At 38.2% G+C, this 70,174-nt stretch overlaps 6 protein-coding genes, 1 long non-coding RNA gene and 1 pseudogene across 19 annotated transcripts; 4 read left to right on the forward strand and 4 right to left on the reverse strand.

The window, feature by feature from the left end:
- Positions 1–1,948: 1,948 nt before the first annotated feature.
- LOC116212076 (probable E3 ubiquitin-protein ligase ATL44) lies at positions 1,949–2,503 on the reverse strand. Its single transcript, XM_031546663.1, has one exon. It carries the CDS (start codon positions 2,501–2,503, stop codon positions 1,949–1,951), a length of 555 nt encoding a protein of 184 aa, XP_031402523.1.
- A 2,118-nt stretch (positions 2,504–4,621) lies between these two features.
- Positions 4,622–9,411, reverse strand: LOC116212393 (DNA-(apurinic or apyrimidinic site) lyase 2). Of its 3 annotated transcripts, none has more exons than XM_031546984.1 (10): positions 9,233–9,411; positions 8,951–9,062; positions 8,656–8,802; positions 8,334–8,419; positions 7,265–7,380; positions 7,033–7,113; positions 6,634–6,834; positions 5,991–6,142; positions 5,061–5,656; positions 4,622–4,982 (listed from the first exon to the last, which is right to left on the reverse strand). In XM_031546984.1, exons 1-10 carry the CDS (start codon positions 9,338–9,340, stop codon positions 4,911–4,913), a joined length of 1,671 nt encoding a protein of 556 aa, XP_031402844.1. In that variant the 5' UTR covers positions 9,341–9,411; the 3' UTR covers positions 4,622–4,910. The 3 variants fall into 3 exon arrangements, with proteins under 3 accessions (XP_031402844.1, XP_031402843.1, XP_031402845.1); XM_031546983.1 differs by having other exon boundaries at positions 8,656–8,871; positions 9,233–9,410; XM_031546985.1 differs by having other exon boundaries at positions 8,656–8,871; positions 9,128–9,378.
- Positions 9,412–14,151: 4,740 nt separating this feature from the next.
- LOC116212542 (transcription factor bHLH121-like) lies at positions 14,152–17,081 on the forward strand. The gene is made up of 5 exons (XM_031547206.1): positions 14,152–14,463; positions 14,939–15,060; positions 15,802–15,929; positions 16,012–16,470; positions 16,605–17,081. The coding sequence occupies exons 1-5, from the start codon at positions 14,372–14,374 to the stop codon at positions 16,758–16,760; spliced, it is 957 nt and encodes a 318-aa protein (XP_031403066.1). The 5' UTR covers positions 14,152–14,371; the 3' UTR covers positions 16,761–17,081.
- Positions 17,082–19,900: 2,819 nt separating this feature from the next.
- On the reverse strand, positions 19,901–22,622 carry LOC116212077 (annotated as a pseudogene).
- A 1,880-nt stretch (positions 22,623–24,502) lies between these two features.
- LOC116211180 lies at positions 24,503–45,273 on the forward strand. 5 transcript variants are annotated; one of them, XM_031545429.1, is made up of 11 exons: positions 24,503–24,630; positions 24,937–25,001; positions 25,246–26,791; positions 26,870–27,200; positions 27,570–28,060; positions 28,271–28,600; positions 29,374–29,546; positions 29,757–29,939; positions 30,031–30,289; positions 44,302–44,735; positions 44,873–45,271. In XM_031545429.1, exons 2-11 carry the CDS (start codon positions 24,981–24,983, stop codon positions 44,978–44,980), a joined length of 3,876 nt encoding a protein of 1,291 aa, XP_031401289.1. In that variant the 5' UTR covers positions 24,503–24,630; positions 24,937–24,980; the 3' UTR covers positions 44,981–45,271. The 5 variants fall into 5 exon arrangements, with proteins under 5 accessions (XP_031401289.1, XP_031401292.1, XP_031401288.1 ...); XM_031545432.1 differs by having other exon boundaries at positions 24,505–24,630; positions 28,376–28,600; positions 29,754–29,939; positions 44,873–45,273; XM_031545428.1 differs by having other exon boundaries at positions 24,510–24,630; positions 29,754–29,939; positions 44,873–45,270.
- LOC116211183 lies at positions 33,211–36,078 on the forward strand. The gene is made up of 3 exons (XR_004157625.1): positions 33,211–33,502; positions 34,621–34,684; positions 35,811–36,078. It is a non-coding gene; the product is annotated as an uncharacterized LOC116211183 (long non-coding RNA).
- LOC116211182 lies at positions 37,810–44,288 on the forward strand. 3 transcript variants are annotated; one of them, XM_031545434.1, is made up of 8 exons: positions 37,810–37,878; positions 38,484–40,029; positions 40,108–40,438; positions 40,823–41,298; positions 41,509–41,862; positions 42,608–42,780; positions 42,991–43,173; positions 43,265–44,288. In XM_031545434.1, the coding sequence occupies exons 2-8, from the start codon at positions 38,499–38,501 to the stop codon at positions 43,538–43,540; spliced, it is 3,324 nt and encodes a 1,107-aa protein (XP_031401294.1). In that variant the 5' UTR covers positions 37,810–37,878; positions 38,484–38,498; the 3' UTR covers positions 43,541–44,288. The 3 variants fall into 3 exon arrangements, with proteins under 3 accessions (XP_031401294.1, XP_031401295.1, XP_031401293.1); XM_031545435.1 differs by having other exon boundaries at positions 37,832–40,029; positions 41,614–41,862; XM_031545433.1 differs by having other exon boundaries at positions 37,846–40,029.
- Positions 45,274–47,156: 1,883 nt separating the features above from the next.
- LOC116210710 lies at positions 47,157–57,690 on the reverse strand. Of its 5 annotated transcripts, none has more exons than XM_031544713.1 (16): positions 57,603–57,690; positions 57,377–57,498; positions 55,353–56,892; positions 54,944–55,274; positions 54,080–54,555; positions 53,516–53,764; positions 52,665–52,822; positions 52,277–52,468; positions 51,932–52,187; positions 51,508–51,755; positions 51,163–51,418; positions 50,667–50,989; positions 49,747–49,882; positions 49,511–49,653; positions 47,998–48,121; positions 47,157–47,895 (listed from the first exon to the last, which is right to left on the reverse strand). In XM_031544713.1, the coding sequence occupies exons 3-16, from the start codon at positions 56,875–56,877 to the stop codon at positions 47,546–47,548; spliced, it is 4,767 nt and encodes a 1,588-aa protein (XP_031400573.1). In that variant the 5' UTR covers positions 56,878–56,892; positions 57,377–57,498; positions 57,603–57,690; the 3' UTR covers positions 47,157–47,545. The 5 variants fall into 5 exon arrangements, with proteins under 5 accessions (XP_031400573.1, XP_031400572.1, XP_031400569.1 ...); XM_031544712.1 differs by having other exon boundaries at positions 51,932–52,184; positions 53,516–53,869; XM_031544709.1 differs by having other exon boundaries at positions 53,516–53,869.
- Between the last annotated feature and the right edge of the window lie 12,484 nt (positions 57,691–70,174).

Consider the following 70,174-nt stretch of genomic DNA (forward strand, 5'->3'; position numbering starts at 1 on the left):
TGAGGGTGATTTCAAAATGTCTCATGTGGTTTCACTTGTCTCAAAATACTCCTAAAAATAGGTAACCTGTCTCAATTCACTCAAGATCTATCATACTGTTGACGATTTGAAAGGAAAGAGGAACAAGTTCAACTCATATGACTCTTTAACAAGGGCATAATTGAACGAAAAATAAAATTAGAAAAAACAAAAGGAGATTATCAGGGAGTGCAATTAAAAGAAATTTAAATATACGTTGCAACGATCTTTTCGTCATCTTAGAATAGGTTCTCTAGTTTTTCCATAGCCAAAACACTAAGGGTATGTTTATTTCAACTTAATTAAATAAGTACTTAAAAGTTAATTACAAGTTAGTTATAAGAGAAAATAAATATAAGAAAGAGGAAAAGATGAGAGATAAAGATCTAAACTACTTAATCATTAAGTAAAACCCACTTAATGAAATACGTAAAAAAATTTGACTTAATGAAATAGTCATTCTTCATCTATCGGTGCTATTTATTTCTCCCAAAACTTTTTTTATCCTTATTCATTCATCGCTTCTTTCTATACATTTATTCCCTTAACTAATTAAGTGCTTGATATTTAAGTACTTAATTTATCAAATATCACCTAAGTGTAATGTTAAATTAAAATTTTCTTCTCTGTTGCTACTCTTCTTGCTCACCAAGGAAGAAGAAAAAGAAATTGACATAAGCCAAAAAAAAAAAAAGAAGAAGAAAGCTCCAGGTGTTAAATTCCTATTATGCTTTTGGTTATCAGTTGCGTGAACTGCAAATGATTCTCATTCCTTCCAAATTGTTAAAGGTGTCAATTAGAGATTTGGAGTGAACTGAGACGGTTTAGCCATCCTTAAGGAGTATATGTTCAGATAAAGAAAACTATGGGGAGCATTTTGAAACTACTTAAAACTATGGCGGTTTATATTGAAACTAACCCCTTTTAGGAATTTGAAAATATAAAAAACAGATCATAGTTCCTGGAAATTACTTTTGACCATTAGCAATGCATCTTTAAAGCAAATGACTACATTTCAAACAATTTTCATTATTCGGGATCAAGATGTCTTAGGTGTAGGGGCATCTTCGCCAAGCCACACCACCTCCCAAGCTGAGATCCCTGATCATTACAAATGTTCCAACTATCTCAAACGGGGCGGTGGTGGCTACTAGCGGGGCTCTCAATTGCCAGCCCTCAGCTTTGTCGAGACAAAAGCAACAAATCAGCCGCAAATTTAATGAGAAAAAGACAGTCTATAAATATACGCTAAAAATTTGTGATATTACATTAAAAAATAGTTTGTGATATTTTGGCACAAAATTAAAAGTTGATATTCTTTTTATGAAATTTAACTTTTAAATGTTGATTAGATTCAAAGCCCTAACCCTACACTTGGACTAGGGTTTCATGCGCCGCTGCTATTCTCTTCCTTTAAAACCTTCCCAATGTAGGCCCCCTCTTGGACTTGGATGCTAATCTGCTTCTCGGCTACACTGATGGCACCACCTTAGCCCCATCACCTGCCATTTTCAGTAGCTGTTAATCCGCAAATCAGTCAAAATGAACTACGTTAATCCAAGACTTGTCAGTCCAGAAGTGGCGTAAATCGAAGAAATGCGACATTTCTTTGCTCAATTATCTGGGAACAGCCGAGCAATTAACAATTGATTTTTCTCAAAAGGATTGAACATCTGGGGGCAGGGAAGCACATAACAAAGTCTTGTAAAAAGCCTAAAATTCTTATAGAAATAAAACTTCTGGATGATGTTCCAATTGCGCTCAACAAAGCCCTGAGAAGTTTCAACATTTTCTGATCACATCATCGGGATCGAACCACTAGTCCTTATTGCCTCAAAACCCGGATGACCAAAATCACTTTTCCAGCTCATTCTGGGTTTAGCCCGATCACCCGTGTATATCTCGCGCAAACACTAGATCACCACGACTCCTAAATGACCCGTGCGGAATGGCTGTTTGTTATGAAACCGTTGCTGTAAGCAAGGGAGAAAGCGAGGGGGCATTGGGCCGGCCTCCTCCTGGAAGGCTCACCCTTCATACGCTCCATCACTTTGGCCCGGCAAACTGGGCAGTTTGACGACCTCCATGGTATCCACTGGTCGATGCACTCCTCGTGAAACACATGCAAGCACGCTTGCAAGACGACCACTCGGTCCCCATCCACGTAATCGTCCAAGCATATGGCACAGCTCCTGCAATCAAAAGCCGCGGAATCGGAATTGGAAGTCGAGGGGCCCGTTGTGAAGGAGATCGAGTGGAAGGCGCTACTCTCGGATCGATCAGCTGCATTATCATTGGACAAGAAACATGTATTTGATGACCGCTGTTGATGATGACCGGCCATTTCCCGATCATTGTCGAAGAATTTATGTTTCAGATAAAGGACGATAAGCACGAGGATTCCACACACGAGGACGGCAATGACGATGACCATCTCAAACTTCTGATCTTGACAAGGGGTACTCATGATCTGGGATTTACACATTTACTGATTCTTGATAGTGTTGTAAGGGAGAGTTTGATTGAACGAAACAGACCAAGCTCAGATTGTGATCAAGTTTCGTACTGCCCGCCGCGTATTATCAGGGTTATGGAGATCTTCCCTTAATTCCACAAATAACCGCGTCCATTTTCAAATTTGGTAATCGAATTTCCTTGCTTGCTCGTTAATAAAAAATAAATGACTAAATCCTACTGAAAATTATTATCTGCATTTATTATCACCATTTATTGCAAAGAATAGCCACCTAGGAAAATTTTGATTTTTGATTCACAACTTTTTGCATTAACTCTGCTTTCGTCCTAAATTTTTGTTCTATATTCAACCTTGAGCACAACTTCTTCCGACTTTGGCTGGACCTTGGTCAGTCCTAAATCTTTTTTTTCGTCTGTTGAAAAACTTATGCTCCACTTCTTTTTCGGATTATTCATTTTCTCTTGATGTATTAGAGAATTTAAAATGTTATAAATAAATAAATCAGATCAAAAATTAGTGAGGAAAGGAAAATTGAGCCAGTACTTCTCGATGACTGCCCTGACGAGGTCAAGGCTACGAATGACCTCGTCAGGGTAGAGCAGCCGACTAGCAACGTACCCTCCACTCAAATCGAGAGAACTCAACAGCAAGATGGTGGCCTGGCCATTGCTAAGGTCCCCTTCCCCTGTGAGGTCGTCGACGCCTTCTATGGCCACCCAAAGACAAGACACCAGGCCAGTTGTAGCCACTAGTGAGCAGACTCTTGCCCAATCCCACAACTTGGTTCTCTTGACTGGGGAGAGAGTGCTTCGCCGACGGCCACCTCTTCCCCTCCAAGGTCACTTGTGTCTCTGGGGTCACCAGCGTTTCAAAAAGAAAGAGTTTTGACACCAACAAGGTCACCACCCCTCAACTGGGAGTACTCAGTCCAACGACTAAGGTTCAAGTTCCCCTGAATAAAAAAGACATCATAACGTCCAACAGACGCATTGACCAGGATACATCACACCCCAGGTCCAGCCCGCAAAGGCTAATAATTTTGATGTGTCGAAGAGGAACACGGTCGCCTCCATCAAAGACGTGTTTTATTGATGCCTGTACTCCATCTCGACTGATGAGTAGTGGTATTGAACAGGCCAGCCTTTGCTGTCAGCCCTCCAATTGAACAGATCAAACGATTAAGGTCCCCACCCCTCAACTGGGAGTACTCAGTCCAACGATTAAGGTTCAATTTCCCCTGAATAACAAAGACATCATAACGTCCAACAGATGCATTGACCATGATACATCACACCCCAGGTCCAGCCCGCAAAGGCTAATAATTTTGATGTGTCGAAGAGGAACAAGGTCGCCCCCATCAAAGACATGTTTTATTGATGCCTGTACTCCATCTTGACTGATGAGTAGTGGTATTGAACAGGCCAGCCTTTGCTGTCAGCCCTCCAGTTGAACAGATCAAAAGTTGAGGCTAGATAGTTGATTCATCGGTGGTGAAGGCCGCCTCTGCCCCAACCGATGACTTTATCAATAAGTCAAGCAACCGACAACATTGTCTGGAAGATCGACGTCTAGTGGTGACGGCACATACTTTGCTTTTAAAAGTATTATTATTGGAACGGCCGTCTGTTCATGACACAAGCAATGTAGGGCAAACTTGGATATTCTTGTAACTACTGCCCATCTGCCAAATTAAACCTTTAATATGTTTTATTTTCATTTAACTTCCCAGCAGGACTCTTCTGCAATGCAACTGTCAAGCCCCATATATCAGCAGCTCGTGCATTAGCCGGCGGATGCAACCCGCTTTCGCCCCATTCCCATCGGTTAATTGTAACTGGTGAACCTTTAGGCGAGCTTATGAGAGCTTGGTGGCGTGCAAAGCAAAAACCTCCTGACTAGGCCTGGAGATTTAGGGGTGTTGCTTCATCTAGTCTCAAAAGAGTATCTACACACTCATGCACTCTTATTATTGAGGCATATATATATCATTTCTTCTTAGAAATTAAGGAGCATAATACAAACTTTACGATAACTTATTCAGGCAATGCGGAGACCTATTTCCCCTGGCAGCAGTTCAAGACCAATTGACTTTCCGGGTTGCAGTTTGATAACCAAATGAGAGGTCGGTTGATCCTCAAACTATATATACACTTCAAATATTAGTTATGACACAAGTGGGTAAAATGAAAATTCCGACTCGTTGGCAGGTGATTTCAAGTTGATATTTTTCACCTTGAAATCTGAATATTAAGATCAGAAAGAAGAAATCAAATTCCTCAGGATAGTATCACTACAAAAATTTCCTACTTAGTTTTGTTACAAAAATTTCCTACTAGAGTTTTACTACGGGCACTGACCACAGAATCAATAATACACTCGATGCTGGTTTAGTAATTAGGAATTACCTCTTTAATGGTCACTTCTGCTTAGATTTCGACCCGGACCATTTGAAGAATCCACAGTTTGCTTCAGGATTTGAGGAAGGCCCCTAACAAGATATCAACAGAGATCATTTATTTCAAGGAGTATCAAGCATCATTGAAAATTGTTAAGCATTTCAAATTACCTCAGCACGCGCACAGGTGTAGAATCTTCGACCAAAGTTGGGACCCGCTTTCTTCACTATCCTAGAGACACAGGGCTCATTGTGGCCCTTGCACATAGGGATCTTATTCTGCATCAGCTGCTGTATTCTTTGCCACTGCAATAGAGTTGTGTTATTCCTCTCTTTCTCTGAGGAACAACTAACGCTAAGTTCATCCTCATCCTGAGAGGAATTACTAGGCATTGGATCATCTTCCTGAGAACCACTATCTTTGTCACTGTTTGACGGTTCTTTGGAAACATCATCCAACTCATTGCCCAGGTTCCCGACCTCGATGCTGCACTTTGGACTTTTCTGGAAGAATGACGTCAAGGAGAGCTGGGATGATTGGCCTTTCCTCGTTTTTTTCTTGAAATCAGGACCCAGATTCCGTGAGGAAGTAGGCCCAACTTTGCGAGGAAAATGTTCAGAATGCTCATCACGTATAGAACAGTTGTCGCCTGATCTTTTCAAGCTGCCACTGCAACTCCTCATTGTACTGCTGTGAACCGAAAATGAATTTGGAACCTCACAGACCTCAACTTGCTCGCTCATTTGCCTTTTCATTAACAAAGATGCTGCAGAAAAATAAAAATTAACAACCAAAACAGAAAGAGAAGTTTGACAGTTGTATTAGATACCTATAAATATTTTCAACAATTTGGTGAATATCATTTTCACAGCCAATATCTGATCTACTTATGCAAGAAAGTGCACTAGTAAATGGCAACGATATTACTAATAAATAAGAACACTGCGGTTGTGTAACAGACATATTTACTAGATAGAGTCCTCATAGACCTATCAAGTTCTTTTACACTCCAACTGAATTCCAACAGAGGTGGAGAAAAAAGTGGCATTTGTCTAAACATCTAAAACTAAGAAAAGCTGAACAGGAGAAATTCCTCATACCAAGAGTTTGCTGGAGACCACGGATCATGGGGAAATATCTTGCAGATGAAGATGGAGTGTCATGCAGGGGAATATCAGTAATTTCCATTAAGCTCAAATAAACAGGAGCATGATCGGAGCCTTCCAATTTGGTGCTCCAACCACCTTTCCACCTATTTGTCAGTTGTCAACCAAAAGTAAGCCACTTGTGACCGAATATATTTGGCAAAAGTTTAAATATAAAACCAGTGTTGCACCATTGAAAATATTTGGGATAGGAGCAGTAATGGACAAGTCACATAAGCGAGGCCTCTCCAAAAATACAGTAAAGATAAATATATATTTCATCATAAATTTGCGGGATCAGATGCAGGCTCAGAGTCTCTTGGTTTATCCCCCCGGATATGAGAATAAAATATGCATACCAATCATCTTGTTCTAAAATAAACTTAAGTGTATGCAGCAGACAATCAAGAAAAGCCCCGGTGAAATAGCAGCTGAAGAGTACAGTCACCCACATCAAGTGCTTCTGGAATCTTTTAGAGGGAGCGTGCTTATTCAGCCCTTACCAATGGTGCAACATTCCGGAGTTCATACCAATACGTGTGTCAAGTCACAGTCTAGCATTTCTCTGAGCTTCATAGTAAATAGAATGTTCCTTTACCTTGGTGTATTCCCAGGTTTCCAGCGCTTATATTGTGTCATTATGTCACATTCCTTGACATGGCAAGTAATGAAGTTACGATCTGGGGAATCACAGTCTTCATGAAGGCAGGATCCAGCGCTTAGGATATGGTCAATTCTTGAACCAAAATTAAATTGTTCTGCACCAGTATTTGATGGCCAGCATGTATATGCATCTCTTCTGGAAAATTAAACATGAAAATCTCAGACATAGAAGTAAAACAACCACAGTTAACAAGTTAACAGCTTTGATGCAGAATTTTAACAGAAGATGCCAATAATGATATCTGGCAGAAGCTAACTTCAGCATCACAGCAGTCAGATCGAATTACAACACCAACTTTAATTAGCTCAAGAACAGGAAAAAAGAGGCTCCAACCTATCAGGATGCAGGGCTCTGAAAACATCAAAGAAAGGACCACCAGCTTGCACGGTCATGGACCTCAACCACGTTCTAAACCTGCGAAGCACATGACATGAAATTAAGTGAATTAATTTATACAAATGTTACCAGCAACCAAAGCTATACAGCATGGAACAACTAGAAGACAACGAACCTAAGTAAAACTGCTTGAGAGGGGAGGGGGGAGGAATATCAGTTAGTAGATTACTCATTCTTTTCAAAATCTGGGCCTGCATCACAGCGATCTATAGCAGCAGGTGCAATGTTCAAGTCGCCGACAACTAATATTCTCCTTCCTTGCTGCAAGAGATGCTCCCATCTTCTCTAGAGCAACAATTAACAATATTAGTCGTGAGAGAATGAGAATGAGGACACTCCAAGCAATAATTTTCTCCGCTAGCCAATCTTTAATGCCCAAAAACGACAATGCAGATACTTTATTCAAACACTGATGAGACATGCAGTGCATCTGAAACAATATTTCGCACTCTTTGGTAAAGATCATATTTCAAAGGAAAAACAAGGTGATATCAGGGTAGGACCCTTAGAAACTCCTAAGAAATCTTTTTGAAGTTTGAATCCCCCTCACATTCTGAAGGAACAATGTTGTTTTAGAGGTTGCAAGAAAGCAAATTCTAGCAATTTTTATGGTGAAATGGCCAAAGCCTAGCAAGCAAGCGATTAGTTTATCGAAAGTGGCCTTTTCTTGGGGGTTAAAAGCTATAGAGAGCCAGAAAGGATGCTGAATGCAATTGCTACAAGCTAAAATTAAATGCCACTTTGGAACTTCAACCATCAAATTTCCGCCCACTGATTATATTTAACCCCAAGAAAAGTGGCCTTTTCTGGGGGGTTAAAAGTTACTTAACTGATAGAGAGCCAGAAAGGATGCTGAATGCAATTGCTACAAGCTAAAATAAAATGCCACTTGGAAGTTCAACCATCAACTTTCCGCGTACTGATTATATTTACATTGTTTCATAGGATATCAATCTGAATTAAATTCGATTTTCTTTATTTGCTGTCCTCTTGAAATCTGTCTGAATCCTTCGACAACAGTTTCCCATTCCTAAGCAAGTAAGCAGTAATTGAGAAATGTGCCTAGTCTTTTGGTCCATCAACTCCACAAACACCCTCTTTCTATGTTATCCAAGTAGACCAATTAGTATAGTTAAAGCAAATGTCATGTCAGCAGCACTGATATTTATATATGACAAAAGGATGTGATAGCAACTAGTTACTAAAAGTGCACGTACAGTGTAGGTAGACTAACATACCTGCAATATCTTGTAAAATTTTAGCTTGAACTGGATCCTTTCAGTATCATCAGATACAGCTCGTGGACCATATAAATTGAAAAGTACTGCCAAATTATCAACGTTAACTCAATGTTAGCTACTGCAATCCATTATAGCTCCAATTGATAAACAGACTAGAGAAAGCAAGACCTCAGCCATTCGCTTTTACTAAAAAATGAGATGAAAGATCATGTCTACTTTGCTTCGATTGAACACTAGACCTCAGCACATAATATCTCAAGGACAGGATATGTGAACACTAGATTGAACCACAAGTACTACTTTGCTTCGAGGAACTCACTGAAGAGGCTGTGATCAGTAATGATGCACCGCCCCTCGTTATCAATTTGCAGAAGCTCATCTTTTCCAAAGTCCTCAAGGCCTGCCACCACAGCAGCAGGGGCTTCCTCCTTTGTGTTGTTACGAAGAAGACCAGTGAAGCCTTCCTCTGCGGAAACAGGCAAAGCCGCCTCATTGCTCGAAAACGCCGACTTAACCCGACAAAAGGTCGCAACCCCTTCACATAATACACGTTTTTAACAAGGCATTCAGCAGCCTACGAAATGCAGGAGCAAACGAAGTGGAGAAATGCTGACCTGAATATCCCATTCGGCCCTTGTCCGAGGTGCGTGTACATGAAAAGAAGGACTCATAGCCATCGGCTATGACCACATCTGCCGTCAGTTCCTGCCTTCTGAGTTTCGTCTCCTGTATCAAATACGGTGGTTATTACGATTGGTCCATGCTGAAGCAGCAATCCGCACCTATATTACCTCTATGAATCATAATCCTTCTTGACGATCAGTAGAAAAGATTGAATTGGAAGCCCTGGTAAGCGAGTCAGGAAGGAGAGGTCATGGGGAGGAGACACGAGGCACCTGAAAGCAGATGATGTCGGCGTCGAAGGAGTTGAGGAGCTTCGGGAGAGAGCCGAACTGGGAAATCCGCTGCCTCAGGCCGTTCACGTTGTAAGTCACTATCTTCATCGCCCTCAGTTTCCGGTGGATTGATTCCGGTCGAGCTCGGAATTTGAAAATGGCAGCAGAAAAGGAGGAAAAACCATGAACGGGGAAGAAGATGACGGAGACGAGTTCATGGGCCGGGCTGCATGGGCTTTTTATGGGCCGGGCCTAGGTGGGTTTGTTATGGGCCGGTATTTTTTTTCCTCATATTTGGTACGTAACACGAGTTCTTGATTGTATAACCTAGCAAAAACTTTACTGAAAAAAATGAATTACATTCCGAATTTACATTTTGATTATATAAGTTTTAAAATTATTGTGACTTTATTAATCTTTACAGATCTTCTTATTTATAGTATAATATTTACTAATATTTCTCAATACCTCTTAATAAATATGAAATCAGTCTAAAAGTAACTGATATGAGGCCCTAAATTCTACCTTTTATATTGCAGTATAGATGAGGACTATAATTATATTTTTTGAGGATAAAATCACGTTAAGTTAATGAAATATCTTTCTTCCAAAAATAGGTGGAAATTAAAAGTAAAATAATAAAAGGATAATATCAAAATACGAACTTAAAGGAATCATGGAGTAATTCAACATTTAAGCTAACAATTATCGTGCTCGGACAAAATTGAGAATCCATAATTCTCGGTACGTCCAGTAAAATAATCTGATTAACTTTTTCAATAATTTTAAAATTTTGAAAAGAATCAATAATTAAAATATGAATAATGCATAAATAAAGATACGAAAATCATGGTTGTTGCGACCATCTCGACGAGGTTGTCAACGGCCACTAGGACTCATCAGCATCCATCATCCTCCTCAGCAAGGCCCACAGCTTGTTTGTCTTATAATAATAATGATAATGATAATAAAAATAATTTTTTTTTATTATTATTATTATAAAAACTTGATAATTGTAAGATTAACGGAATATCCCACAAAATATTCTAGTAGTGTTAGCCAAAATAATCAGACGGGGGAAATGTCGACGTTCCTAAGACTGGGGCTAAGTGTTATTTGAAAAAATTTCAAGAGAAGGGAGTGTTAATTTTTCTAAGAACGGAGTTAAGCGTCATTTGAGAAAGTTTTTAGGAAAGTAAATGCACCCTTTAATATTTTGTGAAACATTTTAATAATCAATGATAAATAAATTATAAAACTTAGCCTGAATCCGCGTGATGTCGCGGGGTCTAGAATTTTTTTAATTATTTATTATTCACATTATATCAATTTATGTAATAATCTAGGAGGCATATAGATAAAAAAAAACAAATGACAAAAATAATTATCTATGAACAAAGTTTGTTAATTTATTTTAAACTTGTTCATATTCGATGGTTGTTATTGAGTTATATAGGATCATTCACAATTATATTTGAAATTGTTCAAACTTCGTTCTTCGCTAATTCATAATGTTGATCACATGAAAATATACCAACTTTCAATTTTATATCATGCTTAGTACGATATCAATCTCGCTTTTAGTTGCAATGATTTTCCAACGTGACGCTTATCGGTTTCACGTGGTTCACCGAAACTAACCTAAATGGGCTCTAGTAAAAAATTTTAAATAGGTTGTTGGGAATCCTACAAAAACGGTGGTGGCCTTTGGGCCTTTGGTGCCTCACCTCCCAAATAAAAGAAAAACAAAGAAATGGTGAAAGGAAAAAGGAAAATGAGGCCAAGAGTTTCTTATATAAATTTTAAAATTAGTATTCAATGTCTCTTATCCTTAATTAAAGTCTTAAGTTTAAGTCATGTGAATAGAAAAAGTTTACGATTGGTAGAGATTTATCCTTTAGTGGGCAGACCTAGCTTGAACTTGAAATAGTAGAGCTCTATTGCCTTGGACTTTCGGATATCAAAGTTACACACAAAAGAAATTCCAAAATTAATCATTCTAATTAAGTTAAAAAAGGACTTGAGAGTTTCAATTTGCAATATAGACCTAAAATTTGGAAAAGAAAATATAATATATAAGCTAATTTGTATATCAAACATTTTCAATATTTTCTTTTAAAAAAAATTTCTAGCTAAAAGTTGGGGAGCAATATATTGGTTTGACCACGACGATTGTTCATTTAGGCAAGGGGTTAATCGAGTTATTCGCTATATTGTCCAAGTCGGAATTATAAACACTGCGCAAAAAAAAAAGGTGGAATGAAATGTTTCTCGAAATAATTATTCTAATCATAATAATCATTTAAAATAAGAGGTCAATCGAGTTATCATATATCTTCTCAAGCGAATCTAAAAAATATTGAGAAAAAAGGTAGAAGAAAAAACTTTAAAAAATAAATAATTTCTTTAAAAAAGGAAATATTATATATATATATATATAAATAAATAAAGAGGGTGAAGGTGTCGGTGGGGAAAACCCACCCATTCTCCTCCATAACATTATTATCAGAACCGGATTGGACATGATATCGGTTCTTGGTCTGGATCGGTCGAATGTTCGATTTGGTCTGCTTGAAAACCCAACAGATTTGAACCGTACCGGTCAGTTTTGAACAAAATCTCTTTGAATTGATTGATTCTGGGTTTGCTATTTGTGTTTAAAAATATTGAAAATTATTATGCTTAAGGCAGGATTCAACCTCCTGACCTCTAACAAGCCACCTCTATACCATGGTTGTCAGAATCGCGATTCGAATCGTAGAATCGTACGATTCTACGATTCAAGGGGGGATCACCGATTCCGATTCTACTAGGTGAGTCGAGATTGTGGAATCGTGACTGAATCGCGTACTGAATCGTAGAATCGCAGAATCGGACCGATTCTGCGATTCTACGTTCAGGCTTGATTCGGCCCAAGCCCGGGCCCAGAAGCGGGCCAAAGCCCTCTCCCGGCCGCCCTTTCTTCCGTCTTTCCAGTCGGATGAACCCTAATTTCTCCCATCCTTCCAGTCCGACCTTCGACCCTTCGACCATTGCCCCTAAATCTTCGAGTTTTCGACGAAATCTTCCATCCACCTGCTTGCTTCTACGAGCTTCGATTGACGATCCACCACCTGCTTCTTCCGACAAGCTAGCTTGTCTAAGCTTCCATCCACTTTCTCCAAGTGGCAGAATTGCGATTACTTTCTCGGGTACTTCGAGCTTCGACCGGGGCATGGCAGGTACAGTCTCCGATTCTGAGCTCTAATTCTCCCTACCCTAAACTTCTCGAGTCCCGACATCATTGATTGTGATATATCGATAAGGATTCGATTTCTCAAACACGTGTTCATTCAAATTAGTGACTCTGCAGCCTCCGCTGCCTTTGCTTTTCTATTTCACTTCAAAATTTTGATCGACTCCTATCAAGCCCACTCTTTACTCGAATGTCTACTTGTGGAAGAAATTGGGAATTAGAGGAAAGAATGTTGATTGTTGCGAAAGAATGTTGATTGCTGCGAGCCTGCCCAAATTCACAGATGTACTATGACTGAAAATACCAAAAGAAAACTTTTTATTTTGGGAGTTTAAATTATGATTTGGATTTTGGACCTTGAATTTCGATAATTTGTAATGATATTTTGTGTTTTTATGACTTATTATTGATTTGTTGGTTCGTGGTCTTTATTTTAAACAAGAATTGATTTTTTTGCTTAGTAAAGTATGTTATGTATATATATATATGTTATTTTTTTAATTACAGGTAGAATCTTACGATTCACGATTCGAGTCGCGATTCACGATTCTATGACCCTCGACCGATTCTAGATAGAATCGCGATTCTAACAACCTTGCTCTATACCACTCACTAACCACATAAGCCATGATTCTCATTTGATTTATGTACTCCAGTTCAAAACTTTTATATTATTGAATAACCGTGTAATTTTTTTGAATTGGTGTATGTTATAAATCGATTTTCTTAATAATATAACTAAAATTTATATTTTAATTAAACATGCGGTTCGATCCATCGAACCCCTAGTTGGACCCGTAAAACCATGAACCCATGTTCCTTCCGGTTCTGATAACACCGCTCCATAAGTCCCGAAGGGACCCGTTTTAATTATAGGTTATAGATTATAGATATGAAAGCCAACAAGAGTAGACGTGGTTGCATCAATTAAGTTAAATCCTTTCAATTTCGGTTAAATAAACTTTAATTACATGTCATTGGCAATATATTCAACGTATTATGATATTATCTAAACTTTAATTACAGTTTTCTATATAATTGAAAATATTTCTCAAGATATGTGATATGTTTAAGTGTTAATTTATCCTATAAATAGGAGACACGAAAGTCTATTTTATACGTCATTTTTGTCTATTGATCAATGTGGTTTTGCTTGTATATTGTAACCTTTGTATATTGTAACCTTTACGTAAAATCGCTCAATCCTCATATATACCTGCCTATATATATTACATATTTATTTTTTATTATCATGATTTCTAATTCATTAACTCCGATTATATGCTTATTATGTACATTCAGTAAAAGAAATATAATTTTAACGTCATTTTTCTGTCCATATTCATTTGTATATAGTCATATGCATTAGTTATCTATTTTTGTGATACAATGACCGATAAAGAGATAGAACGCATCGCGCGGGTATCAACTTGCAAGCGTTAAGTTTTATACAGAAATTAGTATGGCACAAATGAACTGGACTCCCACAAAAGCCAAAATAGCTCTAAGAGTGCAGTGACTGGGCTGAAGAATTTCCGCAATAATAATAAATATATATACAGAAATTAGTGCATAATTACGAGTGCATGACACGCGCTAAGGCCAAGGGGCAAAAAAGGAAAAGAACAAAAGAAAATAGTTTACTACTACTACTACTAGGAATGAAATTGACAATCTGAGCTGATATTCGCGGCTCGTGGAGAGCACAAGTTACCCTGCCCCTCTCTCTCTCTCTCTCTCTGTCGCCTTCCCCTCTCTCCACTCTTCTCTTCTCCTCTGCTCCTCTCGTCAGCGAAGTTTTGTCCCTGCGAAAACCCAGTGGAAAGCAACCCTAGGAAAGGGAGTCAGGTTTAGTGATAGCCTGCTCGCTCGGCCGATCAATCTGAGCCGGAGGCGGGGGAGGAATGGACCAGTGGAAGACGGATTTGGGACCGTCGACTTCTTCGCATCAACCTCAGCCCACTCGCCTGCACAACTCCCAGGCCGAACAGCCCAGGTTTGCTTCCAACACCCAATTTGGTACCCTTTTAACCGTTTCAATTTTGGAGCGTTCGTGGTTTCGTTTTGGCGGAATCGACGAGCTACTGTTGGAATAATGAACAGTGGCCTCTGTCCTGCTCCAGCAAGACAGAATTTTCAGTTTTCTCGTGTTTATCGGACATCGATTTCTTATGCATGACTGAGGCTCGTGTAGATATTGTGTTGTGTGGGCGATTTTCATTTGCGTAGATTCCTTGACTGTATTTCCTGGTCGTGTTCATAAGTTTGAGGCAAAAGCTCCTCTTTTGGAGAAGATGGTTATTCGTGGAGTGTTCAGAAGATAAATTCAATTATGGGATTATCGTATTTTAGAAGATAGATTTTTAGGGATCTTCTTTCGGTTTCGAGATGGATGGTATTTGGAATATTGGTCTGAGTATTGAGGCAAAATGGTATTTTGATATGCTTTCTTGATGCTGTTCTTGTCACAGGCAAGGGCCAGCTGTGGAAGTGAAAGATCCTATCGCTGCGAGGAAAGTTCAGAAGGCCGACCGTGAAAAGTTGCGGAGGGATCGGCTGAATGAGCACTTCCTTGAATTGGGAAACGCATTAGGTATATAATTAAATTTCGCCCTCTTCAGTTCACGCTTTTTGCAATGTACATCTTCAATCTCTCTTTATTAATAAGGTAGCATTTCTGGTTTGATGTTGGAAACACAGTTTTCATGTTGATGTATTATTGGTTAAAACATGGGTCTTGCAATTTTATGTTGCTTCTCACTCGGTTAAAGTGGATGCAAAGGCTTACATTGAGGTAGCGTAGTGACACTACCTTAGCTTAGACCAAGTGCTGGGGTCAACGGAACCAAAGATGCCTTTTGTGGTAGGAGTATTCCCAAAAAATGAAGGTTTTTATTTGCAGTCTAAATATTGGTTTGACCACTAAGGTTGATAGTAGAATCTAAGTGCAGACAGGTTTTCCATGAGATTCTTCATGTAGAGATGACAGTAATGTGTGTCCTAGAGGGCATTGGTATTCCTAGGCCGTGTAACCAAGATATTTGTCATAAAGTCTTTAGTGATATCTTTTCCAATATGTCAGATTCAATCTATCTTTATTCTGCTGAATCTGATACTGGGCATGCATGTGAAGGTGTTTGCATCCTTAAGTATCTTCTATACCGGCAACACATCTTAAGATTAAGACTCTGGTGGATGTACTTATTTGGGACCAGAAGTTGATTTTGCTTACAGTTTTCTTCCTTTTCAGATAGCGATTGTTGTGAGTTTAATTTATTCCAGAATTGCTCTGGTTCTAACCATTGATAATGTTCCCTCCCGATATGATCTACAGACCCTGACAGGCCCAAGAACGACAAGGCTACCATTCTCACTGACACTATTCAGGTCCTTCGGGATTTAACTGCCGAAGTGACCAAACTAAAGGCTGAGTATGCAGCTCTTTCCGAAGAATCTCGAGAGGTGACATTCTGTTGATGTACTGTCCTCTCATTGTAGGGTACATCCTTTGCTTAACTAAATCCATTGTTTCTTATGTGCGCAGCTGATGCAGGAGAAGAATGAGCTCAGAGAAGAAAAGGTGTCCTTAAAAACTGACATCGAGAATCTAAATACCCAGTACCAGCAGAGAGTTAGGGTAACGTACCCATGGGCCACTATCGATCCTTCCCTTGTTATGGCCCCCACCTACCCGTACCCAGTTCCACTCCCAGTTCATCAGGGTCCAATACCTATTCATCCATCCCTTCAACCTTTTCCATTCTTTGGTAATCAGAATCCAGCCCCATGTTCTACATATATACCATATCCTGCCCCTGCACATCCTACAGTAGAACCACACTCGGTTCATTATGCCTCCTCTTCCCATGTTTCGAGCAAGCTAGATTCTAAAAGCAAGTCCTCAGAACATCATAGGGGAAGCAATCCTGACAGGACCGATGATTTAAATGATGTTGCGACAGAACTCGAACTAAAGATGCCTGGATCATCATCAACACAGCAGGTAAATTGCCTCTGTCCATTTGTGGAGAATTCAAAAAACAGTATCCCTGTGTTCTGAAACCTAGCAGGCCAAGATACCGTTGGTAATTACACGGCGATGTGCTTCTGATGGTTTGATTGGTTGATTTTGTACAGGACCTCGGATCAGATGAGAGGAAGGGGAAGCAGACACGGAGAAAGGACAAGACTGTTGTCACCGATGGGAGCTCATCGAGCAGGTTTTCTTCATCTCAAGCTCTTCAAGATAGCTCCTCCACTAGTGTTGGTGACATCCCAAGACCTAGCAAGTAACAGAGCTGAGCTCGCTTTCGCCCAAATCATCACTGAAGAGCACTGCCTCTCAATGGATTCTCCAGTACTCTATGTGGCAGGACCGTCCGGAGTTTTGCCGTTGCTGGCTGAACTTCATCGAGAGAGATTTCTGTCTTGCAACGGCTGTAATTCTTTACACCGGAGTAGTCCCAAGTACTGATTTGTACAGATCTCATGACTCATCATAATCGACATTGACCTCCATCAGTCAACAATTGTGATCCACTGGGTATCAAGGAATCCTTTTACATCAGTATGAATGAGGAAGACACAAGATTTTGCTGGTGTTCTTGATGGAAACCACATTAACAATGGAGTTTTCCGACTCAATAACTGGGTATACGCCGTACTGTCAAGTTCGTCATCTAGAACTGGGCAACTGTACGAGTAAATTATAATTTCTATAGGCGGATAAAATCCAATGTTAACATATATCATACATATTTTCATACTTTTATGAGTATGAAAAGATTGCCCTCTATATGTCCTGAAAATATTTCTCTTTTGAAAATTCTGTACGTGATAATATAAAGAAATCAAATATAATGTCACACTACTATATACAACTAGAAAAAATGTTTCGTATAGTTTAGTACGATAATAGATTATATTCACCACTAAGTCATATATTTGTCCAATTAAGGCTTGGTTTGAGAGTGGTGTTATTGATGGAGAAGTACTGAAACAAAATTGTTGAAAAATAAGTACTAATTTCAAAATGAGTTAGAGTGTTCGGAACAAACTAATTTAAAACTGCTGAAAGTAAGAAAGGCAATTGTTAACACTTAAAACAAAATAATAATAAGCAGAAGTATAAGTACTTATTAACTGTTTAAGAAAATCACATTTTCAATCGCAATTTCGTCCTAAACCATGGTTTCAAAAATTCTCACTAAACACCAAATCTGTTTAAGATTATAAGAAAAAAGTGATTATGAAACATTCTACGACGCTCTCAAACGAACTCTAAATATTTGCAATCTTATGAGATAACTATTCGGTGATGGGTAGTATTTCAAGAACACCTATATAAAATATTGCGCCTATTAATAGTGAAAAGCCCTATATCTATAGGAAACTATATCATAAATTTCTTAAAATTCTATAAAAGGATGCGTTTAGTTTAGAGTTCAACCTTATAGTTATAATTTTCATTTTTTAAATTTCAGCCCAAAATCAAATTTAATTTTGAAAAAAAAATTGAAGAATTGAATTGATTTGAAATAATAATTATAATAATTATTATTATTATGAAACCTCGTAATGTTATTTGACATAAACAAAAACTTTAATGATTTAAAAAAAAATTAAGCAAAAAATTAGACCCGCACCAAAGTGGGGGCTTTTAAGTTTCACTCTGCTGTATTTTCTGGCGAAAGAATCCTCTGAATTCCTCCAAAGAACAGAGATAATGGCACTTTTGTAAGTATCAGAAACTCCAAGGGCCAATAATTAATACCGTCATATTCGGAGCGATCGGAGGATGGCATTAATGGTAGAGACGCATTTTCCCCTAATCCCCTATTAGTATCGTTCAGAAATGCTATTGGTATACTTCATAAATGCTAAATCCTATTACAAGGTGTGTTGTAATTATCCCCCTTATACTGTTTAACATAAGAAGCCCTTCTATGCATTAAATCATAATCTATATTATTGTGAGCGGTTAGGGGATTATTATGATAAATTTTAAGAGTATTTAGCAAACCGTGAATATCTAATTGAGTTAAGTGCACGTTGCCCCCCAACTTATGAGGTGAGTTTAGATTTACTCCATAACCTTTAACTTTTTGCGAAGTACCCACCGACCTTATTTGAAAATATGCAAAGTGTCCCCTCAACCAATTTCCATTCAAAATTCCAGTAAAAGATGACACATGACACTCCCATGTAATTTTTAAAATGGTAAAATTGTTAATTGATTACCTACAATTAAAAGAAAATGAAAAAAGCAATTGAAATTTGAAATTAGGGCATGATCTTCCTTCGCCTGCTACCTTCTCATATCCTTGCAGAGTGAGGAACAATAAATTTTGGTTCCACGCCTATGACAGTCAGAGGTATTGTTGCTAAAAAGGAGCAAAAACCCTCCAAGTGTGAGATCAACCATTTGCAGCTAAATTTTTATTTGGTCAAGTAAATTATCCTTAGGTGTAAACACTCCATTGTCTACGAGTATTTGCAGTATAGTAAAAAATATTGCTCTCGCAATGCAAAATTTAATTCCAATATGCTGATCACATCATATATTTGTCAGAATGGTGGAGTCCATAGCTGAAGTAATTTATGAGATTTTTAATTTTTCTTTTTAATAGAGATAAAAAGAAAAAGAATGGATTATTTCTTTTCTTTTCCGATTTGACATTCCTCAATCTGCAAGGATATGAGAAGGCATCAGGTGGAGGAGGATTGTGCCCTAATTCCCAAATTCAATTGTTCTTTTCGTTTTCTTATAGTTGTAGGTAATCAAGTAACGATTTTACCATACTTAATATGACATGTGAGTGACGTGTGCATCTTCCGGCCGGAATTTTGATCGGAATTTGATTAAGGGGGCATCCTGCTTATTTTCAAATAAGGTCGGTGGGTACTTTGCAAAAATTTGAAGATTAGGGGACAAACTAAAACTCACTGCATAGGTTAGGTAGCAAAATGCATTTAACTCTATCTAATTATACGTTGTTTATCCTCTGACTTAAGCCACTCTGTTTATTAATTATTATAGCTCGTGAAAGAGCCCACCAAGATTCATCGACTCCTAGCCCGTTTTGTCTGTCGATGCGTTAATAGAAGTGATTACCTAATAGCATTTGCATTCACATATTGGGGTTAGCGCTTGTTTGGAGCAGTCTCAACTGAGATGCCATTGCCGATGATTTGGTTTGACAAATACCACAATCAACAACAGTCGTAGAATTTGCAATCACATGAGATGGATCTTCCTTCGGTTTATATAGTAGAGAAAGAATGGTTGCAATGCCCTGGATAGACTGAAAAAATATTCGAGTTTATTAGCTTATCGATGCAAAAATCATCGACAATACCCAAATTATCTAGGTATTTGTCGATAAATTTTACATCAAACCCTTGACTGTACAAAAGAATGATTGTCTAGATACTTATTTATTTCCATGCCTACCAAAGAAATGAAAATTTACAAAATCAGAGATACTAATTTTGTAACCAACTGCAGCTGAGTCTTCCTTTACTATACGTAGCCTCGGTCCATTGTTGAAGGGTCTCCATAGATTCGCCGTTTCTTCATCACAGATGACCTCCTTCAACTGCTCGAGATTCAACATCGATTCAGGCAGCCTCCGCAGACGTGAACGCTTTATCTTGTACAGCGTTTGCAGGTTGTGCAAATGACTGATTTGATCCGGCAATTCAACAATGCTCAAACAATAGGAAATATTGAGCACGCATCAAGTTCTCAAGGATCTGAATTGAGTCGGGCAACCTTACTAATTTTGTGCAGGAACTAAGTCTTAGAGTTCGCAATGGCATAGTCCGCCGATTGATCCGGGAAATGAAGAGAGATTATGGCAACTGGTGATGCTGAGCTTTTGAAGAAGAAGCAGACTGCACATGACTTCAGGAAGTTCCGCCATATCGCAGTAATCAATATTAATCTCAGCTAGATTTGGTAGCAAGTGCATGAGGCTCGAGTCATGATTTGTAACTGCCTGTTCTATCTTACATGTCACGAGTGATACCTTCTGAAGATTGGGTGGTAGTTTGGACAATTTTCCGAAGCAAGGGACTGAAACATGCTTTAGTGTGATCCTCTTCAGAAAGGACAGGGAAGCGGTATGGTTGAAGTTGGTTAATGAAGCTGGGACGAAGCCATGGTTTGCTGCGACAAGAACCTTATAAAGCCGAGCAACATATAATTCTCTGACAGGAAATTCAAGACCAGTACGTCAGTCACAGAGGCTTCCAGGTTGAGCCAATCAGCTGAGAATGTCTCATCTGCAAAGATAATTATACAATAAAAATGTAGCATTAATCCTTCATTTGATACCTTAAACTTTCACCTATCCAAGGAAAAAGGGAAAAGCTAACTTTCATATGAATTCACGGTGAGTCAAGGAGAGAGACGGAGAGACCTGTAGTGATCGATAGAAGCTGAGCTCTAGCAGGATGGAGCTTGTGCTCCTTCCACCAGTCCAGGAAGTTACCATCAAAGATGCTCACAATAAGTCTTTCGGTGAGATCGACTGCTTCATGCATGCCCCTGTAGATAGCTAGGTCTCTTAGAAGACCATGTTGCGGAACAAATTGCCCGCCAAACCTGTTATCAACCTCATTTGCCTTTCGCCTAGTGAAAGATTGAGTAATAATCTCATTAGGATATATAGTCAAGCGCCAAAAACTTAATTAAGAATTCCAGCAATGAGTATAAAGTGTCATTTACCTTAAGGGAGTAAACCTGGCGAGATTTAGTTCGCATAGGCTGTCAATATTGGCCATGGCACTTACACCGTCTCCATTAAGGTCGTATAATTCCTCCCACATATCAAGTAGCGTGTTCACGGGAATTTTCTGGTCCTCACGGAAAGAGCCAAGCTCTAGGAAACACTTCTTGACCGGATCCTCATCATCCAGTATATCCAAGCTCATCACGGGACAGCTGGGAATACCTAACTCAGAATCGAATGTGGTGACGCCACTCAAAAGTTTCCGGACTTTCTCCATCCACAGAGGTAGCGGCTGTCTGTACATTGATCTTCCCAACACCTTAAGGGCCAAAGGCAGGCCATTACAGCATTTCACCATCTGTGAACCAAATCCACTGATCAGAAATTTTCAAATTTAAACACCTTTTGATGAAAAATTATATAGTGATCCTAGTCCGTCTGTTTCATGGAAAACTGAACAGATGAAAAGTCATTTGATGTACCTGGATATATATTCCTCATGTAACAATGAAAATGATAATCAATGCTTTGAAAAATGATTCAGACATAGTAAAGGGGGGTTTATGAAGTAAACGGAAGGATAATAAAGACTATCACCATCAGCATTTTCCTATGATCACACACGCTGACTGTAATTCGGATAAATTTCAGTGACGTGATGACAGACTCCAGCTTCTAATATGCACTTTATGTTAGGAATATAAAAGTCAATTGGGAAAAGTTAATCTCACATCGGAAGTATAAAAGAAAATATAATGGTTTATATAGGATTAGATTTCACAATTTATCAACTCGAGTTTTTGAGTTGAAAGTTAAGTCCAAACTCATGTAAGCACTATAGAATTTAAGACTTCATCTATGAATGATAAATCCATTATTCGATGCTATTCAGTTTAATCATAATTTCTGGGATACCTTTTCCAGAAGGAAGAGCTTCATTGCGTCTACACTGTTCAGTCCTGTCAGGTTATACGTGCACTTGAGTCACCGAAACTCCTCTCTCGATGTCACAAGAATCTTGTAACCTTCGAACTGAAACTGAAGTTTTTATAGCAGGGCTTCTGCATTGTTGCATTTGATGCTCTGTAAAGTAAATTCAACAATAAATTTACTAGGAGTACCTGAATTAGCAGTGGACTGCTGGAATGCGTGCGGAACTAGCCTGACTCCGAGTGAAAACCATCTTGCTAAGCTCTTGGATGTAAAATAGGGAAAAGCACTACCCTTATGTGCCGCTTCCCATAGACGGCGCCATTGTTAGGACCAGAAACTTCGGGTTCAAACCACGAGTGATGCACTTGCGCCTCGTTGATAAAGAAACTGGATGTACAGGCCACATTCGACCTCGAACACCTGCACAAGGGGAGATCGGAGGTGGTGCTTGATTTCCTTCTATGACACTCAAGTCAGTGTGAGTCATGAATATGGGAAAAAGTAACAAATTGTTGATCAATCCTAAAACATGTAAAGTGCATGTATTTATGGAAGGTTTAGAGATGGATTACTTTACCAACACGACAAGATATTCATTGTATTTCCATATCTCACATTCGATATATTAGGGAGTGTATCTTGTCGTTATACAAAATTCTTTATAATAACTCTCGTTGACAGGCCTTTGCTCGTGGGCCTTGCAAGTGGGCCTCGCAGGGAGGACTGGGTCTGTCTCGTGAAAGATCGGATTGGGCCTCGTTAGACCTCGTTGGGATCCTTGGACCTTACAAGCTGTATCGGGTGGGAGCCCGAAATCCTATCCCCAACAATACATATGCAGGCTGCTTCACTTTGATGGCTTCGACAGTCTTCTCATAGAATACAACTTATCCCAGTGTTCAACTATATGCGGTTGTTTCCTCCCAAGTCTCCTGCAAAACAAAGCTTATGATCAGAATATCGAGTGTCTTCTTGAGAAGAAATTAATTACAATTTAGATTATTAGCCTACAATTTCCCACTCAATTTACTTTTGGTAAGTTGGAAAATTTGATTCGTCGTTCATCCCATGTGAACTATTCCTAAATTACACTTTTTTGAATGTACAATATTAATTCCACGTGTGCTTACACATGTCAAAAAAACATTATCATTGCAGAATAGTCAAAGTTACGCGTTGCTGGAAAAGAAATACAATGAATGTTACGCGTCCAACCAAGAAGACAAAAAGAAAAAGAATGTTACGTACGCGTTTCTCAAAAAAAAAAAAAAAAAAAAAAAAGATACATGTAACTTGGAATTCCGCAAATTTCGCCTTCATTTGGGAGAGAGTTTGTCTTAAATTCCGCAAGGCCCCGTGCTATGCACAGGCTAAATTTGATAAATATCCTAATAAAGCAGATGTGACCACTATTGAATCGGTCGTATAAGTAACATAAGATTCTGATTGTGGCTAAAATTTATCCACAAGGATTAGTTTAAATTTTTCACATTTGCAACCATATATTTGATTAAATTTTATTTCATATCAATCTTATTTTGTTCAAGTTTGTTATTTTTCTCATGACTACAAAAGAAAAGTGAGTTTCGCGTGATTCATGGGGTATGCCTTTTTTTTTTCATTCTAAAAGCATATAATACCACAACAACCGGTAAATTTCTTTTTTTTAACAATTATATATGACTTTTATAACCGAAAAAACCTTTGAAGTTCAAAGTAATTTTACCAAATAATAGCACTCCACTTGTCTGTCATGATTAATGGAAACTCTAAAAATCATTTAATCTCGGGTCACCTATATTCTATTTGGCATCATTCGATGAATTGATTCGGCTTTTATGATTGTATATAGATGGTTAAAGGTCCGTAGTTTGTGTAGGTGAACATGCAATGAAATTTACATATAAAAAAATTATTCAATTTATGGAGAAAGCTATCTTTCTAGTTCAAGGAAAAAGAAGAAGCTGTTTTTCTAGGAAAATAAGATCTATTCATGAATCGAGATAAAAATCGAGATATTTTTTTTATGAATAATATTATGTTTATCTGGAATACTTTTATAATAATTAGATGTATGGCTCACATGTTAAGTAGTTGCATATATATCATTTAATTTATCCAGAAAATCTTATTTTCTAAGAAAATATTTATTATTTATTGGTGAATTGATTAATTTTCTTTTTATTTTTAATAATTTTTTAAATATTTACCCTCGATTTTTAATGATGAATTAATATCTCCGACCAATCAAAAGAACATGTAACAATGAGCTAAAGGTTTCAGAGTGATCGGACAAGGCCCATTTTTATATAGTGCCTTAGCTTTTATATATAATAATCGATGATTGACTCTTTCTATGGTTTGCATGTGTGTGTATATTATATATATATATATATATATATGTTCATAGTCTCTCGACATCAGTCCGCCTCTCTCATCTTCCTCCTCAGTGCTCTTTGTTTCTCTCTTGCCAACGACTTAATCAGTTTTTCCAGGTAAGAGAGAGACACATTCTCTCCTCCTTCTCCGACTGGCTTTTCTCTAACCTGTAATAGATTTTGCTGAGAAATTCTTTTACCTCTTTTAACAAATACTTGACTCGGTGATTTTGGAGGACAGAAGTAGAAAATCAATCTTCTTGAAACGGCAAAGGTTTGGCCGGAAGTGATTTGGTGAACAGTTTAAGTACATTTTCCATTTCTTTGTGGGATTGCATAGATACATTATTTGTTACCGAGTATTGCTCGCGCTTGTTAGACCAGATGATCGTGCATGAATTTCTCCGGTTATTTCCTTGCAAGATTGATGCTGATGTGAATTTTCGGCTCACACAAATTCTTGTCCGATGTGGTCGGGGTCCTACAAGGTAGTTATGCTGTAGCAAGTAACTCGTTAAGTTTGTTTCCTTGTCACTTGATCAACTATGCAGTGACTAGATAGATCTTTTCAAGAATTGAATCCTTTCGAACATCTAATATCGTGATTGTCATACATTGAGGGACTCATATTTTGAGCAGTTAATGGTCCTGTAACCAGTTTATCTTTAGCAGTAAAGTAATGCAAGGATTCCATCTTCTCATTTAGCTTATCCATACAATTCCTTGGTTTAGGGTGCACGAGACTTCATGCCTAGGAAGGAAGACATTTTTTGGAAACATGCAGAGCGTTTGAATGGGAGATTTAAGTGCAAATACTGCGGAAAAGATTTTGCTGGGGGTGTCCCTAGAGTTAAGTCCCATTTATCAGGAATTAAAGGACGTGACATAAATACATGCCCCAATGTCCCAAAAGAAGTCCAAGCAGCTGCTGCTGAAGCAATTAAAGTTGGTATAAATAAGAGACCAAAACGCGAAAACTTTTCGAGTAGTTCTGATGGAATTTCTTCAGAAGTAGTATCTGAGAATAATGATAGCTGTGAGCTGGATAATTTGCTCGCGAAGTTCTTTCTGTCGAATAACATTGATTGCAGTGCTGTTCAGTCATCTTCATTCATCGACTTCATGAATGCTGTGGTTGCATTTGGTGCTCCTTACAAGTTGCCGAGTTATTCGACACTCAAGTCTCGGCTGATTCCCGACTTGCTTGGCAAAATCGAAGCAGATGTGAGAAAAGTGAAGGAATCATGGAAGGAAACTGGTTGTACCATCATCTCTGATGTTTGGTGCAACGAGAAAGAGAATCAGTCCTTCGTTAACATCATGGCCAGCTCGAGGAAAGGAGTAGTGCTACTGAATTCGTTCAAAGTCCCAAGGAACGAGTTAGATGGTGTTTTCTTAAAGGAAATCATATGCTTCTGTATCCAAACTGTAGGGCCAAACCATGTAGTGCAATACGTTAATAGCGCTTTAAGTCTAGGACCAACCAAGGATCTGCTCGCTAATGACTTTCCTCAAATATGCATCACTCGCTGCGTTGCTGTTGAGATCCAGTCAAGTTTTGAGGAAGTTTACATGGAAATAGAGTGGGTTAAGTTGGCATTTGATAAAGCTAGATGTCTCGTAACTCATATCTATGGGAATAGCGATCTTTTGTCACTGATGAGGAAGTACACCAACAACAGGGAGTTAATACAGCCTCAAGCATTAGATTTTTCCTCAAACTACAGTATGCTACTGTCGATCATTGTTGTCAAAGATCAGTTATTTCAACTTGTGCAGTCTTTTTGCTGTAGTATGTCAGACCTGGGAAAAGAAGTGGCTGACATAATTAGTAGCCTAGAATTTTGGAATCAAGTGGAAGAGATAGTACAGGCTCTAGAGTCATTATTCCTAGTTCTCTATCTAGTTGATAGATATGGTTCATCTTCCGGGTACTTGTATGTGGCAATGGAAATGGCAACTAAAGGAATGGGAAAAATTTACAGTGGTAATCCAGATAAATACCAGAGACTATGGCAGATTTTCAACTCGTGGAAGGAAAAGATTGTCCATCCAATACATGTTGCTGCAGCTTTTCTAAACCCAGCATATATGTGCAGTGGGTTGTTTAAGGATAAGGCCAGAATAATGGGAGTCATGGAATTTGTAGTGAGCCACTTGGCAGCTAGCGAAGATAAAGATGCTTTCTTAGAAGAAATCATTGAGTATCACGAGAGAAGCAGAGAACCAGATATGTTCTCAGATGCCGCGAACAGAATGCGGAAAGTATGTCACCCGGGTAATTATCTTGCTTTCTTTTATTTATTGCTGGCAGCAACCATCTGTTATGCTTCTTTTAACTCATATCTTCTTGTAGGCGATTGGTGGGCTTATGGCTTTGGGCGTGAGTTCCCAATGCTACAGAAGTATGCCATCAGAATATTGAGTCAGCCCTGCAGTGGTTCAGCTTATAAACAGAGTTCGAGTGCATTTGAGACTGCTCATATGAAGAAGCTGAGCGGATTTACATTTAAAGCATCAACCCATTACTTTTGGATGAATATGATCTTGACCACTGGATTTAGGGCAATGAATGCATCTGATAAGCCAAAGGATCTTACAGAGCTCAGCGAGTTGAAGTGGAGATTTCCTACTGATTTCTTAAACGAGATAGAGGTTTCCCATTTAGATCCACAACAAACTCACAGGTATGAGCATCTACTTGTTTGCTTTCAAATGTTAGCGCCTAAAAGATTATGTTACAAGTGCATCTAGCCAGTTGAAAAGGGGCTAACATCTTGCTTGATGGTTATAGATATTTTCTCCTAAAGTATATGCTTGATAGTTCTTTATTATAAAAAAGAATCCTCACAAAATATAATAATAAGCTTCAACATAATTTTAATTTAGTATCTTGATTTTGTTTTTCCGGAAAATAGTACCTTGATTTATCTACCTTCATTGCCTATTTTTCTGACTGTTTCTGAGTATTTAGAAGACAAATTAAAAGCAATTCCTTCTGTTTTACTTTTTCCTCAGAAACTTCTTTAATCTAACTAGGAAACTCCTATGTCAAGCTTTGTTTGGTACAGTTCTCTAAGAGCTGGTATCCATCTCCCAAGCCAGAGATGTTTGCAGCTGCAGTTTGTAACTAGGATTCCATCTCTCCTAGTTACTGGTCAAGAGGTCAAAAGTGAACAAGGATCTCCTGTCCATGTGTTCTTGGTAGATCGAATCTCCGGTAATGTGGTGCAAGACAGTGCATTATCGACGTTAAATTTGACAGTTTCAGCACTTGAAGGAGACTTCGATGAAGAAAGTGGAAATACTTGGCAAAGGGAGGATTTTGAAAGAAATGAAATAACGGATGTCCCACTCATGACCGGTACTCTGCAAGTGACCCTAAAGGATGGGATGGGAACACTTGGAGATTTATGTTTTAATTACAGCTCTGAAATTGCAAAAAGTGGGAAGTTCAAGCTTGGAGTGAAAACTCTTACAGATGAATGTGGAGGGATTTGTATTTGCGAGGGCATATCCAATGCATTCGTCGTGAGGGACGGTAATGGTAAGTTGCTTGGTACTTACCGCTTTCCTAATTTTTGTCATGGTAGAACTTCTCAAATTTTTCATGCAAGCAAGAGTTTGGTAAATATAATAACATTACGTGTAGGTTTACGATTCACTGCTTTGTGATATGGTCATGGAATTTTAGTTAAGCAGTAATCTTTGGTAACTACGAAACGCTTGCTTGAGATCTTTATCTGGGCGATGACAGACACGAGAGCGCCCGATGCTACTGCCAGCCAGATGCACCTGCCAGAAGATTCGCAACTAAAGAGTATTATGGATGAACTGACACAACCAAAACCTTGTTCAACAGACACGAATGCTAATAGCGAGATGGATCTCGGTAGATGGTTTGAATTTGGACCCCTTTGGAGTCCACTTGGTTGCAAGCATAAGCAGAAGCACAATGTCAAATCAGGGCAGGCAGCAATGGGATGGCCTAGCATTAGAAGCTTCAGAAGAGCTGTCTCGGAGAAGAGAGATCAGAAAATGCTTAGTAGGACCCAAGTGCAGAAGCAATTGGAAGAATGCATTGAAGGTATATTCATCATTCGGTGATACAAATGGTCTTTGGTATCCAATTCAATATTTCATGTCATTGCATGCCCATCTCAACTTACATACATGCTGCGGTTGACTGAGTAGGTGCATATTATGTTGCCACTTGACTTTACAGAAACTTAGATAGAAGATTAAAACTTTTCCAAGGTTGACGCTGTGATTTCGTCATTCAGCTGCAAGTAGGAAATCGACACAGCCTTCTGCAATTTAAACCAACTGCCTAACCTCTTAGAAAGTTCCTGTAGACAGCAGCTACTAAGATTTGTTGCCTTCACTTATCCACTAAAAAAAAGGTTCGGTGCCTTCACCGATCACGGCCTTTCATCTAGTGACTCTAGTACCATGTTCTCCAGACTTTGGTAGAACAAGCAGAGCTTTCAGAGGGCAGTGAATGCTGGGTTAGCTTTTTCTATGAGGGTGATAGATCTGGTCAGTAAAAAAAAGATGTGTGTCTGGTCTGGTGGATCGAAGTAACATTTCTGATCTATAGTTCCCCTTCATGCTCTGGTTCAAAAGAGACATTTTGAACAGAAAAAGAGTACCCCTTCTCCGTAAAAGCTATCTTGTATATTTTCTTTTCACTGCCTGGTGTGCCCGGTACTTAGAAGGCCTGCACACCCCCAAACCCCCCCCCCCCCCCCCCCCCCCCCCCCCCCTTCTCTTTTTGTTAGGGAGTTCTTTTTTAATAGTTTCAGTACCCGCCAGATTATTAACAGTACCTTTTCTGGAAACAAAATATATGTAATGCAGGTCAAGATTGTAGTCAGGAAGAATACAAACTGTTACTACTAGGTAAGGAAAAGCAGGGCAAAGATAACTGGAAGGGAATCGCCGAGAAATATGTGATGTCGAAGGTGCCGAGTCAAGTGGCAAGTCATCCTGAGGAGTATTCCAAGGGCAAATCTGGATCTGGGTTGGACGAGGTAAGTACCAGTTATATAGCGTGCACAGCTGGATGCAATATACATATGTCTAAGGCAACTGCACATTCAAACCATAATTCATACATTGCACAATTTCCACATTAATTCGATGTTTTTGTGTTTTACCCTTTCGTTGTCACAAATTAATTTGTATAAATTATGCCACATCTTGCAATATATGTATGTACGTACATGTATGTATCCCAGAAGGACAAGGAGCCGATGTTGGTGGAGCCTGCTTCAGAAGAACAACTCGACTTAGCAAATTGTGACAATTCAACTTTGGAAGGCACCGCAGCATTTCCAAATCCAAATACCTCAGAATTAAGTCAACCTCTAACTCTCTTCCCGTCGCTATTGGCCTGCAAAGACATGAAGTTTCTCGTAGATGAGGTACTCGAGGTTCTTAACCCTATAATATTAACAGATTTTTCAGTCGCTTCAAATGTTAATGGAGACAATTGGATGTTTCTATATACTCCAGGAGGCTGTCGAGCCATGGGGATTGGAAGAACGTCCGTCAACAGTAGCAAGCTTCACATGTGCTGGAGACTCTATTCCTCCAAAACAGGATAGCTCTCGTCTGAGTCAGTCATTGACGCTCTTTCCCTCGTTACTGATCGGAGACGACAAAGAGGTCAGTGAGGATAAGTCACCAGATCTTCTCGAGAATACAGCAAGACAATCAACAAGAAGTCCAACCAAAGCTAATGAACGAGTTGGCATGTCTAAGCTCAACATAGGTAAGTCTACATGCATGAAATCTTATTCCGCCCTCTCTTCAATTCAAACTTCCATATGGTCCTTCCTTGCGAATATATTCTAAGATCTCAACGCATTAGTATATATCTATGCTGACATATAAAGTAAGAACTTCTCCCATCCGTCTCACTTTCACTTTCCAAATATGCCCCTCCAATTCTTTTATTGAAAAAAAAAAAACAATTTGTCCAATGAGTTTTCTTCTGTAAATTAAACCAACCACCTCGAGTGAGCAAATATTACGTGAGTATTACTTATTTACTTGAATGCGTAACACCCACCCAATAAAAATATTTAAAAGTGAGAAACTGATCTCACAATAAACTTACGAATTTTAACTTATAAATATTTTAATTGATTGTTGCTTATTCCATCGAATATTTTCTTTCTCGAGCGGTTTTTCGTCGAGCACTTACTCCAAAAGCTGCACTTTTCATCAAGTCGTCATCTCTGCAGCTACTTTCTGTCTTCTTCCATTCGTCCCTACCTTTCGGCTTTCCCTTCTCTTGACAAACACAAGTTAGGTACGCTGATGATGCAGTTATTTTTTTGGAATAATAGCGTCATATAACATAACGTTTGAAAGAATTCTTAATTTTAATCCAAACTTGATTTTTTACCTGAGATATCCCAACGTTGACGTGTCGATTTCAAATCTATCCCGACGTTAACATTTCGTCCAAAATTGACGGAATTGCACACGTGACACGTTAATTTTGTAACAAGTATCGGGATAGATGTGAAATTAACGTGTCACGTGTGCAATTCCGTCAATTTTGGATGGAAAGTTAGCGTTGGAATAGATTTGAAACCAACACGTCAACGTTAAAATATCTCAGATAAAAAATTAAATTTAGACTAGAACTAATAATTCATTTAAACGTTAGGCTATATGACGCTATTAATCCCTTTTTTTTTATGTTTCTTCCCCTGCAATTATTGCTTCTCCATGATGTCAAATGCTCTCTCTTTCGAGTGAGCTTCATCCATCTTTATAGCTACATTTATCGTCGTTTGCTTTCCCGTCCCTTTGATCGGTGTGCCGTTTCTCCGGAAGTTTACTACATCATATTATTCAATGCTTCACCGTTAATTTCTTCAAACACCAAAAGTTTACTGCATCATCAATACTTCACCGTTAATGCCAAAAGTTCTCTCTGCAGGAGAAGAGGATGAGGAAGAAGAAGAGGGACAGTCCAGGCTGGGACAGGACAGGGAGCTGGCTTACGCGGCCAAGGGGAGGAAGAGGTGGAGCCGCGCCATTCTCAAGGACCGGATCAAGCTCAGCAGGTTCAGGAAGCAGAGGAGGAAGAGATCCGCCTCGGCGATGGCGGCGCTCATCCAGAGCAGCCAGTCGAAGAAGCCGAGGGTCGGCGTCCACAGACTAAAAGGGAAAAGCCTGCCGGCCGTCCAGAAGAAGGTCAAGGTTCTCGGCCGGCTGGTCCCCGGCTACCGGAAGGAGCCGCTGCCGGTGATACTCGAGGAGGCGACTGATTACATACGGGCACTTGAGATGCAAGTCAAAGCCATGAACGCACTCACTCGGCTGCTTTCCGGCGACGGCTCGAGCTCTAGTCCGACTCCGAGCTTCCGCCCAGTGGATAATGACGATGGCGATCCCTAGAGAGAGAAATAGAGAGAGAGATGTTTTCTTGCAGAGTAAGAGAGAGAGAGAGAGAGAGAGGGAGAGAGACTGTCCAGTCAACTCTAGAGAGGGCAGGGCATTGAGCAGCGAGGAGAATCGGGGGGGATGGGGCTGAATGGGTGAGACTATGGGTGGGCACGACTACTTAATATACTCGAAACTGGTTGAAATTTATTAATTAGGATAGGGTATTGATAACTCCAATTGAAAATGATGGAAGATTCGGATAATAATTTAAAGAATCGGTGAAAATAGGTTTCGGTTTCAACATACATGATAGCCACGAAATCGATACCTGGAGTTATATTTTTTCTGAAAAAAAATTATTTTATATTTACATAATCCTCTATGTGCGATATAGCAATTACAGAATCCTAAAATGAGATTATTTGCTTTGTCTATTAAGAAAAGCTACTTTATTCTTTTTTGCTAAATAGCCACATAATCTTTTAATTGTGTATTTGCTTTGTCTATCATATATAAGGAGAGGTACATAATCATTTAGTTCTGTGGATGGATGTGATCTAATTAATCTATGTCGACATTTATTTATTTTGCGTAATTGTGAATGAGATCTTTTCAATTTTAGTTATTTATTTAATTTATTGTGCTTGAAAAAGAAAAAAAAAGTTACAGCTTTCAACAGGTTATCGGAATCTGTAGTATAATTCAGATTTCAGGATAAATTCTGGTTCCAGGTTCTAGGTTTCAAAATGTTAGAGTCCAGTTTTAAAATCTTAGAATCTATCCTCCACATGATATAGTCCGGATATCCTGAAAGAAACATAATATCCAGACCTGCAAACCCCTAGGTGAGAGTGAAAGAGGTAAAGAAACCCTAATTTTTTGATAAATTCTATAATGAAACGTCAAATTATTAGTGGAACGCTAATTTTTTCTTGTCTTTTAATATTAAAGATAATGTTTTGATCCAAAGATTTTTTAATGGCATCACAAATTCATTGGATCACATGTAAGGTACAATAAAATGTCTGGTCTTGTGAATGATCGGATTGGGCCTCATTGGACCTCGCTGGATGTGAGACTTGACATTTTTTTTATTTCAAATAGTATATATATGTATGTACATGTTTATATATATATATATATATATATATACGTACATATTGCTAGAGCATCAGGGAAAAAAAAACAAACAAAAAAGAAAAAAAAAAGAAAGGGGTGGAAGGGCCCACGTGGCCTCATTTCCCCCCTGCAATTGCATTTCCACCGCCATATATATTTCTTCCTTTTTCTTTTGTTCCTTTCCTTCCCTGTTTGCTCTGTTTTTCGGGCTGGGAAAAAAATTGAAGAAAGAACAGAGGACAACAGAGGGAGAGAGAGAGCATACGAGAGCGAGCTAGAGGAAGATGGGTTCAGAGGGGGCCTCTAGGGGGAAGAAACGAGCATAGAGCTCGTAATAGAGTGGAGCCTAGGAGGAGGAAGGAATAATCGAGTGGATAATTGGGATATGGCAGCAGATTGAGAGTTGAGCGAGTAGGGGGAAATGGGGGAGCACTAGAGAGGAAGAGTTTAAGCTTATAATTGGGTAAGTTAACAGATATGTTTGAGTATGTGAGATTGATTGTATTATTTATGTTGTTTAACCCTTGCTTTGCTTATATGTATCTCTTGTGATAAATTGAGGTCTCTCAGGGATATTTTTATTTTGGTCCAGCTTTGTTCGGAATTAAATTGCCTAGGTATATCATATTTTACATGAGTTTGTGAATTTACTTGAATGTTATTTTTATAAGTTCTTTGTATAATTCATGAGGGTTTTATTTTCAAGTTGAATTTAGTTCTAATAATGGATTAGAGTATAATACAGTATGAAGAGTGACAATGGGAGAAAAGATTGAAAAGAGAATCGAGGGAGGGGTGATGTGCAGATATTGAAGCAAAAGATGGAGGTAGTTGCTTGGTAGTAGGGTAGAGTTCGAATGGATCATGTGAGTTGTGGTGAACGGTGGTTCTTCCTTTCATGTGATTGAGTTTTCTTTGAGTATTGGTTTTATGTGAGTTTAAATCACAAGTTATTATTGTTACGTTTTGCAAAAATTATTTACTAGCTAAATCTACAAGAAGAAACATATTTTCTTTTAACGTGAAAAGTGTACATTTCTTTTTCTTTTATGGCTAGTAGGGATTTAGGATGGTCTTACCTTACTAATTTTAGTGAATTAGGATTTTGCTTAATTGTGACGGGATAAATATGCCAAGTTGGATATTGAGGAATGTGTCAAGTTTAAAAGGATTTATTTGTTTGATTACTTGAGTAATCTGTGAGTTTAAAGCTTATTAAAGGATGGAATCGAGGTAGAACGATTGGAAGTGATTGTAATAAGTTCCTAAACTTAAGACTTCTATTTTAACTTGTGTGAGTTTATATGATTTCAGTTTGTTAAATTATAAGGATTGGGTTGTTAAGTTTATCAAGAAGAATTTGCCGCTTTAATTTACCTTTTGATTGGTTGACCTTTTATTGATTATATGATCGACCATTATAGATGTATGAGTGCTTAGAATTTAAGAGCAAATGGGTTTGAATCTCTCCTCTCTTGAGAATTTCAAATGGTTAGGCATTCGATATATATATATATATATATATGTGGATGGAATTATATGAGATATGATATGTTTTCCTGTTATGCTTGCAATTGATAGGGGCTGAGGACAGCAATATTATGCATCCTGAAAGTCAAGTTTGATGAATCATTTTGGGTGTTCGGTGAGTACTTTATTCCATTGTGAAATAATATATATATATATATATATGTATGTTATGTGAATATTCTAGTCTTTTGTGAAATGATGTGTTCTAAATATATAAATTGTTACGAAGAATATTGTGATAGTTAGAGATTAACAAATCGGTCTTACTATATTGTATGAATTGATTAGAGAGATATTGCCCTTTTATGTTTATTTTGATTTGAGATATGCAGCGTGATTGTATATGTTGATTGTGTATGAGATATGTGATGATAATGTGATACCATTGTAATGTGATTGAGATTGTGCTTGTGTATGATGATATATGAGGTGCGATGGCATGGTTACAACTGATCATGATTTTGATTGTGGTTTGACTATAGCCATGGGACCGCTGGACCCGGCGGATTACAAAATGGGCCAAATCGACCGCTGGACCCAGCGGAATACAAATAGGGCCAGATCGGCCGCTAGACTCGGCGGAATATAAAGAGGGGCCTGATCGGCCGCTGGACCCGGCGGAATATAAACAGGGGCCTGATCGGCCGCTGGACTCGGCGGAATAGAAAAAGGGACTTGATCGGCCGCTAAGACCCGGCGGAATACAAATTGAGGTCAACTCTTACCGCCAGAGGTTAATAGGCGGCCCCCGCTTATGAGATATGGATATTGGGAGTTGAGAATGATATGTGCGAGAAGTGCGGGGTCACGGTACCGTTGCAACTCTGTTGCGAGGAAATGCAATCCTATGGCTATATTGATTTGGTTGTGTTGTATATTGTTTGTTTGGTTGGATTGCTGTAAATGTGATGATTAATATGATTGTCTGAATTATTGTATGGAAGCCGTGTTGTTTGCTAATTTGATTTAGTTAGGTTATGAGTGCAAAATGATGTTGGTTAATGGTAAATTCTAATAATAGTTTATATGGTTATAAGGGCAATTGATTGTTGATGAATGAACTTAGTAATCATTTGTATGTATTGTCTAATATGTCGTGTGGGTGAATATTTGCTTATGCTACTACTGTCTATATGAATATTTGATTGTCTAAAATATATTTATCACTTAATATTATTCATTTTGCTTTGGAATTTAGTGCTCACTGAGATGCAGCTCACACCCTGCATACATTTTTCCAGATAAGCTTCCGATTGCACGGAAGAACCACTTTTTGATATCGGGGATCAGCTTGGAGGACTATGTAGAAGTCTTAGTTATTTGATAAGTATTCTCCTTGTACAGAATGTATTTGAACATGTTACAACCTGAAATTTTTGTTTAGTTGGTTAGTGATGTGGTTAAGAAAAGTTACTCCCTTTTGAGATATATATATGTGTGTGTATATATTAGATATTGCTGGATTGGTTATATATTTTTGAGAGTTATGGAAAGCAAATTTTATAGGAATAGTGATGTGGTTTTGATAAGGGCTATTGATGAAATTTAGGAAAAGTTTATCGAAATTTCGGGTCGTGACACTGGAATTGCTAGGCCTCACGGGCCATATCGGGTCGGAGCCCGAAATCTTGTCCCCAACAATACATATGCAGGCTGCTTCACTTTGATGGCTTTGACAGTCTTCTCATGGAATACAACTTATCCCAGTGTTCAACTATATGCGGTTGCTTCCTCCCAAATCTCCTACAAAACAAAGTTTATGATCAGGAAGAACATCGAGTGTCTTCTTGAGAAGAAATTAATTATAATTTAGATTCTTAGCCTACAATTTCGCACTCAATTTACTTTTGGTAAGTTGGAAAATTTGATTCATCGTTCATCCCATGTGAGCTATTTCTAAATTACACTTTTTTAAATGGACAACATTAATTCCACGTGTGCTTACACAAGTCAAAAAAACATTATCATTGCAGAATAGTAAAAAAGTTCCCCGTTGCTAGAGAAAAAAAAAGAGAATGTTACGCGTCCAGCCAAAAAGATAAAAAGAAAAAGAATGTTACGTACAAAAAAAGAAAAGATACATGTAACTAGGAATTCCGCAAATTTCGCCTTCATTTGGGAGAGAGTTTCACTTAAATCCTGTACTTTATTATTGCATAACCCTATATTTTATAATAAACTAGATGCAAGGCCCTTGATAAACATCCTAATAAATCGGACGTGACCACTATTGAATCGTTCATATAAGTAACATAAAATTCTTATTGTGGCTAAAATTTGTCCACAGGGACTAGTTTTTAATTTTTTTTCATTTGTAACCATATATTTGATTAAATTTTATCTCATATCAATCTTATTTTGTTCAAATTTATTATTTTTCTCATGAAACTAATATGTTTACAAAAGAAAAGTGGATTTCCCGTAATACATGGGGTATGCATTTTTTTAAAAAATTCTAAGGGCATATAATACCACAACAAAAGGTAAATTTTTTCTTTTTTTTAATAATTATATATGACTTTTATAACCAAAGAAATCTTTAAAATTCTGAGTGACTTTACTCAATAATATCATGTCACTTATCGTGTTATGATTAATGGAAACTCTAAAGTCATTTAATATTGGGTCACCTACATCCTATTTGGCATTATCCGATGAATTGATCCAGCTTTTATAATTATATATAGATGGTTAAAGCTCTGCAGTTTGTGCACGCGAACGTGCAATGAAATTTACATATAAAAAAGTTAATCAATTTATGGAGAAAGCTATTTTTCTAGTTCAAGGAAAAAAAAAAGAAAGCTATTTTTCTAGGAAAATTAAGATCTATTCATGAATTGAGAAATTTTTTTTATGAATAATATTATGTTTATCTGAAATAGTTTTACAATAATTAGCTGTAGGCTCACATGTTAAGTTAGTTACATATATATCGTTTAATTTATCGATAAAATCTTATTTTCTAAGAAAATATTTGGTGTGTATTCGTGAATTGATTAATTTTTTTATTTTTAATTATTTATCCTCGATTTTTAATGATGAATTAATATCTCCGACCAATCAAAAGAACATGTAACAATGAGCTAAAGGTTTCAGAGTGATCGATCAAGGCGCATTTTTATATAGTGCCTTAGCTTTTATATATAATAATCGATGATTGACTTTTTCTATGGTTTGCATGTGTATGTGTGTGTGTATATATATATATATATATATGTTCATAGTCTCTCGACGTCAGTCCGCCTCTCTCATCTTCCCCTTCAGTGCTCTTTGTTTCTCTCTTGCCAACGACATAATCAGTTTTTCCAGGTAAGAGAGAGACACATTCTCTCCTGCTTCTCCGACTGGCTTTTCTCTAACCTGTAATAGATTTTGTTGAGAAATTCTTTTTACCTCTTTTAACAAATACTTGACTCGGTGATTTTAGAGGACAGAAGTAGAAAATCAATCTTCTTGAAACAGCAAAGGTTTGGCAATTTGGTGAACAGTTGAAGTACATTTTCCAATTCCCTTTATGGGATTGCATAGATACATTATTAATTACTTCTTCGTGGGCCAGTGCTTGTTAGACCAGATGATCGTGTATTAATTTCTCCCGTTATTTCCTTGCATAATTGATGCTGATGTGAATTTTCTGCTCACAAATTCTTGTCCGATGTTCGGGGTCCTACAAGGTGTACTGTTGCAAGTAACTAGTTAAGTTTGTTTCCTTATCACTTGATCAACTATGCAGTGACTAGATAGACCTTTTCAAGAAATGAAACCTTTCGAACATCTAATGTCGTGATTGTCATACATTGAGGGACTTATATTTTGAGCAGTTAATGGTCCTGTGACCAGTTTATCTTTTGCAGTAAAATAATGCAAGGATTCCGTCTTCTCATTTAGCTTATCCATACAATTCCTTCGTTTAGGGAGCATGAGACATCATGCCTAAGAAGGAAGACACATTTTGGAAACACACAGAGCGTTTGAATGGGCGATTTAGATGCAAATACTGCGGAAAAGATTTTGCTGGGGGTGTCCCTAGAGTTAAGTCCCATTTATCAGGAATTAAAGGACGTGGCATAGATATATGCCCCAATGTCCCAAAAGAAGTCCGAGCAGCTGCTGCTGAAGTAATTAAAGTTGGTATCAATAAGAGACCAAAACCCGAAAACTTTTCGAGTAGTTCCGATGGAATTTCTTCAGAAGTAGTATGTGAGAAAAATGATAGCTGTGAGCTGGATAATTTGCTCGTGAAGTTCTTTCTGTCGAATAACATTGATTGCAGTGTTGTTCAGTCATCTTCCTTCATTGACTTCATGAATGCTGTGGTTGCATTTGGTGCTCCTTATAAGTTGCCGAGTTATTCGACACTCAAGTCTCGGCTGATTCCCGACTTGCTTGGCAAAATCGAAGCAGATGTGATAAAAGTGAAGGAATCATGGAAGGAAACTGGTTGCACCATCGTCTCTGATGTTTGGTGCAACGAGAAAGAGAATCAGTCCTTCGTTAACATCATGGCCTGCTCGAGGAAAGGAGTAGTGCTACTGAATTCGTTCAAAGTCCCAAGGAACGAGTTAGATGGTGTTTTCTTAAAGGAAATCATATGCTTTTGTATCCAAACTGTAGGGCCAAACCATGTAGTGCAATACATTAATGGCGCTCGAAGTGGAGGACCTACCGAGGATCTGCTCGCTAGCGACTTTCCTCAAATATGCATCACTCCTTGTGTTGCTGTTGAGATCCAGTCAAGTTTTGAGGAAGTTTACATGGAAATTGGGTGGGTTAAGTTGGCATTTGATAAAGCTAGATGTCTCATAACCCTTATTTATGGGAATAGCGATCTTTTGTTGCTGATGAGGAAGTACACCAACAACAGGGAGTTAATACAGCCTCAAGCAATAGATTTTTCCTCAAACTACAGTATGCTACTGTCGATCATTGTTGTCAAAGATCAGTTACTTCAACTTGTGCAGTCTTTTGGCTGTAGTATGTCAGACCTGGTAAAAGAAGTGGCTGAAATAATTAGTAGCCTAGAATTTTGGAATCAAGTGGAAGAGATAGTACAGGCTCTAGAGTCATTATTCCTAGTTCTCTATCTAGTTGATAAATATGGTTCATCTTCTGGGTACTTGTATGTGGCAATGGAAATGGCAACTGAAGGAATAGGAAGAATTTATGGTGGCAATCCAGATAAATACGAGAGACTATGGCAGATTTTCAACTCGTTGAAGGAAAAGATTGTCCATCCAATACATGCTGCTGCAGCTTTTCTAAACCCAGCATATATGTGCAGTGAGTTGTTTAAGGATAAGGCCAGAATAATGGAAGTCATGGAATTTATAGTGAGCCACTTGGTAGCTAGCGAAGATAAAGACGCTTTCTTGGAAGAAATTATTAAGTATCACGAGAGAAGCAGAGAACCAAACATATTCTCAGATACCGCGAACAGAATGCGGAAAGTATGTCACCCAGGTAATTATCTTGCTTTCTTTTATTTATTGCTAGCAGCAACAATCTGTTATGCTTCTTTTAACTCATATCTTCTTGTAGGTGATTGGTGGGCTTATTGCGTTGGGCGTGAGTTCCCAATGCTACAGAAGTACGCCATCCGAATATTAAGTCAGCCCTGCAGTGGTTCCGCTTATAAACAGAGTTTGAGTGCATTTGAGACTGCTCAAATGAAGAATCTGAGCGCATTTACATTTAAAGCATCAACCCATTTCTTTTGGATGAATATGATCTTGACCACTGGATTTAGGGCAATGAATGCATCTGATAAGCCAAAGGATCTTACAGAGCTCAGCGAGTTGAAGTGGAGATTTCCTACTGATTTCTTAAACGAGCCGGAGGTCTCCTATTTAGATCCACAACCAACTCACAGGTATGAGCATCTACTTGTTTTCTTTCGAGTGTTAGAGCCTAAAAGTTTATGTTACTAGTGCATCTAGCCAGTTGAAAAGTGGCTAACATCTTGCTTGATGATTATAGATATTTTCTCCTAAAGTATATGCTTGATAGTTCTTTATGATAAAAAAGAATCCTCACAAAATATAATAATAAGCTTCAACATAATTTTAATTTAGTATCTTGATTTTGTTTTTCCGGAAAATAGTACCTTGATTTATCTACCTTCATTGCCTATTTTTCTGACTGTTTCTGAGTATTTAGAAGACAAATTAAAAGCAATTCCTTCTGTTTTACTTTTTCCTCAGAAACTTCTTTAATCTAACTAGGAAACTCCTCTGTCAAACTTTGTTTGGTACAGTTCTCTAATAGCTGGTATCCATCTCCCAAGCCAGAGATGTTTGCAGCTGCAGTTTGTAACTAGGATTCCATCTCTCCTAGTTACTGGTCAAGAGGTCAAAAGTGAACAAGGATCTCCTGTCCATGTGTTCTTGGTAGATCGAATCTCCGGTAATGTGGTGCAAGACAGTGCATTATCGACGTTAAATTTGACAGTTTCAGCACTTGAAGGAGACTTCGATGAAGAAAGTGGAAATACTTGGCAAAGGGAGGATTTTGAAAGAAATGAAATAACGGATGTCCCACTCATGACCGGTACTCTGCAAGTGACCCTAAAGGATGGGATGGGAACACTTGGAGATTTATGTTTTAATTACAGCTCTGAAATTGCAAAAAGTGGGAAGTTCAAGCTTGGAGTGAAAACTCTTACAGATGAATGTGGAGGGATTTGTATTTGCGAGGGCATATCCAATGCATTCGTCGTGAGGGACGGTAATGGTAAGTTGCTTGGTACTTACCGCTTTCCTAATTTTTGTCATGGTAGAACTTCTCAAATTTTTCATGCAAGCAAGAGTTTGGTAAATATAATAACATTACGTGTAGGTTTACGATTCACTGCTTTGTGATATGGTCATGGAATTTTAGTTAAGCAGTAATCTTTGGTAACTACGAAATGCTTGCTTGAGATCTTTATCTGGGCGATGACAGACACGAGAGCGCCCGATGCTACTGCCAGCCAGATGCACCTGCCAGAAGATTCGCAACTAAAGAGTATTATGGATGAACTGACACAACCAAAACCTTGTTCAACAGACACGAATGCTAATAGCGAGATGGATCTCGGTAGATGGTTTGAATTTGGACCCCTTTGGAGTCCACTTGGTTGCAAGCATAAGCAGAACCACAACGTCAAATCAGGGCAGGGAGCAATGAGATGGCCTAAGCTTAAAGCCGTGAAAGTTTCACCATGGGCGACTCTGAGGAGAGCTGTCATGGAGATGAGAGCTCAGAAAATGCTTAGTAGGACCCAAGTGCAGAAGCAATTGGAAGAATGTATAGAAGGTATATTCATCATTCGGTGATACAAATGGCCTTTGGTATCCAATTCAATATTTCATGTCATTGCATGCCCATCTCAACTTACATACATGCTGCGGTTGACTGAGTAGGTGCATATTATGTTGCCACATGACTTTACAGAAACTTAGAAGATTAAAGCTTTTCCAAGGTGACTCTGTGATTTCGTCATTCAGCTGCAAGTAGGAAATCGACACAGCCTTCTGCAATTTAAACCAACTGCCTAACCTCTTAGAAAGTTCCTGTAGACAGCAGCAACTAAGAGTTGATGCCTTCACTTATCCAAAAAAAAAAAAAAGGTTTGGTGCCTTCACCAATCACGGCCTTTCGTCTAGTGACTCTAGTACCATGTTCTCCAGACTTTGGTAGAACAAGCAGTGCTTTCAGAGAGCAGTGAATGCTGGGTTAGCTCTTTCTATGAGGGTGACAGATCTGGTCAGTAACAAAAAGATGTGTGTCTGGTCTGGTGTATCAAAGTAACATTTCTGATCTATAGTTCCCCTTCATGCTCTGGTTCAAAAGAGATGTTTCGAACAGAAAAAGAGTGCCTCTTCTCCGAAAAAGTTATCTTGTATATTTTCTTTTCACTGCCTGGTGTGCCCGGTACTTAGAAGGGCCCCTTTTTTTTTGTTCTCTTTTTGTCCCACTAAGTTGAAGGGAGTTCTTTTGTAATAGTTTAGGTACCCGCCAGATTATTAACCCTTTTCTGGAACAAATATATGTAATGCAGGTCAAGATTGGGTTCAGGAAGAATTCAGACGGTTACCACTAGCTAAGGAAAAGCAGGGCAAAGATAAACGGAAGGAAATCTCCGAGAAGTATGTGATATCGAAGGCGCCGACTCAAGTGGCAAGTCATCCTGAGGAGTATTCCAAGGGCAAATCTGGATCTGGGTTGGATGAGGTAAGTACCAGTTATATAGCGTTCTCAGCTGGATGCAATATACATATGTCTTAAGGCAACTGCACATTCAAACCATAATTCATACATTGCACAATTTCCACAATAATTCAATGTGTTTGTGTTTTATCTTTTCGTTTTTTCACAAAGTAATTTGTATAAATTCTGCCACATCTTGCAATATATGTATATACGTACATGTATGTATCCCAGAAGGACAAGAAGCCGATGTTGGTGGAGCCTGCTTCAGAAGAACTCGAATTAGCAAATTGTGATGATTCAACTTTGGAAGGCACCGCAGCATTTCCAAATCCGAATACCTCAGAATTAAGTCAACCTTTGACTCTCTTCCCGTCGCTATTGGCTTGCAAAGATAAGAAGTTTCTTGAAGATGAGGTACTCGAGGTTCTTAACCCTATAATATTAACAGATTTTTCCATCGCTTCAAATGTTAATGGAGACAATTGGATGTTTCTATATCCTCCAGGAGGCTGTCGAGCCATTGGGATTGGAAGAACGTCCGTCAACAGTAGCAAGCTTCTCATGTGCTGGAGGCTCTATTCCTCCAAAACAGGATAGCTCATGTCTGAGTCAATCATTGATGCTCTTTCCCTCGTTACTGATCGGAGACGACACAGAGGTCGGTGAGGATAAGTCACCAGATCTTCTTGAGCATTCTGCAAGACAATCAACAAGTCCAACCAAAGCTAATGAACGAGTTGGCATGTCTAAGCTCAACATAGGCAAGTCTACATGCATGTAATCTTATTCCGCCCTCTCTTCAATTTAATCTTCCATATGCTGATACATAAAGTTAGAGCTTTGCCCATCCGTCTCACTTTCATTTTCCAAATATGCCCCTCCTACAATTCTTTTATTGAAAAAAAAAAAGGTTTGTCCAATGAGGTTTCTTCTGTAAATTAAACCAACCGCCTCTCGAGTAAATATTGAGTGAGTATTACTCATTCATTTGGATGCGTAACACCCACCTAATGGAAAGTAAGAAATTGACCTTACAACAGGCTCAAATTTTCACTGACAAGTATTTTGATTAGTTATTCCTCATTCCCATTGAATATTTTCTTTCTCGCCTCGAGCGGTTTTCCTTTGTGCACTTCCTCCAAAAGCTGCACTTCTCATCAAGTCGTCATCCCTACAGTTACTTTCTGTCTTCTTCTATTCGTCCCTACCCTTCGGCTTTCCCTTCTCTTGAAGAACACAGGTTAGGTACGATGATGAGGCAGTCATTTTTTTTTGTAATCTTTCTTCTCCCTGCATTTATGGCTTCTCCATGAGTTTAAGGGGAAATGGCCTGAAAATATTTATGGCTCGCTCAAGCTTCTATGACTAGTATCGTGTCCTTGGCTAATGCTCAATCTGGACAATCGGAATATGTTCCTTCACGCCCTCAACAGTTACTTCCTGCTCCAATTCCAGTTAGAGGTGTGAGGTTCGAAAATTTAAGCACTGAATACAGTTCCATGTATCCTCAAGCTTATTGTGCACAATCTTTTCCATCACCAGTGGCAAGTCCAAGTACGGGTGCCCAACGAGAACCCTTCTTGCGGGTCGATTCCTTTCAACAGTCCACCTGTGAAAACAACTCTCTCGAATGCGTGAGAGACACACCTGACCCGAATGTCTGCAATTCCTCCAACCAAAGCAGGCAGAATCAAAACCACGACTTTAAGTTTGACTCTGTGGAGGACCGAGGGCACATTTCACCTGCCACTGATAGGAGTGCCAGCAGTAGCCTCTGCAATGGTGGCGCTTTGACTCATCGCCATGGTATGGATTGTGGAAGCATCTGTGGAAGTAATGGAAATGTCAATCAGGTTCCAGTTACCAGACATGCTGGGGAAAGCAGGCCTGTGGAAGAGAGTTCTCAAGGATCGGTAAGGAAAGCGGCTCTTGCCAAGTTCCTATTGAAGCGCAAAGATCGGTGCTACGAGAAGAAGGTAATATCTTCGTACTTTTATTATGTGAAACAGCTTTCCTACTCGGTAGGTTACACCAGCAAAAGTGACTCAAAACCGCCAACAGATATTCTGTTGCCCGTGACGTGTGACTGACCAAGTTAATTTCTTCTCCCTAGGTTCGGTATGTGAGCAGGAAAAAGCTTGCAGAGCAGCATCCTCATGTGAAGGGACAATTTGTTCGACAAGCGCAGAGTGATCCTGCAACTGAAGAAACTAATCCTTGAGAGTGGTTCTTAGCGTATATTTAGGGCTTAAGCTGCCACAAAGCAACGGGATAGTCTTCCATCTGATAATCCGGTCTAGTATGGTGCCGTTCTCCCTCCTCTTCTTGGGGGAGGCAGAGCAATTGGGTGGACAATAAGTACTTCGGAATATGCTTCTAACTATGCAAAGATCGCTCGCAATGCACGTGCCTTCTCACTAGTAGGAAAAAAAAAAAAACGAATTGTAGGCAAGCGAGCAGTTTGTGCTGTATAGTTAGTAATTGCTAAAATGAGGAAGAATGCGATCTTGAGTCAAGTCAAGAAGGTTAATATTTCAAGTTTTATTTCTCACGTGACAACGTAATAATATACATCTAGGGCAAAGCCCGCGCGTTGCTACGAGGCGCAAAAAAGCAGAATCAAAGCAATTAAATCTTCAAATATAAGAAGAATAGATCTCAAGCTGTGGTTGATGAAGAAACCTTGTCTTCCAAATTAGAATTTTAGGTATTAGTGTCTGATTTCCAACCTCAATGAATAGTAAATTCATTTTAAGTGAGTAATTGAAATAGCTTTTGTCACATGATAGGTAAAGAAGGAAATGATTCGAGTCAGCTTTTCAATCCCAGAGAACTCGCATTAATAGAAATGCCCTGCTCCATATAATCTCCCTTCTTATGAGGCTATCCCAAGGTAGTGAAGAAGAGTACATATACCATTCTTGCTATTCTTTCCCAGAATCCTACAATATGGCTGCAGGTTTAGCTACAAAATTATATCTGTGCTTGAGCAGCTTGTGTGTCTGAGTTTCATGACAATTTCACTGGCTATCTCTCAAAATAGAGAAACAAAGAAAATATATTTTCCATCATACCAAGTAGATTTCATATATTTACAGTATGTCTACATAGAATATCTACATTATATACAAAAAGATGTATCAAAAGTGTTACTCCATTCAACCATATTAAAAAATTATCTACTCCATACTCCATTCAGCTACATCCAAAAGTATTTACTCCCACCATTGTCCATTCATTTCATAGTCCGTTCAACTTAAAAGGCAAGTGAATCCAAAAACCATAAGGGTCAACTCTATACCTCATGCTCCTTTGATACCAAAAAGAACTTGTCAATACTCCATGCAGCCGCGAATCAAGTGAATCCAAAAGGCATAAGTGCTTACTCCATACTCCATTATTCCAAAATTATTCAACCATACTCCATTCAGCTAGAAGAGAATTTTTAGTTTCAACTTCTATATCTCGAAGCAAATTTTGACTATTACTTCATTTGTTTAGCTTCCTGCCATGCCTTCTAAGGCCCTCAGGTCTCGTTATTGAACTTCTATATCATGGAACAAAATTTTCTATTGCTTCATTTGCTTAGCTTTCTGCCATGCCTTCTAAGGCTCTTAGGTCTCGTTTGTAATCAAAACGAAAATATGAGGATATCATACTCTAATAAATCATTAATAAATTTGGATTGCAACTAAGTTGAGGCAAGATGAGGCCCCAAATTCAGCTTGTACTGCTGAAGTGAACATCCCATGTCTCGAAGGCAGACTTTTCTACAAAGACTCTTGAACACTTTAAACCCCGCCACTCACGAGCATCACATGACAATAACCCTATTATTCCAATTCAAGGTGAAGAAGATACCATAAAGGATGGACTTCCTAATTCGCTTCGTTGCGTCACACGCGAAAGCCAAAAAACATGACACTGACTAAAAGACGGAAGGATCCAGGCCCGTTTAGGTGCAGAAAAGAACGCCCTACCACCTGAGCTAATGGTAAACCATTCTGTATATATTACGGACGCAAAATAGGAAAAGGAAGCCTACTCGCCCTGTACAGCAGACGGACCGGTAGTGATTTCTTTGTTAATTAATAATTGTAGTAATTATAATTATATGATATAGACCGGTCCGTCTCAGGCCCATCAATGTTGGCCTGATGGGCTGGCCCAGTTAAACATTGTCCATAAACTGAGGACAAAGGCTCATTAATTATAATATTATGGAAGAGTATTGATCCGCGGGATGCGAGGAAACCTCGCTGTCTCGACCAAAAGAAAAAAAATGAATGGAATAAACGATACAAATAGACAGTCTATTAACGAAAGTAAAGATATTTCATAGGAAAAATAAAATCAATTATGTTGCAGTCCATTACGAAAAGAATATAGGGACCCCCTGGAACAAAATTTGCTTTTATACTTTAGCCCTTAAATGACTCCATGAAGGTGGAAATGCCCTTCAAAACGATGGCAGGCTGTAGCATCTAATGAAAAGGAATGCAGAAAGAATTGAACTTAATATAACACAACATTAATATTAAATATAAGAGAGTATATTGGGATGGATGTCAAGCTTTTTGGATCGTCAATTCGTCATCCGCTTCTAGTATCAAAATAATCGGGTCGATTCTATGTTCGTGTGATAAAGTCGCTCATAATAAAATGAGTGATCATGTGGAGTAGAGTTTGGTAGCCAGCTAGCTTCTGCGGGAAGGCTAGCACCGTGCTCTCTTGAGGGGCGTGGAGACCGCTGATAATGGATGGGCTGGTGGCTGTGCGGAGGCACTTAGGGATGCAAGGCTGACCGCACTTTCAGTTCGTCGGGCATTTCTATCATTGCTTCAGTCTGCTCAAGCGCCTTGACAACCTCCTTCATAGAGGGGCGGTCCCCCGGATCCTTTGCGAGGGACTTTTGGGTCAGCTCTGCCATCTGAAGGGCGGCCTTGAATGAGTACTGCCCCTCAATCCAAGGGTCGACTATGATCTTGAGTTTCTTCCTCTGGTTAAGGAATGATCTGGCCCACTCGACCAGATGCTGCCCGCTCGGTTGCATAATGTCAAGAGCCCGTCGGCCAGTGAGCAGCTCAAGTAGTACCACGCCGAACCCGTACACGTCGCTCTTCACAGACAAATGCCCTGAGAGACGTCAAGTTCAGGATTCAGCGATCCAAGAATCTTGTATAGAATTAAGACAGAACTCTACGTTAACATACGAATAACTAAAAGATTTGTTGTCACCTGTTGCAAGATATTCCGGTGCCATATAACCATCCGTGCCCATAACTCGGGTCGTCACATGTGACTCTCCACCCGAAGGTCCTAATCTTGCCAAGCCAAAGTCCGCTATTTTCGCGTTATAATCCTGCAGAGAAACAGAGGGAAAAAAGAAAGGAAGTTCTTTATAAACAAAAAAGAATATAACTAAAGGAAGTCTGCTATTTTCGCATTATAATTCAGCAATTTAAAGCTGATTTGGCTTCTAATGAGTAGACCTGGCTCCATTTGGATTGCTTGGATAAATGAGTATATAATCAAAGATAGGAGGCTATGGAGACTAAAAACCCCAAGTTTGCGTTCTTATGCATGGAGCAAAGTACTGAAGTTGAGAGATACAGCCTACCCTCTAATTAAACATGAGATAGGGGATGGGCAACCGACTAAATTTTGGTTTGATAATTGGCACTCCAACTGCCCCCTCATTAAGAGCATGAAGGTAAGAGGTTTTGCATCCCTTCACATTCCTACTGTGTCTGAAGTTCTAAATGGAAGAAGATGGTTGCGGAGGAATTGCAGGGATATCCGCAGTCAGGAGATCCAAACCATAATCACTGGTACTCATTTGTTAGAGGATATAGCTGATAAAGTTGTGTGGTTGGCAGATAAGAAGGCAAAATTCATGTGGCTAGTGCGTGGGATGTTTTGAAACACAAGGAGAGTCGTGTGGGATGGCACAATCTTGTCTGGAGGTCTCCTAATGTTCCAAGATTCAGTTTTATCGGTTGGCTAGCTGTCAAGAACAAACTGGCCTTTCTGGATAAGATTGCTCGTTGGAATTTGGGGATGAATAAGTCATGCTATTTCTGTAATAAGGATGAGGAAGAAAGCAGGGATCATCTTTTCTTTTCCTGCAATTTTTTCTAGGAATGTATGGGCCAGAGTGCTGCAGGAATGTGGGATTTTGAAATCTGTAGGTGGCTGGGCTGATGAGATCAGTTGGGGCATTAAACATCTCGGTGGCAAATCCTGTCAAGCTGCTCTTTTCCGACTTGCGTGGAATGCCTATGTCTACTTCATATGGAAAGCCAGGAACTTAAAAGCCTTCAAGGGGGAGGACCCATCTATCGAGAAGACTTGGGGAGCTATTCACAGCACTGTTCAGGCTAGACTGCTTAGTTGCAGTGTTTTGCTCAAGAAAAAAGGCCAGCATCAGCAGGAAAATCTTCTAAGACAGTGGGGTTTAGTTGTTAGCTGATATGTTTCCAGTTTTGGAATGTCGTGGGTTGGGTCATCATCTGTTATTTTGGTTGTTTGGTCTGTGGACCTCTAATTTTCTTGAATGTTGGATGAACCGCTGGTAACTATGCTGGGTCTTATTAGGCCTTGTAATTTGCTGAGTATGAATGAAGAGCTATGCTGGAGTTCATCCAAGAAAGAAGAAAAGAAGACTATACTGCGTTGACAAGTCATTGATTCAGAGCTCCTTATCCCATTCAGAGAATATGCAATATGCCATTAGAGAGCGAAGACTAACCGAGTCGAGAAATATGTTTGAGGACTTGAAATCTCTGTAAATGACTTGCTTCTCCGAACCATGAAGGAAAGCAAGACCTCGGGCAGCTCCAATGGCGATTTTGAGTCGCTTCTCCCAAGAAAGGGGTTGAATCGAAGGATTACCTGAAAGATTGAGGATAACCGAAATATCGTTACTTGACGAAAATCAATGGACTAAGAGCGGTCTAGAACACTTCTGATTATTCAAATTCTTACTTCTGAAAAGATGGTTGTCTAAACTTCCTTTTTGCATGTATTCGGAAACCAAGAAGCACTCTTTATCCTTCCAGCAATACCCGAGTAACCTAACAATATTCGGGTGTAAACGCCTTCCAACGAATTTCATCTCCGCCTGCAATTTCCCAACAATACATACAGAATCTGTATCAGTACTATTTCAAGAATTTCATTAGATTACAAGCAAAACTCTCATTAGATTGTCGAACTGATAATTTTTCCGATTTCCCTATAGAAACCACTGAAAAATAAAACGTTTAGGAAACTAGAAATAACAAAGCAAATCTTTCATAAAGTTCACCAGATCGAACACCTTCATCAGTATGAAAAAGGTAATACTAATCTTTTGTTCTGCAATGAGTTAAGAGGGCCCTTCCACCGAAGAAACATTTCGACGCTTGTAATCAATCACCACGAGAAAGCTAAGGGAATGGAACATTCCCTCTCTAAAGGTGGGTCCAAAATTTTTGCACATTCTTAGCATTCAGCAATGGTGATGAAGAGGGAGAAAAGGAAAAGGTTCGCTCCATCTGGTTCCAACAGTATTTTCATTTTCATTTTCAAGTCAGTTTCAGTAACAGAAATCCGTGAAAAATAACAGAAACCCATTTCTTTCGGGGGAATACACTTCCTAGTCCTATGCAGAGTAACCGCGGTGTGATTGGTGGTGCACTTTATTGCACTTGTGACTTTGACGTGGTAAATAAATTGTAATCTATTGTGCACAAAAGCACTTTGATGCAGTTGTAGCGGCTATGCGTTGCAGATAACAATTGTCTGTTATCCATGACAAGTTACACCACAGAGGAACCAAATCCGCATCTCTTACTGCAAAAGGTTAAGTCACTAATCATAAAAGATCAGAAATAGGGAATAACATAGATTAGTTAATTACTTACCTGCCATTCATTAAAACCTTCAATACTTTCTGGGTTCAATTTCTTGACTGCAACCGGGATTCCACTGTCCCTTCTAGATAGGGCTAAGGTTTTCTCATTGAACTGCCCCTTGTAGACACTCCCAAACCCACCCTCCCCGTGGAGAACCTTCTGTCTGAAGTTACCAGTGGCACTTTCTAATTCGGAAAACGTTAAGAGCTTCAAATTCGGTATCAAGATCCGTCCATCCGGTTCAGCGTCCCCTGCCGCCACTGCCTCCAAGAACCGCGCATTGCTGCTCGTGGTCGAGAATCCCGTGGTATTGCTGTAGTAGTTCGATGTGCCTGGAGAAACAGCATTTAGTTAAGAATGTTCTTGTGGGTTGCTAGTCTATTGACTGAACCTAATCAAGGAAAACACCAGAATACAAAGTTCCATATGACAGACAAAAAGGATTGAAAGACCGTACCAAAGTTTGAATGGAAGAGAGGGCGGACTAAAGTTACTGGTAGCTTACCTATGCTGAGGTTAGACATGCCAACCAATTCATTATCTTTGGTTGGACTTGTTGACTGTCTTGCTGTATGCTTGAGAAACTCTCCTGCCTTATCCTCACCAAGGTCAGTATCATCTCCACTCAGTGATGAGGGACCAAGCGTAAATAAATGTCTCCATCGGAAGCTATCCTGTTTCCGAGGAGTAGAGTCTCCAGCACATGAGAAGCTTGCTACTGTCAATGGACATTCTTCTAATTCCAATGGCTTGGCAGCCTCCTGGAGCATATAGAAACAGCCAAAGTCTCCACAAACATTCAAGGGGACAAAAGTCTGTTAACATTTATAGGGTTAAGAAACTCCGTTACCTCATCCTCGAGGAGCTCTGTATCTTTGCAGGCCAATAACGACGGGAAGAGCGTCAAAGGTTGACTAACTTCTGAGGTGCTTGGTTTACTAGTGGCACTTTTTAATTCAGAAAACGTGACATTCTTCAATTTCGGTGTCAAGATCCGTCCATCCGGCTCAGCGTTCCCTGCCGCCACTGCCTTCAAGAACTGCGCATTGCTGCTCGTGGTTGAGAATCCCGTGGTATTGCTGTAGTAGTTCGATGTGCCTGGAGAAACTGCATTTAGTTAAGAATGTTCTTGTGGGTTGCTATAGTCTATTGACTGATCCTAATTAAGGAAAACACCAGAATACAAAGTTCCATATGACAGACAAAAAAGATTGAAAGACCGTACCAAAGTTTGAATGGAAAAGAGGGCGAACTAAAGTTACAGGTAGACTTACCTATGCTGAGGTTAGACATGCCAACCAATTCATTATCTTTGGTTGGACTTGTTGACTGTCTTGCTGTATGCTTGAGAAACTCTCCTGCCTTATCCTCACCAAGGTCAGTATCATCTCCACTCAGTGATGAGGGAAAAAGCGTAAATAAATGTCTCCATCGGGACCTATCCTGTTTCCGAGGAATAGAGTCTCCAGCACATGAGAAGCTTGCTACTGTCGATGGACATTCTTCTGATACCAATGGCTTGGCAGCCTCCTGGAGCATATAGAAACATCCAAAGTCTCCACAAACATTCAAGGGGATAAAAGTCTGTTAACGTTTATAGGGTTAAGAAACTCCGTTACCTCATCCTCAAGGAGCTCTGTATCTTTGCAGGCCAATAACGACGGGAAGAGAATCAAAGGTTGACTAACTTCTGAGGTACTTGGTTCTGGAAATTTGACAGAGCCTCCCACAGTTGAATTATCATAACTTGTTAATTTAAGTTGTCCTTGTCCTTCCCAAGGAGGTTCTTGTAGCATTGATTCCTCGTCCTTCTGGTATACATACATGTACATACATATGTATATTGTGAGATGTGACGATTATACATTTGTGACAGCGAAAAGATAAAAATCGAACGCATCGAATTATTGTGGAAATTGTCTAATGTATGAGGTATGGTGTGAATGTGCAGTTGCCTTAGACAATGTATATCGCATCCACTGTGCACAATATTTAAATGGTACTTACCTCATCCAACGCAGATCCAGATTTGCCCTTGGAACACTCCTCAGGACGAATTGCCACTTGACACGGCGGCTTCGACATCACATACTTCTCAGGGATTTCCTTCAGCTTTTCCTTAACTTGTAACCGTCTGTGATCTTCCTGACTACAATCTTGATCACCTGCGTTACATATATTTTATTCCAGAAAAGGTACTGTTTTAGAGGGCCCGTCTAGGTACCGGGCAGACCAGGCGGTGAAAAGAAAATATACAAGATAACTCTTTTGGAGAAGAGGTTCTCGTTTTCTTTTTGAAACATCTCTTTTGAAACAGAGCATGAAGAGGAACTATAGATTGTTACTTAAATAGACCAGACCAGACCAGACACACCTTTTTTTGTTACTGACCAGATTACCCTCATTGAAAGAGCTAACCCAACATTCGCTGCTCTCTGAAAGGTCTCCCAGTTCTTCCAAAGTTTGGAGAACATGGTACCAGGAGTTACCAGATGAAACATGGTAATTGGTAAAGGCACCAAACCTTTGTAGCTGCTATCTGTCGGAACTTTTCTAAGAGGTTAGGCGGTTGGTTTAAACTGCAGAATGCCGTATCAATTTCCTACTTCCAGTTGGATGAGGAGTACACAGTGGTCAACCTTACTTGGAAAAGCTTTAATCTCCTATCTAAGTTTTTGTAAAGTCATGCGGCAAATATAATATACACTTATCCAGTCCACTTCAGCATGTACGTAAGTTGGGATAGGCATGCAATGACATGAAATATTGAATTGGATCCTAAACTGTAGATTTCTATGATGTTTCAACGAAATACCGGGATACCAAAGCCCAGTTGCATGACTGAAGGATGACTGTACCTTTATTACATTCTTCCAATCGCTTCTGCAATCGAGCCCTTCTAAGCATTTTCTGAGCTCTCTTTTCCTTGACAGCTCTCCTCAGAGTCGCCCATGGTGAAACTTTTATGGCTTTAAGCTTAGGCCATCTCATTGCTCCCTGCCCTGATTTGATGTTGTGCTTCTGCTTATGCTTGCAACCCAGTGGACTCCAGAGGGGTCCAAATTCAAACTGTCTACCGAGATCCATCTCGCTATTGGCATTCGTGTCTGTTGGACAGGGTACTAGTTGTGTCAGTTCATCCATAATACTCTTTAGTTGCGAATCTTCTGACAGATGCATCTGGCTGGCAGTAGCATCAGGCGCTCTCGTGTCTGTCGTCGCCCAGATAAAGATCTCAAGCAAGCATTTCGTAGTTACCAAAGATTACTGCTTAACTAAAATTCCATGACCATATCACAAAGCAGAGAATCATAAACCCACATGGAATGTTATTATATTTACCAAACTCTTGCTTGCATGACAAATTTGAGAAGTTCTACCATGACAAAAATTCGGAAAGCAGCAAGTACCAAGCAACTTACCATTACCATCCTTCACGATGAATGCATTGGATATGCCCTCGCAAATACAAATCCCTCCACATTCATCTGTAAGAGTTTTCACTCCAAGCTTGAACTTCCCACTCTTTGCAATGTCAGAGCTGTAGTTAAAACAGAAAGCTCCGAGTGTTCCCATCCCATCCTTTAGGGTCACTTGCAGATTACCAGTCATGAGTAGGACATCCGTTATTTCATTTCTTTCAAAATCCTCCCTTTGCCAAGTATTTCCACTTTCTTCATCGAAGTCTCCTTCAAGTGCTGAAACTGTCAAATTTAACATCGATAATGCACTGTCTTGCACCACATTACCGGTGATTCGGTCTACCAAGATCACATGGACAGGAGATCCTTGTTCACTTTTGACCTCTTGACCAGTAACTAGAAGAGATGGAATCCTAGTTACAAACTGCAGCTGCAAACATCTCTGGCTTGGGAGATGGATACCAGCTATTAGAGAACTGTACCAAACAAAGTTTGACAAAGGAGTTTCCTAGTTAGATTAAAGAAGTTTCTGAGGAAAAAGTAAAACAGAAGGAATTGCTTTTAATTTGTCTTCTAAATACTCAGAAACAGTCAGAAAAATAGGCAATGAAGGTAGTAGATAAATCAAGGTACTATTTACCAGAAAAACAAAATCAAGATACTAAATTAAAATTATGTTGAAACTTATTATTATATTTTTGGGTGGTTTTTTTTTTATCATCAAGAACTATCAAGCATATACCTTAGGAGAAAATATCTACAATCATCAAGCAAGCTGTTAGCCACTTTTCAACTGGCTAGATGCACTTGTTACATAACCTTTTAGGCTCTAACACTAGAAAGCAAACAAGTAGATGCTCATACCTGTGAGTTGGTTGTGGATCTAAATAGGGAACCTCCGGCTCGTTTAAGAAATCAGTAGGAAATCTCCACTTCAACTCGATGAGCTCTGTAAGATCCTTTGGCTTACCAGATGCATTCATTGCCCTAAATCCAGTGGTCAAGATCATGTTCATCCAAGAGTAATGGGTTGATGCTTTAAATGTAAATCTGCTCAGCTTCTTCATATGAGCAGTCTCAAACGCACTCAAACTCTGTTTATAAGCTGAACTACTGCAGGGCTGACTCAATATTCGGATGGCATACTTCTGTAGCATTGGGAACTCACGCCCAACGCAATAAGCCCACCAATCACCTACAAGAAGATATGAGTTAAAAGAAGCATAAAAGATTGTTGCTGCTAGCAATAAATAAAAGAAAGCAAGATAATTACCTGGGTGACATACTGTCCGCATTCTGTTCGCGGTATCTGAGAACTTGTTTGGTTCTTTGCTTCTCTTGTGATACTTAATGATTTCTTCCAGGAAAGCATCTTTATCTTCGCTAGCTACCAAGTGGGTCACTACAAATTCCATGGCTTCCATTATTCTGGCCCTATCCTTAAACAACTCACTGCACATATATGCTGGGTTTAGAAAAGCTGCAGCAGCATGTATTGGATGGACAATCTTTTCCTTCAACGAGTTGAAAATCTGCCATAGTCTCTCGTATTTGTCTGGATTGCCACCATAAATTCTTCTCATTCCTTCAGTTGCCATTTCCATTGCCACATACAAGTACCCGGAAGATGAACCATATCTATCAACTAGATAGAGAACTAGGAATAATGACTCTAGAGCCTGTACTATCTCTTCCACTTGATTCCAAAACTCTAGGCTACTAATTATCTCAGCCACTTCTTTTCCCAGGTCTGACATACTACAACCAAAAGACTGCACAAGTTGAAGTAACTGATCTTTGACAACAATGATCGACAGTAGCATAGTGTAGTTTGAGGAAAAATCTATTGCTTGAGGCTGTATTAACTCCCTGTTGTTGGTGTACTTCCTCATCAGTGACAAAAGATCGCTATTCCCATAAATAAGAGTTATGAGACATCTGGCTTTATCAAATGCCAACTTAACCCACTCTATTTCCATGTAAACGTCCTCAAAACTTGACTGGATCTCAGCAGCAACACACCTAGTGACGTATATGTGAGGAAAGTCGCTAGTGAGCCGAGCCCTGGTAGGTCCCCAACCTGGAATGCCATCAATGTATTGCACAACATTGTTTGGCCCTATAGTCTGGATGCAGAAACAGATGATTTCCTCTAAGAAGTGGCCATCTAATTCGCACTTCGGGACTTTGAACGCATCCAGTAGCACTACCCCTTTCCACGAATAGGCCATGATGTTAACCAAGGATTGATTCTCTTTCTCATTGAACCAAACATCAGAGATGAGGGTACAGCCCGTTTCTCCCCATGATTCCTTCACACTTCTCACATGTGCTTCGATCTCGCTATGCAATTTGGGAATTAGCAGAGTTTTGAGTGTTGAATAACTTGGTAACTTATAAGAAGCACCAAATGCAGCCACAGCATTGATGAAGTCAATAAAGGAAGATGACTGAACAACATTGCAATCAATGTTGTTTGACAGAAAGAACTTCGCAAGCAAATCATCCGGCTCACAGATATCATTTTTGTGACATACTTCTGAAGAAGTTCCATCGGAACTACTCGAAAAGTATTCGGGTTTTGGTCTCTTATTGGCACCTTTAATCGTCTCAGCAGCAAGTGCTTGGACATGTTTTGGGACCATGGTGCATATATCTACATCACGTCCTTTGATTCCAGATAAATGGGATTTAACTCTAGGGGCACCCCCAGCAAAATCTCGTTTGCAGAAATTGCACTTAAAACGCCCACACAATTGCTCTGCGTATTCCCAAAAAGTGTCTGCCCGCCTACCCATGACGTCCCGTGCACCCTAAGCCAAGAAACTGTTCTGATAAGCTAAAAGATAATGGAATGCTTACAATTTTTTTTTTTAACTATTGAAGATACACTGATCACAGGCCCATTACATCAACTGCTAAATATACCGGTCCCTCAAATTTTCACAATCACTGCAGCCCACGAAAAATTTATGACAATCATGACATTAGATGTCCCAAAGGATTCAGGTGCAGTCACTGCAGGAATGATCAAGTCAGAAAACAACCTAGATTAATAATAAGTCATTTACTACTGTATATAGCACCAAGTTGGACATGAACTATCGTGAGCATATATAAGATTCACAACGGTATCACCAATGCAAGGAAGTAACCAGAAAAGTTCTACAGTTACGTGTACAATGATGATATACCCGGCGGGCATTACTCGGTTATGACGAACCAGCCACTGAGCCACAAAGAAATAGTTGATTGTATCTATTCAATCCCACAGAAAAATGTAGAACTATACTTCACCTGTTCACCGAATCAATTCCAGCCAAAATCTTTGCTGCTTTGCTGTTTCAAGAAGATTCTTTTCTTCTTCTGTCCTTTAAAATCACTGAGTCAACCAATTGTTGAAAGGAGGTAAGCCGGGACTGTCACCAAAAAAAAAAAAAAAGACTGGATAATATCTCAACAAAATTTAAAACTACTGAGTCAGAGAAAATCCAGAAGGGCAAGGAGACAATTTGTCTATTACCTGTGAATTTAGCTAATCAAACTGCTGGCAAGAGAGAGGGGGACAAAGAGGAGGAAGAAGGAGAGAGATAGATGGATGTCGACATGGTGAAAATATTATATATACAACATGGGACGATACAGAAGTCCAAAGTCCAATTATTATAAAGTACGGAGTCTGTGCAATAATAAAATACGGGGTTTAAAATAAAATGCGTGGAAATTTTAAGTTACGCGTATTTTTTTTCTTCCTTTTTTAAGAGGGACACGTCACTTTTTTTCTAGAAATACGTGGCATATTATTTGGGATAAAATGCATTCACCTCCCTTTATATTTCGTGAAATGACACTCAATTTCATTTATTGAGAAAATATACACTTTGTCACATCTGACTTATTTGACCAAATCATTGTAAAATTACTAATCGAAAGTCACAACTTTTAGATTTCTTTCTTTCTAGGAACATGCATATAATTTTAACTGAATAAGGCTCACATACATAAAATTCTTAATTTTAAAATATTTTATTTGTTTTGAAGAATAAAAAATTTAAAATCTATAATTTATAACATATATAAAAGTGTGAAGCTCAAAAAATATTTTTCGATTTGTTGAAATTCCTATTTTACCCTTCAATATATATGGACATATCTTAAAATTTCTATTTTATCTTTTTAATGTATCTGGACAATTGCTACTTTTTATTGCATCTATTATTATAATATTTCTCAATATTTTCAGATCTTCAACTGCTTGGTACATGTTTAATACACAACCCCATTGCAGAATTCCAGGTAAACTTGATCAATTGGGTAAACCTGAGGTGCCCCTTTATCTTTTATTTTATTTTATTTTATTAAAATTCTCAACTGTGCAATATTTATGCAAATATTAACAAGCATATTTCAGTCCCCCAGCTTACTCTCTAACAAATCCAAAGCATAAATTACTCAAAAATGCTTAATAAACATATCCTACCATAATATATATCCAGAATCATCAATCCGGGGATCAAGCAATAAGTTTAAGGATCTCCTAATCTATGCTCTAATACCAAAATTTTTCTCGACCCGAAATTTCAACAGCATTTCCTCTAAAATTTTAATGATCCAAAACTTGCTAATATTTCAACCTGCGAGACCTTCAATTGTCAATTAATTATTCCATCAAGTAAATCACATATCAAACATCCCAATAGATTATTAATAATCTCCAATTACCAAAAGAGTAACTATACAAAAAAATTTCAAGTCGTAATATGCTTTCAAGCTTCTCTTATAATAGCTTAATTATCTATAAAATATAAAATAAACAAGGCCATCTAGGAAGTCCTCCAAGCCGATCCCCACTGTCAAAAATGATTCTCCGGCTCAACCAAGCTAATCTCTAATCCATCTGGAAAAATAATATGCAGAGTGTGAACTTCATCTTTGTGAGCATAAGATTCTACAGTAAAATAAGCTAATATTAAATAAAAATATTATTTTTAAAACGACCAAGTGTTCATATAGATAATACTAGCATATCCAAGTCTGTCATTTAATTCATCAACACCACATGTTATACAATATATATAAATATTTACTAAATTCATTCTTAAACAATCAATTATCTTTATAATCACATAATAATATTATAATTAACCATTAACTCAGCACCATTTAACATTCATATACTGACTAAATCAAGCTCTAACAAACAACACGGCTTTCACAGAACAACTTTAGACAACCTCGACAATCATCGCACTAATATCAATTAGACTAGACAAACAATATACAACATAACCAATCAATATAGCCATAGGGTCGCATGTCCTCACAACCGAGTTATAACCAGTACCGTGACCCTATACGTCAGCTAAAATCTCCACAACTCACCTTACCACTTCTCATAACCGAGGGCCACCCATTATCAAACCTTCAACCTAACATCCATTTTATATCCTGCCGGTTCAGCGGTGTAGGCGTCCATTTTATGTCATGCCGGATCAGCGGTCTATGCATCCATTTTATACCTCACCAGTTCAGCAGTCCGAGCATCCATTTTATATCCCACTGGATCCGCAGTTTAGGCATCCCTTTTATATTCCACCGATTCAGCGATCTAGGCGTCCATTTTATATCACGTCGGATTAACGATCTATGCGCCCATTTTATATCCCGTCGGTTCAGCGGTCTGGGCATCCATTTTATATCTCGCTATATCCACAGTCTAGGCATCCATTTTATATCCCGTCAATTTAGCGATTTAGGCATCCATTTTATCTCCTGCTGGATCAGTGGTCTAGACGTCCATTTTATATTCTGTCGAATTAGCAATCAATCATACCCCAAATCCTATTCTGTCGGGTCCAGCAATCCCATTGCTATAACAATCAAGTAATATCACTATACACAAGTACAATCTCAATCACATTACAATGGTATCATATTATCATCACATATCTCATACACAATCAGCATACACAATCACACCACATATCTCAAGTCAAAATGAAACATAAGAGGGTAATATCTCTCAAATCCTTTCACGTGACATAAGAAGACCGATTCCTTAATCTCTAACTATCACAATATTCTTCTTAAATAATTTATATAACTATAATACATTATTTCACAAGAGAATAGAGTACTCATCAAACTCTCAAAATATTTAATGAAGTCGAACCTTCAAGATGGAAAGATTCAGTCTCTTCAGCTCCTAAGCTTAACCCATATCGTTTAGGTGCTCTCCGACTCTCGTCTCCCTCTTCCAACTCTTTCTCGTCTCTCAGTCTGCTCTGTTCTTCGTCTCCCCCTTCTTCGTTTCCTTTGCTCTTCCATCCTTCTCCCTCAACCTTGAGCTCTGTCGCTTACTCTCTCTTCCTATCGCTCTATGTCTCTCCCCCCTCCACCCCCCTCTCTCTCTCTATTTTCTTCCCTTCAAACAGAACCCAAATAGTTAATAACTTCTTCCATCACTGCTACAAATGGATAGACCCGGGAGTATCGGTTTGTTTCATGCATGATTAAATTAAATTTGTTCGTTCGACTTCTCCGCAAGTAGATTATACTTTTCAAATAATAATAAACCAAAGTTCTCTTCGTGGCAAAAAGCTTGACGTTATCTATCTAAAACTTCTATGGACTCACTATATATACTGTATTTGGCGAAAGAGGAATGCTAGAATCTACCAAAGGCAGATCTCAGCACCAGTAGCTATAGTTCGGAGAATTTTTGCGGATGTGCAAGCGAAGTTGTCTCTCCACCCCCGAATCTCTAACAAGATTGTAAATTCTGTCTTAGTGAGTCACATGTTTAAAACCCCTGATATTGCTCACAGATAATTGGTATACTTTGGGATGAAGCCTGGGGCACCTTAGTTTTGTAAGAGTTGTATTGGGTAAATGGCTTGATGTAAATTCATTCTGATTAATGGAAGTTTCTACCATTTATCCAAAAAAAAAAAACCAAAGTTCTGGGCAATTTCCTTCGCAGATTCGTTTGCCAATGATGGCTTATGTTGTTGCAAATGTGGATGTAAGGGGGGTAACAAGTAACTTGGCATCTCTTAATTAGTAAACTAAAGCTGCAAGCATTAGCTCTTGGTCACCTTTGTAATCTATGTCACATGATATCTACTTGCGCTCTTCAACTACTCTCTCCAGGCAATCGTATCCTCATTAACCGATGGTTTGCATCAGAGTGAACATTGTTAGTAGCACACTACAAACAACACTTCTTTGCTATTGTAACCTTTAGACAGATGAAGCACATAATGAATGGACATAGAGTGCACAGGAAGAGGTGACTCTTTTGCCAGTCCTTATCTCTTTGATGTCAATTTCTATATTACGGATATTCAATTTCATAGTTGTTTTGAATTTTTAGCCGTTCCGATCAGCCTTCTGAATTCATGTACGGTATCCATCAGATATATATTGAAGTTAAATATTGGGATATCGGGTAGAAGGTAATGATCCCTATTTCAGTTGGTGCTACTATTCATTCATTTATTTTTTCTTCCCCATTGTGGCTATGATGAGTTTATTCATTATAAACTATTTGTTTATAATTTCATAGTCGCGGTGTTTGCTTTTTACCCTTCTGCATGTTTTAATTATGTATATTTGAAAATGTTCACTTAGCTTTACAATTAGTATTCCTGTTATCACTCCTCAATTTCTTTAATTGTTATCAATTATATCAATCTAATTGCATGCTGCTATTGTTGAAAATGTTTAAAAGAAAATGCCTCTGATAAGATACCTAAGAATGTCTTAAAATTTATGTTTTTTACTTGGCTTCGAGCATGAGTCTGGTATTGGTGATCAACAAGCAGGGCCTTTGACCCCCGTCGGTTTTGCTTCACAAGAGGTGAAATAGTGAAGTCCATCTTCAGTTGTGTATCCTAAGGCCTAATGAATCAGAATCTATTGACTAGAGTTACAACTTTTTTTTTTCCTACTATTTATATCCACCAAATTTCAGCTGAGATATTGAATAGTTATTAGTGGAAAATGAAGAAAGGATCTTTTTCGAGCCTTCACTTATCAAAATAGTTTTCCTGGACTCTTGGTGAAAGGAGAATGAGAAGGGCTGGAAATCTTTGAAAGTTTTTGCTCATTGATGTTGTTGTTCATTAGTTTGGTAATAGTATTACTCGATGCACTTTCTCTAAAAATAAGTGTCTGTAAATCATGAATAGTAGTAATAATACAACGCATTATATTAGTTTCCCTCATTAAACTAGAAGAAAATTTGCATGCCTAACACATGATGTTTGTTTTTCAAATGATCTTTTATTTCACGACATTAAAGACATGATTGTTTGTGGTGATAATTCTTGAATAGATACTCTTTCTAGAAATGAGAATAATCTGTGGAGAAAAGTTGGATTTCCAAAGAATTTTTTGGTATTATTATTATTATTAAATATAGTTGTTTCTCTGTACCTAAAAGCCATATCTCAAAGAAAACACATCAATTGCCTCATTTGGTATTCTAGGGAACTTTATCGTCTTTGATGAGAGCAGAAAGGTGAATTAGGTAGCAAAACAAAGTGGCATGTATTGATTCTTGAGTCCATCCTTACCTTCATATCACGAGGAATTAATATATCTATTGACTTTTTTTTATTTGGCCGAATTATTTATTTATTATCTCATTCTTGCCTTTCGGTTCACCCCCTTGATCACTTTTGCATATTAATTTGGTTTTCTGAATAATACTGGTTTCTGGAAGTGTTTGTGGGTCTTTATGTGTCATCTCAATGCACTAAAAAGAATTGGATTGTCATGATACACAGCCGAATGAAAAAATCTTAGATGGGATGTGACCAAGTGGTAAGGTAATGGATTTTGGTCCTGGTATTCAAAGGCATGTGCCCATGTGTTGGAAGTAATACCTATTATATCTGTACATGTAGACATGATAAGAACAAAGGAATAAAATATTGATGTTTTGGACGAACATTTTACATTTTCTAGGACTCACATAATACCGTTTGCTCACTTATGTCTGCAGCTACAATTGTAAATGAAGTGGTAGAATGTTCCACTTCGTGTTCCGCCTCCTAATTAAAGCTACTGAATTAGCACTGTGGTTCTCTTTTTTTCTTTGATAATTCATTTTGGTTCAGACTTTCGGAGTTACCTGTATGCTTTCTATGTAACTATAGCTATCACTTGGTATATCTCATTGGTGGGGAATTATTGTTGTTATTTTCTCATGGCCTTATATGTGATCAATAAGAAACAAATTATGTTATTGCTCCAATACTAAATGTAAATAGCTTACAGCACAAATATTTTCTATATGATCAGTCTCTACATCATAATGTTATTGTCCTTTGAAGAATCATCATGCCATTTTCGATACTAGCAAAGCCTATGTTTTGATAATGGATTTTCAAGGAAATAGAGGGACCATGGATTCTTCCAAATTTACTTCATTTTCAAGGGAAAAAAAGGGGGAGTGTTTTACCTGGTCCAAAAGGTTTTTTTTTTAATTATTGGTTCATTCAATTTTTTATTTCTAAAATTAAAGAACATATTATAAAAGTAAGAAAAGATTTACACGAATATTTTATGTGATGCGATGACCTTATTAGGTAAAACAGTAAATCTTAAGAAAAAAAATTTTAAAGTTATGGTCCAAATATGAATTTTCTCAAAAAATAATTGTTGGTCAAAGGAGTCAAATGAGGTTAAGTGCATATTTTTTGAGCAAATGAGTTTATGTGTCATTTCACCAAACCTCAAAGGAGGTGAGTGCATTTTACCCAAAAAAATAATTAAAAGATAAAGGAAAGGAACCCCATAGAACAGCTTGCTTAACAAAGGAACGGCGAGGATGAGGAGAGATTGATCCAACAGCAAAATCACCTTCATGGACGGTTCAAACGTTCGACCGAAGAATTTTCCTATCCTAGCTTATATCTATATATATATATATATATATATTATAGAGTTAAATGCAGTTTACATTTTGATAAGATCGGGTAGTACTCTGTAAAAATCTAAAGGTCAAGAGGCAAATCTAAACTCATCCCAAAAGTCGAGGAGCAAACTACCTTTAACTCTATATTATATACAGTAAAACAAGCTAAATAATAGATGCATGTAATAGATGCTATCAGCATACTAAAGTAAATATTATAAAATAAAAATATTGTAGTTTATTTACACAAATAAAAGTAAGTATATCATACAACAAAGTTATCATATTATCTATAAAATTGCACATATAAAATTGAAATATAAATTATTAAACTTATTATTCATAAAAAATTGTCAAAAGATTTTAATTAAGTGTTTTAAATGAGAACGTCACAATATACTAAAACATTATATTAAAAATTACAAAATCATGTTTCTATATTTAATAAAATATATATAACGACCTCAGCTAATAAAAAAATAATTAAATAAAGAGTCACTTATTATTTATCAAAAGATTTAGTCACTATAAACTATTAGAATATATTACATCAAAAAATTACAAAGTCAAATTTCTATACCTGAACTAAATATATATAACGATCTCAAATAATATACAAATGATTAGATAAATATTTACAATGCAAATTAAATATGAGAACTAGTCAAAATTGGCACTAAACCATTTAAAATTAGTCTAAATTTTAGCATATTAGAAATTATTGTTCAAAAGTAGCAATTAATTATTAAATGTTCTTACCATTCATAAGAAGTAATTTCATCTTTAATCAATATATATATATATATATATATATATAAAGTTGTAACCCCATAATATACACGGCTCTTCTTCTTGTATCGGGAGCCATTGTTGAGATTCAAAGCCGTATGAATTCGGGCATGTTGCACGTTGTTCTGGCCATGAGAAGCTTGGTGGGTTCCACCAGTCCGCATCACCCTCGGGTATATATCTTTTCATTATTGTCGGACCACATCTTGTAAGGGTACCTACAAAAATACAAGAAAGAAAACTAGATTACGTTCGAAAATATTAAATTAAAGTTTGATCGACAACTAAGTTGCTTATTATTGAAAATAGTATAAATTTTAAAGAACAAATCCCTGGCAACGACGCCAAAAATATGAGGAGGTTTTACAAATATCAGGAGGTATGCCTCCAGGAATTTCTGGTACTCTCAATTTCATGATTTTATTGCAGGGTGAGAAACTATATTAAGTAAGACTTTTATAAAGATACACTATTGTGTAGCGGAAACGGCGGATTTCCCAACTGCTACCTGTAATAGGTACCTTGTGTACTGCTTTAGGTACCAACAGACCAACTAAATTAAAGTAACCGAATTCTAAAGAAAAATAATTTAGATATATGTTTGACAGGTTCATTGCTCTTTGGAGCAAATTTCTCGGTTTACCATAAATCCTCAGCCATGCAACTGCAAAGTGCTTTCTCGTGTTCCACACGTTGTTAGACTTGTCTCAATGCGATAACTACATCTCACCTTGTTGATTGATATTCAAATGTTGAAAACGGACGATCAGGAGCTGACTAGGTCAAGTCATGCTTAAAAATATGGACCTTGCTATATGGAAAAGATTTAGGAATGTCGTTATTTCCTTTATTATGATTTCTATATTATATTATATCCATTGGATTTATGAATATATATATTTTTTATTACAAGAATGGCTCGTGAGGCTCGTTATTCCAGCCATTCCTTTTTTATTTTTAATCCGGGGTATCCAGGCTTCGCCAGACTAATTCCCGGGGTTCTGTGAATCCCCGACAGGGCACAGAGTGGGTAATTACACCAAAGGCGCTCTGGTGGCCCCAAGAGGATTTAAACCCGGGATCGGATGCAAGTTTAGGCGCACCTTAACCATTAGGCCAAATCCTTTGGGGTTGTTATTCCTGCCATTCACTTATTCACTTTGTAGACCGTCTTACTAAGCCTTTTTGTTGATAGGGAGCAGAGTACAAGAAGCGGTGAAGACGCTGGTGGAACCCAATGTGCCAACTGAATCAATTAACCGATTTTCTTGATTTGCCTCTCAAATGAAGAGATGGACAAGTAATCATTCATTATATCCAATCCATGAAGGGACTTCCAAGTTCTGGTTCGATTGATTATTTTACCGTGTTCAGTCTTATAATATTGTCACTGGGGGTAAGATGAGTTGACATTTATCCCTCTAAATTGTTTGCATCATCCACGTCTACGGAGCCTTATCTAACCTATGTAGAGTAAGCGCTTTACTCAGCAATGCAGGATGCCATTGCATAACTTGTTACTATATTTCCCATAAAATTGGCTCTATTTCCCGAATTTTACTCTTAGCAACTCCTAAGTTCGAAGCAAGATGTTGTCTAATTAGTGTTTGATGGTTTTTCAGCCCCGCAAGTGCACGTGAGTAGAATGAGTAGAGTACGGTTCCCAAGAGAACTTAGCTATTAACATTCGAAATTATCACAACCTAATTGAAGTCAAGCAAATTAAAATCGGTTTTATAAAATATAAAGCAAATTAAAACAACTGACAATCAATTGGTGATACGACATAGAATTACAATTTTCCCCACACTTCGCTAATTCGATCTACTCTCTCTTTCCCTAATTCGATTAAGGCCCAATCTATTAACCTCAATTTCACAAGTATTTCCTTAGTATTTTCCGAATTGCTTAGGAAAAATATCTAACTCAACCAATTCCCTATATTCTTAAGGGAATTGTAATTAAGCTAAATTCATTAAAATCCAACTTGAATTGCTACATAAGGTGTGTAAGTGTATTCCTATCTTACTCACCAATCAACTCAATTCCTCGAGATTGAACTTAGGCTATTCTATCCTTGTTCTAAACCTAAAATCCCTTTCCCAGGTTCATCTAGATTAACAGATCTTATGAATTGTTGATCAGGCAATTGCAAACATTAAACACAAGATAGAATAAATAGTATGAGATCAAAAATTAATTAGATCAAGAGAAAATAAAGAAATTAACTACATGTGGGTTCAATCGTAATCCTAGCATATGAAATTAGCCCATAAGAATTAGAAAACACATAGACATTAAATTCAAAAGAGATCAACAAACATATTACGAAAACCCCCTAAAACTCAAGTCGACTTCTTCTATGGCGTGTTCCTCTGCTCTGCCGTCTACACGAAGCTCATGCCTTGGCCTTGCCTTTTATAAGGGAAAAAGGCATCAAAATACTAAAAATCTCACCCAAATCTAATTTTTCAATACTTGAAATTCAATTTTTCTATCTTAAACATCTAGGAATATCTTTCCTAAGATCCAACAATATTAATCCAAATAAATTCAAATATCTCCCTCTTAATTTTCTTCTCTAAATATGCCCGGAACCTAGGTATAGTCTCAAAAAAAAAATCAATTTTTGGCCTATTGGACTAATTTGGGATGGCCTAGGCCTTCAATTTTGCAGCCCGAGCCCTCTCAGATCTGTAATTCTACTCTACGCACCGAACTTCAACTTGTTGTATCTTCCTTGTTTGAGCCCCAAATCACAATCCATATGAACCATTGCGCTCCTAACTCAATAAGCTTTCCATCCATATACAATTTACACCAAAAACTCGAGTTAGACTTGTCCAAAAAATCAAGAACTTAGAGGCTACAGATGATCGATTTATGAACTATGTCCTAAAATCAAGCAAAAAGCTAATAAAAACTGTTAAAACCTTTAAGAATGCTAATGAATGAAAAACAAAGTAGAAACCTACTCAAATTAACTTAAACTCGATAAACTTGCCACAAATATGCCATTAAAAGTGTCGATAACTCTATTTTCATAGAGTTACCATATACCCAAACCTAAGATTTCCTAATCCTCGAGCAAAACAAAACAAAACAAAAGAAAATAATTGAACATCCCTCAACTATCCTAGAATCAACCAGACTAGAAAGATTTCTTTAATTTTCTCAACAATGACTGCATTTGCCCTAATAGTCCAATTCATGGCTTCACTTAACCCGCAATCAAGAGAAATCACATCAACCATCCTCCCCCAAAACAAGACATTTTTTATTTCATGAAAAGCATCTCATGTCATGACTTGAAATCGATATCAACAAATCAAAAGTTTAAGCAAACATGTTTCATAATGATTTATAGAAATTTGCCTATCATCCCCTATTCACTACATCTAAGGTTTAGAAAATTTTTGAGGCAAAAAGACCTAAAACCAAAACCCTTTTTTTTCTTTTCCCGATGGCAACCCACGTAATGAGATTTTGATCAATGGCTCTTGGTCCAGTTGGCCCAAGGCATTAGGTGATGAAGCACCCATCGGATCAAATACTCGAGTTAACCAACAAAATTTTTTCGACAACTTTCTTTTTTTACATCATTTTTCTATTCCAATGGAGACCCATGTACGAGCTTTCAATCAATGACTCCAACACCAATTGGTTCAAGGGATTGGGTGATAAGACACCCCGTGGACTTAATTGCTCGAGTCATCTATTGAGCTCAACAACATTTTATTCTTTTTATATTTTTTAACAATCACATTTTTGCCTAAAGCGGAACCTTTTGATGTGAATACCGACGTGGCCAATGACGGTACCCCGTTACTCGGCCCACCCAGATATTTGTTGGGCTTTTTATCACGCAATAAAATGTAGCACATAGAACAAATAAGCAACTTTTATTCGGTGCTCCAGATGAAAATCCCCTTAGGTTTCACTTCAAGAAAAAATCAAGAACAAACCCTGCTGCACATTACTACGCATGCTTTATAAAAAATAATGACTTGTTTTAACAAAAAAATATAAAACACGAGACCATAACTTTTTTTTAAACCAAATAGTCAAAAGTTTCGGTTTTGGATAGTTGAATATGACAACTCTTAATAATGAGATAAGGTCCAAAATCCTCTTTCAACCAAAAATAAATGCAAACCACTATTTATTCTCAGACTCAGCCTACGCCTAAAAAGTGAAAAACTAGAGGGAAGAAAAAACAAGAAGAAAAAGAAGTCAACCTAAAAACAAACCTAATAATAGAAACAACTAGCAGCAATCATCAAATAGTCAAAATTAGTAGCGCAACCACCACAAGTTTAAATAAGCATGAATTAAACATTGTCCTTCAATGTTTAAATAAGCATGAATCAACCACACAAACCAAGGTAAAACACTCCTAAACCTAAATTAAACATTGTCCTCAATGTTTAAATAAGCATGAATTACTAGAACAATGAAGAAGAATAGGGATAGAAAAGTCCTTCCCTGAATTATGTGATTCATCTTCCTCAAATTGCTCAAACTCGTAGAACTCACTTTCCTCATCATCGTCTTCCTCTTCCTTGTTCGTCATCTCTCTTGTTGCTTCAAAGGTGTGTACTTCGGCCTATCAAAGCTGGATCCTGAAATAAGACTTACTCGTGCATGTTCAATCAAATCAATCAGATGATTCGCGGTAGGAAATCAAGGTTCACGTCTTTTAAGGCATGGTCAGGCTGAGCAGGGACCAAAGCAGTGGCTACTCTTGGTTGCAGGGGGTCTCTGAATTGAGCACGTTGGGGACAAAGGACACAGCCGTCGTTGATCGTCGGTCATCGGAGCTGGTGTCACCGGGGCTACGCATATTGGAGAAGTCGCCATCTCACCGGATTTGTGCATGCTAGCAACAACAACGTCAAGGGGCTAGCAACTGCGTCGGGTTTAGGCTCAAATGACGGTCAGCTCTATGCAAACGAACTATTGCTGGCGGTCAGAGCTTGCAAACTTTGAGTCTTTCGGTGGCTGTCTTTGGAAACAGAGATACAAAGAGGGAGTGAGTCTGAGAGGAATACGAAGGAGAAAGAAAAGTGACTGGCTCCTTTTTTTTTCTTTTAATTTTTTTTTAACTGAACCAAGGGAGCCGAGGCTTAAGAAATTTGAGGTCGCGACCTCCCCTTCTCAGTAACAATTCAGATATCCCACTGCGCTTAAGGTCGCGATTGTCAAATTCTAAGGCCTCGGCTTTGCATCTCAGTTATTGTTTTTTTTTAAAATAAACTAAAATCTACAAAATAAAAAGAAAAATAAAAGAAAAACAAAAAAGAAATTAAAGTGGATTTACATCTATTCTTAAAATTAAAGCAGTATATAAATATCGAAATAAAGTGAACAAAGTAAAAATA

The sequence above is a fragment of the Punica granatum genome, chromosome 6 (assembly GCF_007655135.1).
Source record: "Punica granatum isolate Tunisia-2019 chromosome 6, ASM765513v2, whole genome shotgun sequence".
Taxonomy (NCBI): Eukaryota; Viridiplantae; Streptophyta; class Magnoliopsida; order Myrtales; family Lythraceae; genus Punica; species Punica granatum.

Coding starts and splice junctions, on each gene's coding strand:
- LOC116211182 (XM_031545434.1), top strand. CDS start 38,499: ATGCCTAAGAAGGAAGACACATTTTGGAAACACACAGAGCGTTTGAAT. Junction 41,299..41,508: donor CGTCGTGAGGGACGGTAATG/GTAAGTTGCTTG, acceptor GGGCGATGACAG/ACACGAGAGCGCCCGATGCT. Junction 43,174..43,264: donor AGAAGTTTCTTGAAGATGAG/GTACTCGAGGTT, acceptor TATATCCTCCAG/GAGGCTGTCGAGCCATTGGG.
- LOC116210710 (XM_031544709.1), bottom strand. CDS start 56,877: ATGGGTAGGCGGGCAGACACTTTTTGGGAATACGCAGAGCAATTGTGT. Junction 52,823..53,515: donor ATTGGAAGAATGTAATAAAG/GTACAGTCATCC, acceptor TATGTAACGCAG/GTGATCAAGATTGTAGTCAG. Junction 49,883..50,666: donor AAGGTTTTAATGAATGGCAG/GTAAGTAATTAA, acceptor GGGAAATTGCAG/GCGGAGATGAAATTCGTTGG.
- LOC116211180 (XM_031545428.1), top strand. CDS start 24,981: ATGTGGTCGGGGTCCTACAAG. Junction 27,201..27,569: donor GATCCACAACAAACTCACAG/GTATGAGCATCT, acceptor TCCTATGTCAAG/CTTTGTTTGGTACAGTTCTC. Junction 29,547..29,753: donor CTGGATCTGGGTTGGACGAG/GTAAGTACCAGT, acceptor TATGTATCCCAG/AAGGACAAGGAGCCGATGTT.
- LOC116212076 (XM_031546663.1), bottom strand. CDS start 2,503: ATGTGTAAATCCCAGATCATGAGTACCCCTTGTCAAGATCAGAAGTTT.
- LOC116212393 (XM_031546983.1), bottom strand. CDS start 9,340: ATGAAGATAGTGACTTACAACGTGAACGGCCTGAGGCAGCGGATTTCC. Junction 9,063..9,232: donor CCGACATCATCTGCTTTCAG/GTGCCTCGTGTC, acceptor TATTTGATACAG/GAGACGAAACTCAGAAGGCA. Junction 5,657..5,990: donor TGGTCTCCAGCAAACTCTTG/GTATGAGGAATT, acceptor ATTTTTCTGCAG/CATCTTTGTTAATGAAAAGG.
- LOC116212542 (XM_031547206.1), top strand. CDS start 14,372: ATGGACCAGTGGAAGACGGATTTGGGACCGTCGACTTCTTCGCATCAA. Junction 15,061..15,801: donor TGAATTGGGAAACGCATTAG/GTATATAATTAA, acceptor TATGATCTACAG/ACCCTGACAGGCCCAAGAAC. Junction 15,930..16,011: donor TTTCCGAAGAATCTCGAGAG/GTGACATTCTGT, acceptor TTATGTGCGCAG/CTGATGCAGGAGAAGAATGA.